General features: G+C 37.4%; 1 protein-coding gene across 1 annotated transcript; it reads right to left on the bottom strand.

Annotated features, from left to right (window-relative positions):
* Positions 1 to 31,911: 31,911 nt before the first annotated feature.
* On the bottom strand, positions 31,912 to 71,185 carry FHL5 (four and a half LIM domains 5). Its single transcript, XM_081250853.1, has 6 exons — positions 70,987 to 71,185; positions 46,813 to 46,980; positions 45,775 to 45,949; positions 43,620 to 43,789; positions 38,973 to 39,159; positions 31,912 to 34,040 (listed from the first exon to the last, which is right to left on the bottom strand). Exons 2-6 carry the CDS (start codon positions 46,966 to 46,968, stop codon positions 33,946 to 33,948), a joined length of 783 nt encoding a protein of 260 aa, XP_081106979.1. The 5' UTR covers positions 46,969 to 46,980; positions 70,987 to 71,185; the 3' UTR covers positions 31,912 to 33,945.
* Positions 71,186 to 72,089: the final 904 nt, after the last annotated feature.

Raw genomic sequence — 72,089 nt, 5'->3', positions numbered from 1 at the left:
TTACCAAACAAAAACAGACAGACTTCAAAAAAACTTGTGGTTATCAAACGGGAAAGGTTGGGGCGGGGGGGGATAACTTAGGAGTTTGGGATTAACATATACACACTACTATATTTAAAATACACAACCAACAAGGACCTACTGTATAGCACAGGGAATGCTACTCAATATTCTGTAATAATCCAAATGGTAAAAGAATCTATACAAGAATAGATACATGTATATGAATAACTGAATCACTTTGCTGTACGCCTGAAACTAACAGAACATTGTAAATCAACTATACTTCAATAAACAATAAAAATTAAATTTAAAAAATAGAGTGAAAATGGCAGGAAGGAAATAACACATGAAATACAAGAAAATATAATTGAGAAATATGAATATCCAGATTTAAAGGATTTACCAATTTGCCGCTACCAAGAATGAAAATGACCCACACTAGGACACTTCATAATGAAATTTCAGAGCACAGATAAAGAAAGTTTCAGAATACTGATATAAGTATCTCCTAAGTATTAGAAAAGACCACATGTAAAGGATGGGGTATCAGAATAGAATCAGATATCTTAAGTCTGGAAACAACAAGACAATAGAAGATGGCTTTCAAAATTCTGAAGGAAAGTCTATCTACCTACTTGTTAGCTAGCTATCATCTATCTCCATCTATCTTTCTGAGAGCTTTATACTCGTACTGCCAATGAAAAGTAGGGAAGATGAAGACCTATTCAGAAGGTTTGCCTTCTATGCAAACTTCCTTAAGCTATTAGTGGAGGATGTGTTCCAGCAAAATGAGGGAATACATCAAGAAAGAGGAAAATATAGAATCTAGGAAACCATGTCTCTAACAAAGGAGGGTAACAAAGAGATATGCCAGCATAAAAGCTGTTCAGCAAGCTGAAAGAACAACCAGTCTTGTTTGGAGTAGGAGAAATGGAGCCCTTAATGATGGAGCACTCCAGAAAAAAAAAAGTAGACCCAGTAGATTGCATGAAATTGTAGATAGCAAAGTAGAGATAAAGTATTAAAGATATTTACATGGAAATTATGTAAGAAAAAATTATCACAATAGTAAACTCCATAAGATAGGAAATAAAGTCGTGATAATCCTTTTCTGTATAGAAAATTATATTTCCTAAATCATATTAATGAATTGATTCAACTAGAAGCTTTTAACTATATTCAAATAATAGGAGAGGGGAAGTGGAGGTATAAGAAAATGCACATATATCATATATGGAAATCAGTAATATGTAAACTGTTGACATAATGTGTCAACTGCCATAAATTTAGATATAGAAGTATGAGCATATGTAGCAGAGACTTCTAGTTGTCACCCAGTAGCCTGTCTGCCCTTCTTCAATAGGAAGAGTTGACACACGGCTGGCCAGTGCAAGCCCTACATCTCCATCCTCACTGTGGCTTGGATGATGTTTTGTTTAAGGAGATGTATAGACACATTTTAAGTGACAGCCACCTGGAATCTCTCATAAGGGAGAATATGCTCATGTGCCCTCATGTGCCCTTTGCTCCTTCTTTACTTCTTTCTCTCTCTTGCTTCCTGAAACATGGACTCTACCTCAGACCAGGAGAACAAAGGCCATATTCTAGTGGTGGTGGAATGTGAACTGGGAAAATTCTGGGTCCCTATACTGCAAATCTTTTAAGTGAGAGAAAAGCAAGCAAACAAAACTCCCTTTTCACTTATTTGAGGGACTGCTTTGAGGTTTGAAGAGCCAAACCTAACACTATTTTAGTGTGTGATAAGAAATATGGAGTTAACATCCAGAAGAATCAACTGAAAGGATGAAAAGTGGTTGTCTTTGGGGGAGAGGCCTGGAGCTAGGGAGGGACAAAGCAAGGAACTACAGTTTTCCATTACAGGTTTCAGTAATAATAGGTTGGAAATGAAATTGCTACTTTTGTATACTAAAATTGGTTGAACATCGGCAACTTCATATAGTTCAATCTAATAGATTTTTGTCAAGCTAGATGCATGTCTTGGTATGATTAAAACGTTTGAAATGACAAGAAAGAAAGATGAGACTGGGAAAGTAGACAGGAGTCATCTTGAAGGGCCTTGTATATTGTGGTAAGGAGTTTGTAGTTGAATGTGATCAGATTGGTAGTGTGGAGATGACTCCCACATGGAGAAGAGAGCTGAAAGGGCAAGAATCAGCAGCTATAATAAACAAAAATGAAAGAGGCTTTTATGGTAATCACATGACAGATAATGACAACTAAACCAAGGCTAAAGAAGAGAGGATCAGCTCAAGAAATATTAGAGAGTTAGACCCAACAGAGCTGCACTACCAACCACAAGAGGGTGGGAGATGGATGAGAGGTAGTACCACTAAGTGGTTCAGACCCTGTACCTGGAGTCCTTCCATCTGCGGCTGTCGCTCCATGTTTCACTTTTTTTTTCTTTTAGAATATTTTTATTTATTTTTTATTGGAATATCATGTTGCATTAGTTTCTGCTGTAAAACAAAGTGAATCAGCTACATGTATACATATATCCCCGCCCTCTTGAGCCTCCCTGCCACACTCCGCCATCCCACCCGTCTAGGTCACCACAGAACACCAAGCTGAGCTCCCTGTGCTATACGGCAGCTTCCCGCTAACTGTTTTACACATGGTAGTGTATATGTGTCAATGCGACTCTCTCAATTTGTCCCACCCTCCCCTTCCCCCCTTGTGTCCACAAGTCCGTTCTCTATGTCTGCGTCTCTTTTTTTCTTTTTGCGGCACGTGGGCCTCTCACTGCTGTGGCCTCTCCCGCTGAGGAGCACAGGCTCCAGACGCGCAGGCTCAGCGGCCATGGCTCACGGGCCCAGCCGCTCCGCGGCATGTGGGATCTTCCCGGACTGGGGCACGAACCTGTGTCCCCTGCATCGGTAGGCGGACTCTCAACCACTGCGCCACCAGGAAAGCCCTATGTCTGCGTCTCTTTTCCTGCCCTGCAAATAGGTTCATCAGTACCATTTTTCTAGATTCCATATACATGCTTTGATATACGATATTTGTTTCTCTCTTTCTGACTTACTTCACTCTGTATGACAGACTCTAGGTTCATCCACATCACTCTCCATGTTTGACCTTGACAAGATTCTGCAAGGATTCTATGCTTCCTGTTCCCCCTCTATAAAATGGATATAATAGGAGTACCTTTTCTTGGAGTTGTGGTGAAGATTACATGCAAGAGCACATGTGAAGCACTTAGCAAACTGCCTGGTGCAGACTGAGTGTTGAATAAATGTCAGCTGCTATTGTTACTGCAGGTTGATCTATTTACAGCAAGGAAGCACAGGAGCAGGCTCAGACTGGGGAGTGGGAAGATCTTGAACTCTATTCTGGAATGTGGAGTTTGAGGTCCTGACTATCCAAGCGGTCTGTCCACAAAAGAGGATTTACAGGAGAAAGGTTGGGCTACACACAGGAGTTATGGGTATCCAGGTAGAACTTGAAACTATAGGAACTAATTAATTATACATCTGAGAGCAGTGTGCAAAGTGAGTAGAATGTAAAGGAAAGAAGGAAAGAAAGGAAAACCAATATTTACAGGGAAGGGAGGCTTAAAAGAAATTAAGAAGGAGACATCAGCAATTTGGGAGGGGAACATAGGGAAGAAACACTTTCAAATAGTCTTTGAGCATGCTCAAACATGACAAGGCTTTGGGCATGTCCATTGGCTTTAGTACCAAGGGGGTTGATGCAAACCTTGTGTTCCAAGGAGCACAAAGCCAGAGGGCAGAAAGCAGAGGCACTGTAGCATGAAGGAGGCAAACTGAGCCCTTGGGCTTTGACTACTCTTTCTAGAAGCTTGTCTGGGAATGAAATAACTGGGAGAGATTTGAGAATGTGTACACGTGCAAATAAATAAGATGTCAGAAAAGAGGAAAAAAATATATGGGAAAGAGTACACATGAGAGGACAGGGTCCCTGAGGATCTGTTCTCTGATTCTTCTGTTTTGCTTTCTCAGATAAGTAGGATTTGTAAATTCAGAAAGCTGAATCATTATTTTTGGCACTTACTTACATAAGATCTCTCTTAAAGCCCTCGTGGGAGCACGTGTTTCGTCCTGTTATATATCCTTTTTCTGTATCGTTTCTTAAAATAAATAACATATTCAAAGGAACACTGAGAGAGAAATCAATCTGCAGTGACATCACATGTCTGGGGATTATTCTCTGTGTCCACACAGAAATAGCTCTTTTTAATAGCTTTTCCTATTAACATGCCACCTCTTGGAAGAAAAAGAAAGTGCTGTGCCTCACAGTTGGAAAACTGTTTTCTATTTTAACGTCTCCAAAAAGGTAATTGAGTGATTTCATCTGTCTATAAAAGCAGCAGGTGTGTGTGTGTGTTTAAGAGACTGGGGAGTTGAACTTAAAAGTCTTTCTGTAATTAAAGATATTTTCAAATTGTCCGTGAAAACAATCATAAATATATTTGATCTCAGGACGTGACAGAGACATTTCTAGTAACAAGCAGTGCGTGCATGCAGCCCCTGGGAGGGGCTCCTATGCTGATCTCTGCCTCTGCAGCCCTGCTTCAGAGCCACTATAAATAGAGACAGTGCACATAGGAGAACGAATATGCTTTTCTGTATCAGCATCTGATTGATCCCAGGAAGTGAACTGCTATTAAAGTTGATGACAAGAACTGGATGATTATTTTCAAATTATTTTAAATAGGTTTTCAATGCATATGCTGCTTGACATGTAAGGAAAATGTTATTTACATATATATAACTTTGAGAGAACTGAGGAAAAGCTCAATGAGAGATAGCCTTCATGATTACCAAGCCCATGTCCTTCTAGGCCAGAATACTGCCATGTGTGTTCCTCATATAAGCTCTGACTATTTGCCAGACACTGTGCTATGTACTTTAAAAGTGTTTACAATTGTTAACGTTACAGTCCTATGCCGTAGATACAAGTATCACCCCATTTAGCAGAGGAGGAATTCGAATCTCGGTTAAATGACTTTCCCACCTTTTGAGATTGGTATGTGGGATTTAGAGCCACTAGTGGGGAGACCAGTCTTCCTAGCAGTTTGAAAACTGAGTGATATTTTGGGGCAAAACAACTAAGATTAAAGAAAATATCCTAATTTTATGAAATTGGTATATTCCTCGAAAGTTGTGGGCCTGGATGTATATATAAATGTGATAAATGTCTACAGCTCTATTTGAAAGGGGCCCTGCTGTGAACACTGAGTAAAGTGTTCTATAAGCAAAGAGTATAAATGATTATTTCCCAAATAAACACACTCGTATGGAACTAACTGCACAAATGGGGACCTCATTGCTTCAAACCGTGTGGCTAAGATGTGGACTCCTGTCAATTGAGTGTCACGGTACCTGGTGGCCACTAGAGATGGGGCCCTGCTCCACCAAGGCCATGGAGCTGGCCTGGGCCTGCGAACAGCACGCCATCTCCTGTGCCCTTCTTGGCAAGGGTGTCCAGTGTAGACTTTTATAATTCCTGCTATGTTTCCATGATTGCAAATCTTTTTTGAAATATTTTTGTAAATATCCCATAGTTTCCTAAGAAAATGTTATTATGTGCTCCTTTATTTCTTGTTATTTTTATATTATTTCAAATTTATAGAAATATGAGAATAGTTCAAAGAACTATGTCCATACCTTTAACCAGATACACCAATTGCTTACATTTCCCCCATTTTCTCTATCATTTTCTCTCACTCTCTCTAAATGCTTATTTTTTATTCTGAAATACTTAAGAATAAATCTCAGACATCATGCCCCTTTGTCCTAAAGATTTCAGTGTGTATATCCTAGGAACAAAGATATTCTTCTTCCTAACCCACATAACTGTGATTATAAAATCAGGACACTTAACACTGATACATTTCTATTATCTAATGGTGTATATTCAAAATTTATCAGTTGTCCCAATTATGTTCTTTATAGTTATTTTTTTCCCAGTCTAGGGTCCAATCCAAGACCATGCATTGTATTACATCTCTTTAATCTGGAACTGTTGCTCAGTCTTTCTGTGTCATTCATGATTTTGACAATTTAAAAAAGTACAGGCTAGCTCTTTGATGGAATGTCCCTCAGTTTGGGTGTGTTTGATACTAACTCATAATTAGACATTAGACCATGTGTTGTTAGCAAGAATTCCAAAGAAGTGATGTATCTTTCTTGGTGTTTCACAGTAGGTAGCACAAGATTCATTGAGTCCCATTACTGATGACCTTGATTTTTACCACTTAGTAACATGGTATTTACCAAGTCTCTCCTCTGTAAAGTATTGTTTCTCTCTTTGTCATTAATAAATAATTTGTGGGGTCATCCATTGATGATTCTTGGCTGAATGAATTATTACTGTGGTATTCCAAAGTGGTGACTTTCTAACTTTTCTTGAATAGCAAAGAATTTTATCCCTTGTTATGTATTTATTCACTTACTTATATCAGTTTACACGAGTTTGGACTCATGGATTTTATTTTGTTCAATAGGATGCAATATTTCATTATCATTAGGTGAGGGGTGTGTTAATTAACTTGATGGGGGAACCCCTTCACAAAGTATATCAAATCATCACATTATACACTTGAAAATCTTACAGTTTTTTTGGTCAATTATGCTTCAATGAAGGTGAAAAAAATACATTCTCCTAGCATGGAATTTGATTCTAATATATACAAAATCAATTATGAATAGTCAGTGATCTTGAAGAGTGGTATCTTTGTTGTAATCAGTGTACCACTCCTCAAACAATCTACTCATATTTCTCTTTTTTAAGCTAGTATAAAGTTCACCACTATCAGTAGGATGATTCTCCCTTTTAGATTTTAGGTTCTGGTACATTCACATTCGTCACATCTTCTGTAAGATTTTTCTATTTTCTTTGCTCAGGCACCCTCTTAACCTCAAAGAACAACTTGAGAGGTCAGGAATGGATTAAAATATAAGTTGATAATACATAGTTGCTTCTAATAATTATTGATTCATTTCTCAGTGTACTTCAGTCCAATAAGTATTATCCATTTGGTCTCTTAACAGCCTGTTTGTTTGGGATGTCTTCTGGTCAGTCTCTCTATACAAATCCTATATTGTAGAATTTTCAAAACTAGATCTTATTTGCATGCATAGAAATCTACAAACTTATGACTAAACTTACATGTGAATCTATTGATTACCATTGCTTCTAATATTGTCATTGAACAGGAGAGGCACGGAATGGTGTAACTGAAATTATACCAGGGAAACTCTGTGTACCATGTTCAGAGGCTAAAGAACAAGAAATCTAATAATTGTGAAACTTCCTGGAGAAAAATTACCTGGCAGAAAATTAGAGTTTGGAAGGATTTCAAGTTTAGATCATAAGTTTGGAAAACATGTAGTGCCTTTTTGACTAGGCCTCTTCTTGGACTTAGGAAAACAGGGTAGTTAGGAGTGAAGAAAGAGTCTGCTGGTTGAGAGGCATTGAACTAGGACTAAATTTTCCATTTTGCATGTTATTTAGGATTTGTATTCATTTTGTGCCTAGCCCAAATAAGGCATCTATTTCTTGGGGAAGTATTTTCTCTTCTGTAGATATTCTAAGAAGTCTTTATTTTGTTCTGTGATAATTTTAGAAAATAGCCTTGACTCTCCATTAGAGGGAGGTTTACTTGAGTTTGCAAGTTGTTATTTTGGATGGTGAATGCCACACAGATGTACAACATCACTGCAAATATGGTCTTAAGTAGCACTTAATCTTAATCATACTTAGCTACGTCTAATGGAAAAACAGTTTTTGTTTTCTTTTAATTTTAGAGGAATGGTATTTATTCCTCCGTGGCCTATTTGAAATGGTATTGGTGTCGGAAACACAGCACTCTGTAGCAGGTTCATGTTTATTTGACAGAATGGCTGATCCGAAAGGTTAAATACCTCTGTGCTTCCTACAGCAGTATATAGAAAATGAGTTCAGATGGCTTTCATCTATCTCCAGATGCTGTGCTTCCATTGGTCCCACACTGATACAGACAACCTAAAAAATAAGTCAAACTGTAGCCATTGAAAGCTGCTACTCTGGTCTGTGGGTACATAATTGCTTTCCCGCTCAACCCTGCAAAGCTGGTTGCAGCTCGGTGATTACACATCAACTCTGAGGCAGAGAGCGTCCGTGTGAAGATGATGCATCACCCAAATTCAACGGTGCATTGCGCACACTCATTTTATTTATTTATTTATTTATTTTTTTGAGAAAAAAAATTTTTTATTAGTTTCTGCTTTATAACAAAGTGAATCAGTCATACATATACATCTGTTCCCACATCCCTTCCCTCATGCATCTCCCTCCCTCCCACCCTCCCCATCCCACCCCTCCAGGCGGTCACAAAGCACCGAGCTGATCTCCCTGGCGCACACTCATTTTAATCGTTGCCTGTATACTATTGTTGTCATCCTTTTTTTTCTTCACAAGAATATAAGTATTTACTTACAAATTTTTAGTCAGGAACAAAGCATCAGGTAAGCAGGGGACTGTTTATTATTATAGACTGTGAGTCAATTATTTCCTCATTTTTATGACCAACTTATGACTAGTTTCAAGTTAGAAGCAAATGTTGACTGATGATAGTATCTATTAAGCACATGCAAATGGTAAATGCAGTATAAAACCTAGGAAAGCCATAATTCCTGTTATCTAACAGTGCACAATCTAAGACTAAAAGATAGTCATATGTTCAGCCTCTGCCTTCCTTACCCACCGGATCCAAAGGAAATTGGCAATAAGGCTGTGAGTGAAACAGTCTTCCCTAGTCATTCTTAATTAAGTCAGCTTTTTATTGAGTAGATGATATCTGAGAATGTTTTTGGGAGGGGCGGCTGATTACAAGTGGGCCCAAGGGAACTTTTTGGGTGATGGAAACGTCCTATATGTTGATTGTGCTGGTAGCTACATGAGTGAATACATTTGTCAAAACACATCAAACTATATATTCAAAATGGATGAATTTTAATATATTTAAATCATACCTGGCTCCTAATTCATAAAAGCAATCCTGGAAATTAATGTAAAGTCCAACTAACTGATAGAATATTCTTCAAAGGATATGAAAAATCGATTCACAGAAAAGGAAATACAAATGACTCTGAAGAAAATATACTGGTACTAGACTCCTCTCAAAATAAGGAAAGGCAATTTAAAATAACATAATGTAGTTTTTTTTTTTTACATGTAAGTTTGAGGAAAATTATTGATAACAAACACATTGTATAAGAAAACAGGTGCTATCAAAAGGAAAGCATGAAGAATCCTTGTGATGATGGAAGTGTTCTGTATCCAGGCTGGATCAATGTCAACATCTGCCTGTCATATTGTGCTATAGTTTTGCAAGATGTTACCATCAGGGGAAACTGGGTAAAGGATACACAGTATCTCTCTGAAGTTATTTCTTACAACTGCATGTGACTCTGCGATTACCTCAAAATAAAAAGTTGAATTAAAAAGAGTCCATATACAGATTAGCATGGATAATATGCTACTTTATATATAAAAATTGAAAAACAATCTATAATTGTTTTATTGTAAATAAATAATGGAATGCTAGAAAAATTCTTAAGAAATTTAAAAATGTAGGAGGAAGGGATGGAGGGAAAATGGGGGACATGAATAGAAAGGAGACTTTTCACTATATGTTCTTTTAAATTTCCAATTTGTATATGCTTCTGTTTTAGATTATAAAGTCCCATAGGCCAAGTATATGTGTTTTCTTGATACATACCTGTACACTTCTCCATGCTATTAGTTATTTAATAATTTGTTGAATGCTTGCTAACTGATTTATAAACGTGAGTTAGATTTGCCAAGAGGACAAATCTAGTTGAATAAAAATGTAAAACATGGAGAATGGATTAAATAAAGCTGGAAGCTGAGTGGTGAAATAGAAGATAGTAAGAAATATGAGAAATAGACACACTTGTGAACACTTACCAAATGTAATTAATTTTTTCCATCCTCATTTTCTTTATTTGATATGAACTCGTCATTATAAAGCTGTCAGCTCTGGCTGTTGGGTAACTAAACTTTCTAATTCTTGGATCAGAGTTCATTTAGTCTATTTACTTCATTGACTCAACCCTTATCTTGATACTGCATGAGTGTGCATGTGTGTGTGTGTGGGGTGGAGAGGTAGTAAGAGAGAAGGAGAAATGGCACATCCTGCAGTTTAGTCTTCAGGTTTCTAGTCATTTCTCAATTCACTTTCTATCCCAAAGAGCCCACACATATAAAACAATTAGATGCCAGGCACCATGTAAGCACTTTCTGCACTTATTAACGTAATACTTGTAACAATGCTATGACGCAAGTTGTATTATTATCATACTCAGTATTATCATACTTTATTTTTCTCATCTATAAAATAGGTGAAGTGAACAACTTTCCAACATCATATAGCTAGTAAGTAATGGAACCAAGATTCAGTTCAGGTCTGTCTGATACCAAAGTGTATGCTCTTTGCTGCCCTGCTTATATGTGAATGAGGAGTAATCAGGTGAGCAGAGCAGAGGTGGTGCCGTGATGAACGACATGCAGCACATCTATCTCCAGAAGAGTTCATGGGGAGAGAGGCAAGAATTGGGTAACTCCTTGACCAGATTATAGTAGTCTGTATAATGAAATGCCTGCGAAATCATAGATGCTTGGGTCATCATGAAGGAAATGTATACTTTATAGAAAGTATGAAAAACATTTTGTCAAAAAATGGAACGTGAGAAAAGAGCAAAACATTGGATGTCCTGTCCTGGGGAAAAGGACATGGTGGTGCCTTTTACTAGTGAAAATTGGTAGTAGAGTTACCTTGGTTAATGAAAAAAGAGAGGGAAATACTTCTATTGCCCGGTTCTGCTATATGTGTTAGGATGTTATTCAGACAGGGAATGAGGACTGGCTATCCGACAGAAGGGCAGAGTGACGTGAAGTGTATGAGGAGGTCGTGACTCAAGACAATTAGGATGGCTAAGCTTGTTTTGATGGCATACTTGGAAAGAAAAGGACAGGGCCAGTACAAAGATGAAGAAAACCAGACTCCTAAATGAGAGAAAACGAGGAGGAAAGAGAGAGACCATGAATCGGTTCAATGATAGATTGATAGATTTGAAATAGATCTTTGAAAGAATCAGATGCATTTGTGTAACTGTTTAAGGTAGAACGTTTCACTGTGCTGAACAATATCCGGGTATAATTTTCAGGTAATTTTAGGCTGGTAGAAATATCACTTTCGTGGAGCCTGCTGTATTTCTCTCCTCCTCACGTTTGGATTTCTGCTGATGGAAGTGCACTCCAGGCACCAGTGCCGTAACCAAGTGCCAAGTCCCATTCCAACTCTAAAATTAACCACGATGGCCCTTTGGGAACCTCAAGGATAGAGAGACTACAATTTTAAATTGTCTCCTTTCCTTGCTGCACCTCTTCACTTGGTTAGGCCAGAATTTACACCTGACTCTCTGAGATAATTGTTGGGTGGCTGCCAATCCTAGTAGGGACAATGGTTTAGAAAAATCCTCTCACTGATTTCAGGGATTTTGCACATACCATGGAGGAAGTATGCCTTGCTGTAGCCCACCCCTCTGGGAGTTCATGGACCAGTGACTGCAGAGCTTCATTAAAGCTCTACCTGGGGAGACAGCCTCTGTGATAATTTAGTGATCTTCAAGAGAGAAAGTCTGAGCCCAAGGAGCTGCTCTCAAGATTATGTCCTTGTGGAGAGCCCTTCCTTTGAAAAGTCAGCCTCCTTCCATCACACTGTCCAGTTGCAATGGCAGTTTCTCCACAGCTTAAAAATTATCACCCAACCCACCGTTTGGGGGATGTGCAGTAGACTTCCAGGGTTTGTTAAATCGCCATAGCCTAGTATCTCACACAACATGTGCTACTGACATTTAACCCAGAAGAAACAATTTTTTTTCTAAAAGTAAATGGTTACTAAGGAGATTACAACTATTTGGCAGGAACCAAACATAGTCTAAAGTTTGGACAAAGTGCTAGGGGAAAAAAAGGTCAGTTGTGGTGTAGTGCTGAGGCCCTTTATATTCCTCCTGATTAAAATTCGCCTGATAAATTACTTTCTGGAAACAAAATGTAATTCCTCAATGCTAACCTTTAATTCTTAAGACCTAGGTAATAAATAATGAATGGGACCTAGATAAAATGAGTTCTAAAAATGTAATTTTTACTTTACCTGACAAATTATATTTGCTTAAAAAGAGCCTCTTTAGAGATTCATACTAAAATATTTACAGATGAGGTAGTATGATGTCTGGGATTTGCTTCAAAATAATCCATGTGTGAGGGGAAAGGAATAGGTAGAAGTATAGAAAAAAGACTGGCCAAGAGTTAATAATTAATCGAATTTAGGTGATGGGTACGTGGGTGTTTATTGTGCTGCCCACTGTACTTTTGCATATGTTCTCCATCATGAAAAGCTGGAAAATGATAGTACATAACGGTCAATTTTAGAGGCATTTAATTCTTGTGAATTTGACTACTTTCCTCAAGACAGATCATCCAAAATTTCATAGCAACTGTACATCATGCTTACTACTTAGCTCTGCCCTCAGGTCTTTATGTAGCACGAAATGTTGGCACAAAGTATGGATATATTTTCAAGGAGGAAGCTCCAAGGAATTCAGCTTGATTAAGCCAAGTGTGGAAGAATCTATATCATATCCACCTGCGTTTCTAAGGAAGAGCTCTCTGTTGGGTCAAGAGACCTACAGGCTCAGGTGCCAGAAAAAAGTGAGGTTCTAAAAAGAGAGGACCGAGTGTGGATAGAATTCAGTTTTTTTTTTTTCACACACACTGTATTTTATTTTTACAAGAGATAAATAAACTGACACCAAGCATTGTAAATGGATGACCACAACAAAAGCAACAATGATTGCAATTACCAAACACGAAACACTCATACTATGTCATAATATTGACATTCAGTCCAGTAATCCTCCATTGTAGCAGCTCCTTGACTTTGCAGTGAAAAATTGATTTGTATATTTTTTGCCTCTGAGTCCTTGTGGGATTTTTTTTTTATTCGAACAAAGTCACAAAAATTATAATCATCCTCATCAGTTCACTCAGTCCCATGTAATTAATTTTCTTTTTCATCTTGATCTTTTGTTAACACTTTTATTAATTCATCAGTTTTCCATTAGAGTTCGGAAAATGCTTATTCATTCGGCTCAGCAGTATAGACAGTTACCAGAAACCTGTACTTGTCAGAGTCTTTTCCATGAATTCCTTGAAGATGAAACCCTTTTATAGGAACATTTTTGTGAAAGCATCAGAGTACACCCAGAACTGTCTGTAAGTGACAAAAGACTTAAAAATGTCCACGGTTAAAGATTTTATGAAAGTTCATAATAATGCAATTGACAAGGAAATTTAGTTATTTCTGAGATATACATTTTAAAGTAATAACTAGAATTATGACTTATAACATTATACCAGAACATACAAGATTTTTAGAAATTCATATAATGTCTGAAACATTTATATTCACATATTTCCATATGAATAACCCAAAGAAGGTTTAGTATTAGTTGTTTTTTTGTTGGTTTTTTTATACTGCAGGTTCTTATTAGTCATCAGTTTTATACACATCAGTGTATACATGTCAATCCCAATCGCCCAATTCAGCACACCACCATCCCCACCCCACCGTGGTTTCCCCCCTTTGGTGTCCATACGTTTGTTCTCTACATCTGTGTCTCAACTTCTGCCGTGCAAACCGGTTCATCTGTACCATTTTTCTGGGTTCCACATACATGCATTCATATACGATATTTGTTTTTCTATTTCTGACTTCACTCTGTAGACAGTCTCTAGATCCATCCACATCTCAACAAATGACTCAATTTTGTTCTTCTTTATGGCTGAGCAATATTCCATCGTATATATATGTACCACAACTTGTTTATCCATTCATCTATTGATGGGCATTTAGGTTGCTTCCATGACCTGGCTATTGTAAATAGTGCTGCAGTGAACACTGGGGTGCATGTATCTTTTTGAATTATGGTTTTCTCTGGGTATATGCCCAGTAGTGGGATTGCTGGATCATGGTAATTCTATTTTTAGTTTTTTAAGGAACCTGCATACTGTTCTTCATAGTGGCTGTATCAATTTACATTCCCACCAACAGTGCAAGAGGGTTCCCTTTTCTCCACACCCTCTCCAGCATTTGTTGTTTGTAGATTTTCTGATGATGCCCATCCTAACTGGTGTGAGGTGATACCTCACTGTAGTTTTGATTTGCATTTCTCTAGTAATCAGTGACGTTGAGCAGCTTTTCATATGCTTCTTGGCCATCTGTATGTCTTCTTTGGAGAAATGTCTGTTTAGGTCTTCTGCCCATTTTTGGATTGGGTTGGTTTTTTCTTTAATATTGAGCTGCATGAGCTGTTTATATATTTTGGAGTTTAATCCTTTGTCTGTTGATTCGTTTGGGAATACTTTCTCCCATTCTGAGGGTTGTCTTTTCGTGTTCTTTACGGTTTCCTTTGCTGTGCAAAAGCTTTGAAGTTTCATTAGGTCCCATTTGTTTATTTCTGTTTTTATTTCCATTACTCTAGGAGGTGGATAAAAAAAGATCTTGCTGTGATTTATGTCAAAGAGTGTTCTTTCTGTGTTTTCCTCTAAGAGTTTTATAGTGTCTGGTTTTACATTTAGGTCTCGAATCCATTTTGAGTTTATTTTTGTGTATGGTGTTAGGGAGTGCTCTAACTTCATTCTTCTACATGTAGCTGTCCAGTTTTCCCAGCACCACTTATTGAAGAGACTGTCTTTTCTCAATTGTATATCCTTGCCTTCTTTGTCATAGATTAGTTGACCATAGGTGCATGGATTTATCTCTGGGCTTTCTATCCTGTTCCATAGATCTATATTTCTGTTTTTGTACCAGTACCATATTGTCTTGATTACTGTAGCTTTCTAGTTTATTCTGAAGTCAGGGAGTCTGATTCCTCCTGCTCCATTTTTTCCCTCAAGATTGCTTTGGCTATTCGGGGTCTTTTGTGTCTCCATACAAATTTTAAGATTGTTTGTTTTAGTTCTGTAAAAGATGCCATTGATAATTTGATAGGGATTGCATTGAATCTGTAAATTGCTTTGGGCAGTATCATCATTTTCACATTGTTGATTCTTCCAATCCAGGAACATGGTATATCTCTCCATCTGCATCATCCTTGATTTCTTTCATCAGTGTTTTATACTTTTCTGAGTACAGGTATTTTACCTCCTTAGGTAGGTTTATTCCTAGGTATTTTATTCTTTTTGTTGCAATGGTGAGTGGGAATGTTTCCTTTTCTTTCTGATCTTTTGTTGTTAGTGTATAGGAATTCAAGAGATTTCTGTGTATTATTTTGTATCCTGCAACTTTACCAAATTCATTGATTAGCTCTAGTAGTTATCTGGTGGCATCTTTAGGATTTTCTATGTATAGTAACATGTTATCTGCAAACAGTGACAGTTTTACTTCTTCTTTTCCAATTTGTATTCCTTTTATTTCTTTTTCTTCTCAGGTTGCCGTGGCTAGGACTTCCAAAACTATGTTGAATAGTAGTGGTGAGAGTGGACATCCTTGTCTCATTCCTGATCTTAGAGGAAATGCTTTCAGTTTTTCACCATTGAGAATGATGTTTGCTGTGGGTTTGTCGTATATGGCCTTTATTATGTTGAGGTAGGTTCCCTCTATGCCCACTTTCTGGAGAGTTTTTATCATAAATGGGTGTTGAATTTTGTCAAAATCTTTTTCTGCATCTATTGAGATGATCATATGGTTTTTATTCTTCAGTTTGTTAATATGGTGTATCACACTGATTGATTTGCATATACTGAAGAAACCTTGCATCCCTGGGATAAATCCCACTTGATCATGGTGTATGATCCTTTTACTGTGTTGTTGGATTCTGTTTGCTAGTATTTTGTTGAGGATTTTTGCATCTATATTCATCAGTGATATTGGTCTGTAATTTTCTTTTTTTGCAGTATCTTTGTCTTGTTTTGATATCAGGGTGATGGTGGCTTCCTATAATGAGTTTGGGAGTGTTCCTTCCTCTGCAGGTTTTTGGAAGAGTTTGAGAAGGATGGGTGTTAGCTCTTCTCTAAATGTTTGACAGAATTCACCTGTGAAGCCATCTGGTCCTGGACTTTTGTTTGTTGGAAGATTTTTAATCACAGTTTCAATTTCATTACTTGTGATTGGTCTGTTCATATTTTCTGTCTCTTCCTGGTTCAGTCTTGGAAGTTTATACCTTTCTAAGAGTTTGTCCATTCCAGGTTGTCCATTTTATTGGCATAGAGTTTTTTGTAGTAGTCTCTTAGGATGCTTTGTATTTTTGCAGTGTCTGTTATAACTTCTCCTTTTTCATTTATAGTTTTATTGATTTGAGTCCTCTCCCTCTTTTTCTTGATGAGTCTGGCTAATGGTTTATCAATTTTGTTTATCTTCTCAAAGAACTAGCTTTTAGTTTTATTGATCTTTACTATTGTTTTCTTTGTTTCTATTTCATTTATTTCTGCTCTGATCTTTGATTTCTTTCCTTCTGCTAACTTTGGGTTTTGTTTTTTCTTCTTTCTCTAGCTCCTTTAGGCATAAGTTTAGATTGTTTACTTGAGATTTTTCTTGTTTCTTGAGGTAGGCTTGTATAGCTATAAGCTTCCCTCTTAGAACTGCTTTTGCTGCAACCCATAGCTTTTTGGATAGTCGTGTTTTCATTGTCATTTGTCTCTAGATATTTTTTATTTCCTCTTTGATTTTTTCAGTGATCTCTTGTTTATTTAGTAACGTATTGTTTAGCTTCCATGTGTTTGTGTCTTTTACGATTTTTCCCCTGTAATTGATTTCTAACCTCATAGTGTTGTGGTCAGAAAAGATGTTTGATATGATTTCAATTTTCTTAAATTTACTGATGCTTGATTTGTGACCCAAGATGTGATCTATCCTGGAGAATGTTCTGTGCACACTTGAGAAGAAAGTGTAATCTGCTGGTTTTGGATGGAATGTCTGATATATATCAATTAAATCTATCTGGTCTGTTGTGTCATTTAAAGCTTCTGTTTCCTTATTTATTTTCTGTTTGGATGATCTGTCCATTGGTGTAAGTTAGGTGTTAAAGTCCCCCACTATTACTGTGTTGCTGTTGATTTCCTCTTTTATAGCTGTTAGCAGTTGCCTTATGTATTGAGGTGCTCCTATGTTGGGTGCATATATATTTAAAACTGTTATATGTTCTTCTTGGATTGATCCCTTGATCATTATGTAGTGTCCTTCCTTGTCTCTTGTAACATTCTTTATTTTAAAGTCTATTTTATCTGATACGGGTAGAGCTACTCCCGATTTCTTTTGATTACCATTTGCATGGAATATCTTTTTCCATCCCCTCACTTTCAGTCTGTATGTGTCCCTAGGTCTGAAGTGAGTCTCTTGTAGGCACCATATAGATGGGTCTTGTATTTGTATCCATACAGAAAGCCTGTGTGTTTTTGTTGGAGCATTTAATCCATTCACATTTAAGGTAATTATTGTTATGTATGTTCCTATGACCATTTTCTTAAATGTTTTGGGGTTTTTTTTGTAGATCCTTTTCTCTCTTGTGTTTCCCACTTAGAGAAGTTTCTTTAGCATTTGTTGTAGAGCTGGTTTGGTGGTGCTGAATTCTCTTAGCTTTTGCTTGTCTGTAAAGCTTTTGACTTCTCCATCAAATCTGAATGAGATCCTTGCTGGGTAGAGTAATCTTGGTTGTGTGTTCTTCCCTTTCATCACTTTAAGTATATCATGCCACTCCTTTCTGGCTTGTGGAGTTTCTGCTGAGAAATCAGCTGTTAACCTTATGGGAGTTCCCTTGTATGTTATTTGTCATTTTTCCCTTGCTGCTTTCAATAATTTTTCTTTGTCTTTAATTTTTGCCAATTTGGTTATTATGTGACTCGGCGTGTTTCTCCTTGGGTATATCCTGTATGGGACTCTCTGCGCTTCCTGGACTCAGGTGGCTGTTTCCTTTCCCATATTAGTTTTTGACTATAATCTCTTCAGATATTCTCTCCGGTCCTTTCTCTCTCTGTTCTCCTTCTGGGAACCCTATAATGCAAATGTTGTTGTGTTTAATGTTGTCCCAGAGGTCTCTTAGTTTGTCTTTATTTCTTTTCATTCTTTTTTCTTTATTCTGTTCTGCAACAGTGAATTCCACCATTCTGTCTTCGAGGTCACTTATCCGTTCTTCTGCCTCAGTTATTCTGCTATTGATTCCTTCTCATGTAGTTTTCATTTCAGTTATTGTATTGCTCATCTCTGTTTGTTTGTTCTTTAATTCTTCTAGGTCTTTGTTAAACATTTCTTGCATCATCTCGATCTTTGCCTCCATTGTTTTTCTTATGTCCTGGATCTTCTTCACTATCATTATTCTGAGTTCTTTTTCTGAAAGGTTGCCTATCTCCACTTCATTTAGTTGTTTTTCTGGGTTTTTCTCTTGTTCCTTCATCTGGTACATAGCCCTCTGCCTTTTCATCTTGTCTGTCCTTCTGTGAATGTGGTTTTTGTGCCACAGGCTGCAGGATTGTATTTCTTCTTGCTTCTGCTCTCTGCCCTCTGGTGGATGAGGCTATCTAAGAGGCTTGATGGGAGGGACTGGTGGTGGGTAGAGCTGACTGTTGCTTTGGTGGGCAGAGCTCAGTAAAACTTTAATCCTCTTGACTGCAGATGTTTGGGGCTGGGTTCCCTCCCTGTTCATTTTTTGGCCTGAGACAACACAACACTGGAGCCTACCTGGGCTCTTTGGTGGTGCTAATGACAGACTCTGGGAGGGCTCATGCCAAGGAGTATTTCCCAGAACTTCTGCTGTCAGTGTCCTTGTCCCCATGGTGAGCCACAGCCCCCCCCCCACCCTGCCCCCCTGCCTCTGTATGAGAGCCTCCAACACTAGCAGGTAGGTCTGGTTCAGTCTCCTATGGGGTCACTGCTCCTTCCCCTGGTCCTGATGCGCACACTACTTTGTGTGTGCCCTCCAAGAGTGGAGTCTCTGTTTTCCCCAGTCCTATCAAAGTCCTGCAGTCAATTTCCACTAGGCTTCAAAGTCTGATTCTCTAGGAATTCCTCTTCCTGTTGCCGGACCCCAAGGTTGGGAAGCCTGACATGGGGCTCAGAACCTTCACTCCAGTGGGTGGACTTCTGTGGTATAAGTGTTCTCCAGTCTGTGAGTCACCCACCCAGCAGTTATGGGATTTGATTTTACTGTGATTACGCCCCTCCTACCGTCTCGTTGTGGCTTCTTTTTCTTTGGATGTGGGGTATCTTTTTTGGTGAGTTCCAGCGTCTTCCTGTCGATGATTGTCCAGCAGCTAGTTGTGATTCTGGTGTTCTCGCAAGAGGGAGTGAGCGCACGTCCTTCTACTCCACCATCTTGGTTTCTCCCTAGAATTCAGTTTTTATTAGTCCCTATGAGCCTTGGCGTCAAATCCATGTCCATGGATGTTTATAAAATTTATTCAATTAGAATTCTCCTGAAAAAATTCTAATAAGTGCATTTCAAATTCTCTTCTTTTGTAAAATGCCAGGGATTAATAAGTTCAATTACAATTTCCTGCAGAAAAGCAAGAGCACTCCCAATGCATTGTGTGTGTGGTTTTTTTTTTGTTTGTTTGTTTGTTTTTTTAGAGTTAGTCATTGCTAAAGCACAGTTACCAGATAGGTTATAGCAATTTCCCAACAAGGTCGGCAGCTACAGCTTAGATAACAATGTTGGAACCGATTGTTAGTGCAGATGCATTTTTAGATATAGCCAGAAAAATAGAGAGATGGATGTCATTCATTCATTAATCAATCATTTAGAAGGGAATTATGGCATAATGGTATATGCCTGGGCTCTGGAGCCAGACTGCCAGCAAGAATCTCAACATTTCCTCTTACTGTGTGGCCTTGGGCAAGTTATGACACCTTTTTGTGTCTCATTTTTCCCCAACTCTTTCATAGTGTAGTGGCTTAACTAAGTTAATAAAGGCTCTAGAACAGAGTTAGCTTTTGCAGTCATGGAGCTTATAGTAAGATAGGCTGTTAAGACATCAATCCTAGAATGTTGGAGCTTGAAAAAAGACTAGGAAGCCTAGTCTAATCCTCTTATTTTATAGCTTAGGCGTGAACGAATACCAGTGTCCAGGTTCCACCATCAGAGAGCTGGCATCTGGGTTGGGCCCTCGGGTGAGTCTAATGTGCAACCAGGGGTGAGAACGGTGACTTGAAAGTTACAGAAAATTGTTCTACTGGAGGTTTTTCCGCTTAATCTTACTATCTGACATCTGGATGGAACATTCTATGAGGGCTTTCAGCCTTTCACCCAATGTCTGTGCATCCGTTCCCACTATGTTAAAGCAGAGCAACACAAACATATAATTAGCGTGCTCATACCTAATATTTATTGCTGTGAAAACCTCTGATTTTTCTTTCCCAGCTTAAAAATAGTTGTTTGCTTTAAAATGCCAAGAGTGACAAGAGGGAGGGGATATGGGGATATATGTATATGTATAGCTGATTCAGTTTGTTATACAGCAGAAACTAACACACCATTGTAAAGCAATTACACTCCAATAAAGATGTTAAAAAAAATGGTTCTGAAGAACCTAGGGGCGAGACAGGAATAAAGACACAGGCGTAGAGAATGGACCTGAGGACACGGGGAGGGGGAAGGGGAAGCTGGGATGAAGTGAGAGAGTGGCATGGACATATATATGCTACCAAATGTAAAATAGATAGCTAGTGGGAATTAGCTGCATAGCACAGGGAGATCAGCTCGGTGCTTTGTGTCCACCTAGAGGGGTGGGATAGGGAGGGTGGGAGGGAGGGAGACGCAAGAGGGAGGAGATATGGGGACATATGTATATGTATAGCTGATTCACTTTGTTTTACAGCAGAAACTAACACAACTTGTAAAGCAATTATACCCCAATAAAGATGTTAAAAAACAACAGCAAAAAAAAAAAAACCGCCACGTGTGACAAGGCCAGCGTTGCTAAGGGTAGAGGTGAAGGCAATTTGCCTAAATATGAAGCTTAGCAAAGAGCCTGGACTAGCCCAGTAATGTCACTTTAGACAGTAACAATTTTCTGCCACCTAGTGGATACTTCAAAGAATAAACCATATTTTTATTTAAAAAAAAATCAACATTATCACAAAGCAATGACTTCTAAGGGTCCTGCTACCAGAAGGAAACGTTTTGGGGTTAGTGAGACAAATAGTTTTCCACACACTATGTCTGAAATGTAGTTTTCCATTTTTATTTATTTACTGACTTATTTTTTCAATGGGAAAAAATTCATTGTCCCATCACTTCTCTTAATAATGCTAAAAAAAATAGATACACAAAATATAAATCCAAATATGCTAAATTCCTAGAAGTTTACATACTTATCGGCCTGAGGTATAGATAAATATGTTTGTATTTAGCTCTTTAATAATTTCTCCTACTGGAAGAAATTAAAATATTATCTGCACAGAGACTCTCAAGGAATCTACAAAAACACTATTAGGACCAATAAGGGGGTTTAGTAAAGTTGCAGATAAAAGGTCAACCCCCCAAAATCAACTGTATTCCTGCAAACAAGTAATGTGCAATTGAGAATCAAAGTTTAAAAAAAAAATCCCATTTACAAAAGCTCCAAAATAACTGAAGTATTTAGATATAAATCTAACAAAATTTGTATAGGATCTGTATGCTTAAAATTACAACTAAAAACCTACTGGCAGACAAATAACTATTCTGCAATTCAGGGAATTATGTACCAACCAAAATATAAATAAGGCTTAATAAAAGTTTGATAACAAAGTAATATTCAGAGTAATAAACACATTGCTTTACTTAAAAAAATTTCTCCTTTCCAATATTGGGGGCAGTAGTGTCCAAGTTTAAGAGCATGAACGCGAAAGCCAAACTTCCTGTTTTAAAATTCGGGCTTTCCCTTTTATTAACAGTTGGAACTTGGAGAACTTAACCTCTTTGTGCCTCGGTTTCCCCATGTGATAAGGATAGTACCTGCCTCACAGGGCTGCTGAGAGGATAAAATCCATGCAAAGTCCTTGGTGTCAATGTCATTAGTATTTTTAACTGTTATTTTTTACGTGTGTATCAGTATTTACTAATAATGGGGAAGAAGTTCAGAAGTGGCTTGTACTGAGACCCAATTCAATTTAAAAAATTAACAAGCATTTATTTAGGCTTATTTTATATTCAACATTACAGGGAATACAAAACTGAATCAGACATTGCCCTGTTTTGAGTCAGTGTTCTCATAAACGAATGGGGGAGAATTAACTATAATTCAAAGCAAATACATTGAGTGTGAGACTGGAAGCATACTGAGCGTGAGATCAGAGTTATAAACAAAGTATAGAGGTGGAGGAGGGTGTTTGCAGCTGGAGAAGTTGACTTATGAGCTGTAACTTAAATAATGGATATATTTTAATGGAAATTAAATTGCCTAAGTGAAAATGGTAGGGAGGACTCCACAGGTACATATTTTAAGCAAAGGAATCAAATTGGGGAAAATCTAGGATTTATTTATTCTGGTTGCAATAAGATCAGGCTAAAGCATAAGATTTCTTCATTCTTTCACCCAACACTTATTTGAGCATCTACTCTGTGCCAGGTTCTGTCGAGGTACATATATGATGGTCCAATAGAGTAGACAAAGACTCCATCCTTAAGGTTGCATATTCCAATGAGGAAGGAATACTGGGAGAGGAAGTCTGGGAAGAGAGGGTGGGACTAGATTTTTGAGGAGCCCTAATGAGGAGACAACAAAGGCTGCTGAGTAAGATGGAGCCATGATCAGGTGCTATTTGAGAAATATTTATGTAGTGGAGGAAGTGTGTGTGACAGATAAAAGGATGATGCTGTAGAGGCACAAAAACATACTTCAGTAGGCGGTAATGAAAGTCCAGGTGAGAGGTAATGAAGCCTTGAACCATGGAAGCGAAAAGGAGGAAACTGACTTAGAAGACATCCAACAGGGGGAGCAGGACTTGGGCCAGCAGGACGAGAGTGGCATGGACACATATACACTACCAAATGTAAAATAGCTAGCTAGTGGGAAGCAGCTGCATAGCACAGGGAGATCAGCTCGGTGCTGTGTGACCACCTAGAGGGGTGGGATAGGGAGGGTGGTAGGGAGGCTCAAGAGGGAGGAGATATGGGGATATATGTATACATATAGCTGATTCACTTTGTTATACAGCAGAAACTAACACACCATTGTAAAGCAATTATACTCCAATAAAGATGTTAAAAAAAAAAGTGATGCAAGTTGATGGCACTAGGCTTGCTGATGAGAGGGGAGGCATAGTTATGTAGTGCATCGTCAGCATCACTGGCACCATAGACGCTGGAGTCAGACCTATCTGTATCATGACTCAAGCCAATTGTAGTATCTCTTTAAACCACAGTTCCCTCATCAGCACAATGGGAATAAATAAAAGTACCACTTTATTAGATTGTTGTAGAAAATAAAGACAAGTCCTTCCCACATTACTGCAGACATGGTGGGCGCTCGGCCCTGGAGGCTGTCCTAGGGGGAAGTAAAGAAGGCTAAGCAGAGTCACCTACACCTGCCTGTATTTAGCATCAGATGTATTTGGAAGCGGGGTGTGGGGGTGGTGGTGGTGGGGTTGCTCTCACCTTACAGCTGACAGTTGTTCACAAAGACGATAATTAGCCAAGAAGTTTTTGACAACTATTCCACATTAGAAGATGACTCACAGATTAAAGGACCTTAATTTTTGTTGGAGTATAGTTGATTTACAATGTTGTGTTAGTTTCAGGTGTACAGCAAAGTGAATCAGTTATCCATATACATATATCCACTCTTTTTTAGATTCTTTTCCATATAGGCCATTACAGAGTATTGAGTAGAGTTCCCTGTGCTATTCAGTAGGTCTTTATTAGTTATCTACTTTATATATAGCCGTGTGTGTATGTCAATCTCAATCTCCCAGTTTATTCCTGCCCCCTTACTCCCTGGTAACTATAAGTTTGTTTTCTATATCTCTGACTCTATTTCTGTTTTGTAAATAAGTTCATTTGTACCTTTTTTTTTTTCTTTTTAGATTTAAAGCAATTTATTTTGCATCTGGGAATCCAAGCAGTTGTGAATTTTGGTAGTATTCTTCTCATAAACTGGCATAGTCCTCATTTCAGCAGCTAGAAACATACCTCTTATGAGGGACAGAGATTTTGTGAAAAACCTAAGAATGAGAATTGGACTAAAGTTTCAATAGCCAGAGTGTTTTATTTCCCCCATCTCAGGACCTGTCTCTGAACATTTGCCAGCTGAAGACTTTTATTATCCCATCTTTAGAAGCTACATATAGAGCATAATATCAGGAAGCAGAACTGTGGATGCTGGTTAAGGACCAGACCATATGGATCAAGAAGTGTGCCTAGTGTCTGTTTTCTGGAATTCCTTCCAAAGTAATTAAGTGAATAGTCTGAATCTGTGTCCACAGGGAATTAATGCACATTAACACAAAAAGAGCGCTGAAATAGGAGAGGTGAAATGGTCAAAGGGGAAGCTTAATAAGGAGGAACAAGAGAAACAGGGTACCTGGGGAGGAATGAGGCAGCTCATGAACGCTGCTCTGGTACGATAAGAAATTTTAGGATGCCCAGAGCTACACATACTCAGCAACAGGTTAGAGTAAAATTTTCTTGCACTTTTTTTTTTTTTTTTTTTTGCGGTACGCGGGCCTCTCACTGTTGTGGCCTCTCCTGTTGCGGAGCACAGGCTCCGGACGCGCAGGCTCAGCTGCCATGGCTCACGGGCCCAGCCGCTCCGCGGCATGTGGGATCTTCCCAAACCGGGGCACGAACCCGTGTCCCCTGCATCAGCAGGTGGACTCTCAACCACTGCGCCACCAGGGAAGCCCCGTCTTTCACTTTTGAGAGACACAGAGAATGCACTTTGCAGTTTAAGCAAAGTAAGTACAATTACACTTCTAGCTGTAAGTACATGAAACAAAACTTGTTTGGTTAGATCGACTCCAAATTTGGCAGGCGTATTTGGGATGGTATGGCTTAACATAAAAGCTACTCTGCATGCAAAATCTACTTTGAGAGCCCAAGAGGAAACTTCGAGTATAGGCAGTTATTCTCCAGGGCACCTAAAAATTAAGTGTCTGAAGAAACCCATGTGAATTCTGGTTGAAAGAAGCACACTCTACAGATCAGTAGTCACTGGGCAGAGGAAACAGCGACATCAAATTTAAAAAATTCAAAGCAGATGCTTGAAGATGCAGGTGTTGATTTGCAGTCAAGCAGCTTCTCACATGGGCAACTTAATACAACACAATCAGGATGAGCAGCAAAAAAGATTTACATATTTATCATGGTTACTGGCATTCAACATAGGAAGAATGTTATTATAACAATGATAACACTTTCACAACTAAAATTTAATTCAGTAAGTATTTATTGGTCATCTACCAAGTGACAGACATTTTGCCAAGCTCTGGGTTTATAAAGATCAGTAAAAGCATGATCTAGGGGTGGAGTCAGGGTGGAAAAGAAGGTGAAGATAACTAACGTTCAATAACTTTTTAATAAGTTAAATATGTTTTATGTAGATGGGAAGCAGTTTGCATCTATTTCATCTAATATTCAGAGCAGCTTTTTGAAGTTTATATTACAGAACCCCAATTAAAGATTGAAAAACTGAGGCTCAGAGAGTTTAGTATCTACCAGATGTCACACGCCAAGGGAAGTGGCTAGGCTGGGATCTGAACCTGGTTTATCTGGCTCCAAAGACCATCATCTTTTAATTAGATTTTCTCCCATTCTAACTGTAATATAAGTTGAGTTATTTAAACTGCTCACAGAATTGTAAAAGAAGTTGAGGAAAATGATTACTTTTTTTCTAAGGGATATCAATAAAGATTTGACATAGGAGGTAACTTTGATCTGGGCTTTAGAGGTTGATTAACATTTTGACAGGCAGGAGACTCCTAGGCAGAGAAAGGGTAAAGGAATGAAATTTGAAAGAAACGAAAAAAGCTTGCAAGGGAAAAATTTTAAAGTGTGGCTTTTCTTATAGGAATTAGGTGTAAAGGGACTGGAGAGAGCAGGGAACCAAGACAGATTAAAAAAAAAAAAACAACTTTATGAGATGTACTTTACATATCCTACAATTCACTCATTTCAGGTATACAATTGAATGAGTTCTAATAAATTTGCCAAGTGGTGCCACCATCACCATAAATCATTTTTGGAATATTTTCATTCCCCTATTAAAGATCCCTCACGCCCATTTACATTATATCCCCACTCCCACTCCTAGCCCTAGGAAACCACAGATCTACTTTCTGTCTCTATAAATTTGCATTTTTGACATTTCATATAAATGGAATCATACATATGTGGCCATTTTTGTCTGGCTTCTTCCAGGATAATGTTTTCAAAGTTCATGATGTGGCATGTTTCAGTACATCATTCGTTTTTATGGTTGACTAATATTCCGTTGTATGGCTGTACAATGCTTGTTTATCCATTCATCAATTGAATACTTGGGTGGTTCCACTTTTGGCTATTAGGAATAATGCTGTTGTGAACATTTATGTGGACATATGTTTTCATAGCTCTCGGGTAGATAGCTAGAAGTAGAATTGCTGGGCTGTTTGGTAGTTTTATATTTAACTGTTTGAGAAACTGCCAAACTCTTTTCCAAAATGGCTGCATCATTTTACATTCCTGCCAGCAGTGTATGAGGGTTCCTGTTTCTCTACATCTTAATAGCACTTGTTATTGTCTGACTTATAAATCACAGTCATTCTAGTCTGTGTGAAATGGTATCTTGTGGTTTTAACTTGCATTTTCTTCATGACTAATGGTGTTGAGCATCTTTTCATGTGCCCAAGACATAAAATCTAAAGGCTCTGTTTGGATGATGCATTTAAGATGCGGAACATAAGAAAATAAGTGGAATTTGTAGGAAGGATAAATAAAGTTGTGAGCTGCCCACATAATACTGATTTGCAGATGTTCAGAAGGCAGAGAAAAACTTGGGTCTGGAACTCAGAAGAGAATTGAAGGCAGGACACGTAGATTTGGGCTCAGTTACACAGAAAAGGCAATTGAAATCAAGAAACTAGATGCGTTCATTGACCGGGAAAATGTGGAGCAAGAAGCTTGAGGAGAGAATGTTTAGGAATATCTGTTTTAAAGAAATGGATAAAGGATAGTGTACAGGCAAGGGAGGCACAACTTTAGGTGACATTAAGAGAGACAGGTGTCATGGATGCCATTGGAAGGCAATCTTAAAATTTTGCTAATGTTGATATTTTATTGTACTTCTTTTCAGTGTTTTTCTTCACACATAAATTAATAAATTAACATTGGAATATATCATACTTTTTTTTTTTTTTTTTTCAGTATGCGGGCCTCTCACTGCTGTGGCCTCTCCCGTTGCGGAGCACAGGCTCCGGACGCGCAGGCTCAGCGGCCATGGCTCACGGGCCCAGCCGCTCCACGGCATGTGGGATCCTCCCGGACCGGGGCATGAACCCGTGTCCCCTGCACCGGCAGGCGGACTCTCAACCACTGTGCCACCAGGGAAGCCCCATACATGTTGTTTTATAACACTTCATTATTTCCACTCAACCTCAAGTCATGAACATTTTTTCATGTCACTAAGTAGTCTTAAAAAGTTATTTTTTTCATGGCTGTTTTTAAAGTTATTTCATTATAAGTAGGTATCATAATTTATTCTCTTCTTTTGGACCTTTACGTTGGTTTTTTGTTTGGGGCTTTTTAAAGAACACTGCAGTAAACCTTCCAGTACAAAAATATTTGTGTGGCTCTCCAATGATTCCTCCAGTATAAGTTCTTAGAAATCAGAATTTCTTATTCAAAGCTTATGGAAAAGAATTTAAGGTTCTTTTTATATACGTCGACAAATTGCCTTCCAGAAGTACCTTTCTCTCCCCAGCTGTGTATAAAAATAATGAGCCAGATGTATTGAACATGAAAAGAATATCTCATAAACATAAGGACAATATTTAACATCATTACTATTTTAGAAGATTTGTTTCCAAGATTGCTGTGAGCACCTATTGATGGGAACCGCCTGGAGAATTTTTTAATTTTTTAATTTTTAAAATTATTTAAGGTGTACAACATGGTAATGTGATATGTGTATACATAATGAAATGAATACTGTGGTCAGATTTTGAAGGAACAAGGGAAGGCCAACAATAGCAAATACCTCACAGCAGCATTGGAAGGTGAATATTATTGACTTTGGCAACTATGTATCTGTTGGTGGCATCTTAGAGTAATTTTCCCTTGAGAGGGGGAGACAGATACCAAATTATAATTCTCAAAAATTTTATTAAAAATGTTCTTTTTCTTTGTCCATTTATTTTGCTTTCTTCAAATGCCTTGTGGTTTTGAAAATGCTTCATTATACTGTAGGAAAAAATGTTTTTAAATATCAATGTAATTTTCTGTTTTTTTCAGGAATGTTAATTTTTTATCACCACTCTTTTTTTCTTCATTTTTTCTTTATCCACACTCCCTCATTTATTTCCTTGGGTTAGAGTTTTCAGATAAACAGCTTCATAAGTGATGCTACAGAAACAAATCAAGGATAGGCTGTCATTTGTATAAAGAAAGAATAAGCCTTTGGGATTCAGTGTGTGGACTTCCATAAATGTCAAACCTAACTTTTGTTTTTGTATGTGGTGGGAATAGAATTTAATGTCACTGTTTGAGTCACTGAATGGGTGTCTGTTGAGCTCATTAATGTTCCCCATTCAGAGAACCCTTTATGGACATCCACTCCATAAGTTTATTACCATTTGTGGGAAAATATTTGACCCAAATACTTTTTGCTTCTCTCTGACATGGATCATAATTCTATCACAGTGAGCTGTTTCCTTTCTCAACCACAGAGATATACAGTCCAGGCATTCCAAATACACATAAACTCTGTTATTTCTTTTATAAACTCAAACTTGAGCATGAATCTCTTCCATTTCTTTCCCCTCCTTTTTGATTCCCAATTTGAGAACTATCTCCTCCAACCCCACATTCAACAGGGTATCTGGTCCAAAAGCTGGTCATCTGGGGAAATTCAGAATGTTCAGAATTCTGAACAAGAACTTCTCTAATTCTCTCTGGATAATGCATTTTTAGGACCATCTAGGAAGCCACATGGATGATTGAGTGGATGGACTAATTTCTAATTTCTCTTGAGTTTGGTGGTTCAAATGAAGACTCTTGGTATCCTTGCCCCTTGGTGTTCTTTTGTTATGTTGGCATAACACATCTAAACACAGTAACTTCTGAGAAGTTTTAAGGTCAAATCTATCTTATGACATTTTACCAAAGTCTTGCTAGGTCTCCTTTACTACTTCCTGGAAAGAGGACCTCAAAGTTCCCCAAACATTTCTTTACAGTTATCCCAGGTGACTCTTGGAATGTTTCTGATAGAATAATAAAGATTTAAAGGTCTGATGCTTCTGAGGGAAGAGGTTCATGCTAAAGGTTATACCCCAGCAAGTATAGATTCTAGTGATATTCCGTTTCATTGAAGCAACACCATTCTAAGACATAAAAGTTTATCTTTTGAGTACCCATTAGAATTTCATTATGTTTCAAAGCCGTATGATTTTTAAAAATACTCTAGAAATGTTTGAGAGATATTCTTCTGAATCTTTGTGGAACACGTTCTGACATTAAATGAATTAATCATCTAATGTAACTCTAGAGAGAACCTAATTGATGCTTGTAGTGTGGATTAACAAAAGTTGCATGAAGTCTGTTACAGACACAGATTTTGCTTTAGATAAAACAAAAGATTAAAACCACTAAGAGTTTTAACAATTCCTCTTATATATAAATAGTATTCCTCCAATATATAAAAGAAATTAGCAGAAGACTACCTCAGTCAAAACAGGAATATCCAATTGAATGGGATATTTCTGATAGAACATTTTTAGAATCACAAATAATAATTAAAATAATTCTTAGTTTAGAATATTTTAAAATTTGATCACTAAGAAAGAACATAGATATGGAAGCATTACTGTTTGGGTCAGACAGAATTGAATTATGCTATTTTTGTATTAATACAAAATGATATTTGGACATATGGTTAATTTAGGCATTACAAAAATGAAGATAAAAATCATTATGCCCACTTATGTAACAAAAGTAGAAACACTACAAAAGTTATTCCATACCTCTTTTGCTTACTGTACAGTTAATGTAAAAAATATCTAAAAACAATTTGAGAAATATGTACTATGCAAACTTATTCAGCATAAGAAACTTCTGAAAACCAGAATTTGTAAAACAAGTAAAAGCAGTATTATTGTAATAATAAATATCTGTAAATGTATTTGAGAATAATTTATGTGCTCAAATATATCTAAAATGTACTGTAGCAATCATTTTCCTATTTAAAATATGAATTATTATCAATACAACAAGTAGGTTAAAAAGTATTTTTTTCTTAAATTCAAAAATGGTGTTATATTTTTAGGCTGATTTTTCATTTGTAGTACTAAATTTTGCAGTGATATTTAACCAAGGCCATTTGTGACAGTGTTATACATTTTCACAGTGGTTGACCAATCTTTCACTCCAAAGTACAACTTAATGTTTTTTTAAAGTAAGTTTTGAACCCATGATTGTAGCGCTGTCACACTTCACTTAACCAATGGGCCTAGATTGTCCCAAAATAATGTTTATGATTTTGTTAAGTGAAAACTGAACGGTTGGTCACCCTTCCTGTTATCATGGAAGCAGAAATTCTTCTCTTCATTTTTCTTTTTCATCTCTAACCCCAACATGACAACACAAAATATTTGATTCATTGACTTGTCTACTCATCTATATCAACAAATCTAGCTCTTGGCTTGCATTACCTATTGCTGTTTCTCTCTTTTCAGTTCTATAGCCACTGACCAAATGTATTACTTCAGTCAGAGAACTTCACCTTCGGAACCTTGCCCTCTTCAGTTCTAGGCCACACAGGAGCATTAGCACAATGTTCCTCACACACTGTTTTAATGCTTTTTCTTCCCTATTTAAGAACAATTAGTAACTTTCTATTGCCTGTTCTATTAAGTGTAAACGTTTAATCCTAAGAGTTCATTATTCTCCCTTCATCTGACCCTTTCTCGTTCAGCAATCCCATTTCTTGTTGCTCTTTGGCACAGTTGTTCTGCTACTTCCAAGCCATCTGGCTGCTCTTAGCACACAGAATTTGCTTCTAACTGCTTCCCTACCTGTGCAGATGTCACACCTTGAATCACTGGAAGCCCACTGCTTCCTGAGACAGCCCATTCCATTTTTGGATAGGTCACTTAGAGAGGTTTTCTCTTTACTGAGCTAAATCAACTCTAGTATATTGTGTATGAGTTTTACTTTTATCTTTGTGTGTCAGTCTAAGGGCGTCTTCCTTCTCAGTTGTTGTGTATATGTGTGTTATGTCTATAGTGGCACTTTTCATAAGCTCTCTGCATCCAGCTCTCCCATGCTTCCATACCCTGATCTACCCTCCCACCACCCCAGAATCACAGTAGATTGAGCTCTAACTGTGCACAGTAAATGTTTAATACATGTTTGATGACTAAGCTACCTTCTAAATAGGGAATAAATATCTTCTAAAAATAGAAATAATTCTCTATTTAGAAGGTAGCTTAGCCATGTGAAAGTATATATACTTAACTACACTTATCAAAGGATCACAAAATCTCTGTGTTGGAAATGGTTCTGTGAATTTTTTAATTGTAAAGATTGAACACAAGCCTGATCAGTGCATACTCACACCCACCCCCCCATCCCACACAGCAAAATGCCTAAACAATACCAATTGTTTAAGAAAAACCATTACATTTTGTATGTTTGTTTATAATTGACTAACTGAGACAGTATTACATGTTGTATATCTACACGGATTCAAAATGGCTTGGTTTTCTAAATATATGATACACTGTTATATTCTAGATCATAGAACAATTGGCATATTCAGTTTCACATGTGTGATTTCAAACAATGAAGGAAAAATATTGATATTTTTGCCTACATTTAACAATGTGAATAAGAGAAAATATCTTGGCATTGTTAATACCAAAAAAAGGACAATTATATCTTTCAAATCACCTATGAAGCCTGACCTTTTATTAGTATCTCTAAACTGCTAATCTCCAGATGTCCTTGCATTTTAAACTATTTCAAAAAATGTGTTTCCATAACAATTTTAGTTAAATCTCTTGTGGTATAATTGTAATCAGCCACAGCATGTAATTAGACTTCAATCAGAACCTTTAATGCTATGCAGTAATCTGAGAGTAGACACTTTTTAAAATGTTATGTCGATGTGGGTTTCTTCTCGTGACCTCTCTCTGCTCCACCCAAGTGAAACTATAATAAAGGGTGGTAACTGAGCATGGAGAGCAGAGGTTGATTTCCATTTATCCCACATTCTGTGGAAAATTTTGTCCCGGGGCAGCTAGGTAGGGTCATCATCAGTAGATGTCTGGTATAAATTTAAACACATGGTGATAGACTTTTCACTAAGGCTGTGACCAATAAACACTGGCTTATTTGTAGATTGGCTACCGAGGGTTGAGAGTGCCTCTCACAGCCATGCAAGAGCTTGAAGCTCTAGAACATCATTGGCATGGGTGAGGTGAGTTGCATGGGCATGGAGGAACAGTGGAGAGGGCTCATCTGTAGACCTTATCGCTCTGTTGTGCTGCTTTGCCAGTCCTGAATTATCAGCAGTGAATTATTCTTTTTCAGTTCTTATTATTAATAGGTTTCTTTAAAGCCCACTTTTATGTCTTCCCATTAATCAACTATGTAATTTTGGAAGGCAAAATGCATGACGCTCAGAGCTAATTATACACTCTATTATGCCTTTAGATATCTGGGTGAAAGTCAGTTTCCAACACTCAATCCCTTCCCTAAAACTCATTTCCAGAAATGATGATTTAATGATCTATTTACTTTAAAGATTTGCCTTTGGGGACTGATTATCTTGGTTAGCTCTTTTGAAAGAATAGACTTTTCTTTCATGGAATCTGTAAGTATTTAGAAAAAAGTCTTTGTGGGCTTTGAAATGCATTTAATACAAAATGTGTTGAAACCTATGCTTTGACTATCCTTAGGGAGAAATGACCCTTTATATCTATGCAGAGAATGAGAGGCATAGTGTCCAGAATTCTCAAATTCCGTTGATTAAATATGGTAACCAACCAGCTGTGGAAGCAGGATGGATGAGGGCAAATCGTAGCTTTGTTTTTCAACTCTGAAGTCAGTACTTGTGAACAATAAAAGAAAGATAAGATGACAAAATACTTAAATGTGATGATTAGTAATCACTTCCTCCTGATCATTTTTGTTTTTCTACCATTCACAGCCAGTCATGTTATATACAACTAGCTAGTTAGGAATGCAAAATTAGTCTCATGTATGCTCTTCAGTTTGATCTCTTATTTTCCTTTTTACTCTGCAGGTTTGAAAAACATCAGTTTTCAGTAATAACATCCATGACTTCTAGGTATAGATCATACATTTGATTACAATAAAGAAATATTTTCCTGTATTTCTAACAGCAGAGTGCAGTATTTTGCAAGGAAAGGTGCCTTTGTGACTTAGTATATATTCATTTCTGTTAGTCTGTGGGGTTTTTTTTTTTGAGCTCTTATAACATAGTTCAATCAGACTGTGTGCAAAACCTCTTCCGCTATAAACTCTACATGAATTTTTTCTAAAAATTAATTCAGAAATACACATTGATCGAGTTCTCAATTTAGTGGGAACAAAAGCAAGGTGGATTTCAGGTGGGGAAGGACTGTCTCCTTCTACATGTCAGTGTCCACCCCAAAGCCACATTTGTGGCAGATTTCCTTGTTGTGAGTCAGGAAGCCTTCCCCCACTAAGGAGACTGAGCACTTCCCACAGTTAAAGCATTCGCTGTGGCGAATGTCCACTGGCGGTCTTGAAAGCAGATAAACTTGGCATCTCTGAGACCTGTAAAGGAATTGGAGAAAAAGAGTAATCTATTCTTTCAACAAATAGATTGAGCGTTTTCTGAGGGACTCTTCTGGGAACTGGAGATACAGCAGTGAGCAGTAACCCTGAGATACAGCAAGACCATGTAGAGGCAAGTAACCTAAGAAAGGAGGCTGCCCCAAGTGACCGGTGTCTATTTAGGAAAGTCGCCCATGGACAAGTTCTTTCTATGAGACCCAGCCAGATTCTCAGTCAAATTTTTCCATAATCTACATAAGTAGGTAGAATCTGGGTATACAAAGCACATATTTTTGGAGACAGTTAAGGATTGCCTAAGACATAAGGAAATACAGGGTAGTGCAGTGAGAAGAGGGTATAGGTTTTGAAGTCAGACATATCTAAGTATGAATATTTTTTCCCCTCTTTGTGACCCTGTTTACTTAGAAGCAAAATTAAGATAAAATAAATGTATACTTCCCAGCCTGGTATTTGATATTTTAATGACTTTTAGTTCTCTTCTCTTCCCTCTTTTTTCATGTTTCATTTTATTCAGGATAAAGTCCCATGGTCGTATTGTGGTTTGGGACACAGTTCCCAAAAGCCCTAAATAGAGAATTTCATCTAAACTATCCTGTAGCTAGCCTAATGTGATGACCTTATTACCTTGCCCAGAGGTGACTTCAGCATAGGCTTGCAGCAAAGATCTGTGAATCTGATCCCTCTGGCCACTGAGGCCATGCTACCCATTGATGAGTTTCTAAGAGGTGCTTTGTCAGCCTCTATCACTTCAACTTGGGCCTCACTTGAGCCATAGGTTTTCTAAGAAAGGTACGAGAATTTGAGCCTTCAGTGAGACTCTATCTCTATATCCCAAATATGAATCCAGCGTACGGTTCAAGGAACTGATTTTGAGGAGTCGTAGAAAAGGAGAAAAGGTCTAAGGATTGGGAAGGGGTTGGGATGCCCTAGGCTTGAGTCTTTATTTGCCAATGATAATGAACTTTTGTTTTCATCCTGGAAACATTTTGATGTCTTCACATAAATTTACTAGTCCAGGGATAAATTTACATCAAATTCTTGTCCTTTTCTTGATTAAATTTATAGCTTATTTATGATGCTGTCATCACTACTTTCTAATAAGAGTAAATCAATAATGTACCAATTAATTCCCTTAATATTCAGAACATTAATAAGCTGACTGCAAGAATAATGTTCTGTATATACATAAATCATCTCTGTTCATAAAACTAATTATTATACATCCAGCATTTTAATGCACGTGAGGTTTTCTTGATTTTATTATTAGGCCTTGTACAGGTGGCAAATGTAAAAATAATTCTTTCTAAAATTTTACAAAGAAGAATAAAAAAGAAGCATCTGGTAACAGGAATATAAGAAAGTCCTGACTCAACATGTGAGCTGATTGTAAAGTTTATCTATCTATCTATCTATCTAGATATTTATTTATGGCTGTGTTGGCTCTTTGTTTCTGTGAGAGGGCTTTCTCTAGTTGCGGCAAGTGGGGGCCACTCTTCATGGCAATGCGCGGACCTCTCACTATCGCGGCCTCTCTTGTGGAGCACAGGCTCCAGACGTGCAGGCTCAGTAATTGTGGCTCACGAGGCCAGCCGCCCCGCGGCATGTGGGATTCTCCCAGACCAGGGCTTGAACCCGTGTCCCCTGCATTGGCAGGCAGATTCTCAACCACTGCGCCACCAGGGAAGCCCTGTAAAGTTTTTTGATTTTGGATATATTTACTCCCTCAGGTCACAAGGGTCATTTGCAGTAAGAAGGTCAACAATGAAACAGGTCTCTGACACCTGTTTTATTTGGCTTCATTTATTCCTGAAAATTCCGTAGAATAAGAGCTAGCATTTGTTGGGCACTTGAAGATGAGCCAGTCACTATTCTAAGCCCTTTACTTCATGTAGCTCTCACCTCACCTTCATGGGGTAGATATTACCATCAACCCGACTTTGCAGACAGAAATTGTCAGACAGAGAGGTTCAGATTCTTGGCCAAATCACCCACATGCTAAGTGGCAGATCTGGGATTCAATCCTAGGCCATCTGGTTTCAGAGCCTATGCTCCTAACTTCACCAAATTGTCTGAATTTTCTTTTTTAAAGAACCAGGAACCTTAGCATCCCTTTCTGAAGAAATCAACATTTGAAACTTACTTTACTAAAAATAAACAGAAATAGAAGAAAGCAAAGATGTAATCTTGTTCAATTCCTCATTTTGCAAATAAGGCAAATGAGGACCTTGGAGGTGAGTTTTGTACCCACAGATCACACAGTAGTCAGGGGCAGAGGCAAGACCAAGGTCTTTTACTCCCTAGATCAGATCTCTTCCTACTAGATAAAGCTGCTTCGTTTATCCCAGAAAGTTTGCAAGGTAAATCCTATCTTAGAGGAGGAGAAAAATTGTAATTACATCTTGAGTTTGTTCCTTATAGATTTAGTTACTTTAAAATAGTGTTTTGGAAACGTTCTAACATAGTTTCTTAGGATGACATATTGTTTGCATGAATGTACAACTTTCAGAAGATAAATATATGGTAGTATAGTTCCCTATGGTACATTACTTCAAATAGTTCAATTTTAAAGAAGCACTACTACAGGGCCTATGTACATTTAAGAATCAGATCAAAACATATTAAAGTGAGTTGGAAGTTTTTGCAGGCATTTAGTTTCTGGTGTCTCTCAATCACAGAGCTAAAAGAAGGTTAAGATAATGACCAAAAGACTGTCCTAAATTAAATGCATATCCTGCATGTGGATTACTCTGGGGACAAATCACTGGTTCCTGATCATCCCTATGCTTCATGTGGAACAATGTGGTTTTTCTGTCTGACCTTAAAAAAAAAAAAAAAAAAAAGCTGTGCTCAGTGATTGACCTCTAACAACCTATCAGAAAAATCACATGAATCTGTGATGGGTCAGAAATGAAACTCATCAAGTTCAGGGCTTGTGTAGGCACTTTCAGATCAGTATTAGCCATTTGGGTCCCCAGAAAATTTTCAAACCATTTTGAGTTGTTTAATTTTCTCATTTCTTCATGGAACACCCCTCGCCCCCCAATTTTTTTTCTGGCCAATTCAAGAAAAGTGTTGTAGAATAAATTGACTAAATCCATTGGGCTGTGATTGCAGATTCTACTAAGATTTTGCTGCTCCAGTTACTGTTGCATTTATGGAAGTCCCATTTCTAACTAAAACCAGTAGAGTTGGTGGCTTATTCTCTTGGCTTCACGAGTTGCCAGATGTATAGAAGCAGGAGAGCAGAGTGGTTAAGAGCCCAAGATTTGGAGCCCTATAGTCTGGGATTGCCAACGTAAGCCCTTGAAAGGGCTGGAGAGGTGACATAGCTGAGTGATAGAGCCAAGGTGGAAGCAGCAAAGGGGACATGCCTTACATAATGGGCCAGCCACTCAGTTCCATATGACTGTGACCTGGCCGGGAATGTGAGGGTAGTCTGCTTACCCTGGGCAGGCTCTTTGTTTACTTTTTGGCTATAGAGATGGATTTTACATTGTTTACAAACAAGTGCAGGCCAAACAAACCATGCTTGCTGGCCAGATATAGCCCATAGGCCAGTGTGAGATTCCGAAAAACATGGTGCTTTCCTTGTACAGACAGACAGAACTATGTTCTGTTCATCCAGGAAACTCCCTCCCTTGCAAGCAAGTGAAAGCCTATCAAGCTGGGTTTGCAACAAAACTCTTTATTTGAAGATGAATAAATATTCAGTTTTACTTTGTGATATATTTGAAGATAGAGGAGGAGGAAAAGGATAAAATAATCTTTAATTCTGTGTTATATAAACTGAGCTAAAAGTGAAATATGACCTAAGAGTACTAGGAATGGAGAAGAGAAGTATAGTTCTGCCACATTATTCAGTGACCATACATTGCCTAAAAGAATAGCTGTTGGATTTCTCAGGTGTGATGAGATCTTCAGTTCCTTTACTACAGGATTAGCATTTTAGAAGTGTCTCTAAGGAAAATATAATGTGCTCTTTACCTTGGAAATCCATTTAACACAGATCGATTTACCATTTATGTTATTTTCAAATCATGTCATGTATATTTTGTTTCTTCAACAGAATGCTATCTTGTTTTGTTTTGTTTTTATCACATCTATTCACAATTAAAACTTATTGTAGGGCTTCCCTGGTGGCGCAGTGGTTGAGAGTCCGCCTGTTGATGCAGGGGACACGGGTTCGTGCCCCGGTTTGGGAAGATCCCACATGCCGCGGAGCGGCTGGGCCCGTAAGCCATGGCCGCTGAGCCTGCGCGTCCGGAGCCTGTGCTCCGCAACGGGAGAGGCCACAACAGTGAGAGGCCCGCGTACCGCAAAACAAAACAAAACAAAACAAAAAAAAACCCAACTTATTGTAAGTGAATAGAAAGCAAAGAGAATAATACATTTGTTAGAAGCATCTTAAATTGAGGTTTAATTAATTCCTGACCTATGCTATCCTAATTATTATAGCTTCAGATTTTTGCACAGTACTTGCATTTAATTAAAACTTTTTCTGTTTTAAGGCCCTGTTACCCTTGTTTGGAATTCAGCAGCACTTTGTTTTATAAGTATCCCTTCCCCCAGTCAACTCCTTAAAGTTCTGCCTCAGATCAGGCCTCCTTGTGAAGGTCTTCTCCACTCATCTTATCCTCCTTCTTCCTTGAATTATTCCTTATGTAGAGTCAGTACCATGAGGTTTAGTATTAATTACCCTCTACAGAGCATAGCTACCTTAATTACACTCTATACTTGCCTTGAGGGTTCTACATAATATTTATATTTATATATAGGTACCCATGTTTATTTCAAAAGGAAACATAAAGGAAGGATCATTCTTTTTAAAATTGCATTTCCTGAACTAACTACATAGCATTTACAGAGCCATAACTGTCTCATGGTAGGACCATATTAAACTGAATAACTCACCAGTAATAGGCTTGGTGCAGGTGGCACACTTTTTGGCATAAAGATGGTTGTAGCAGCCCAAGCAGGATGGATAATCATCTCTGGACATAAACTCTTCTTCACAGAGCTCTTTCCTACAGCCACTGCACAGAAAACACTCTTTATGCCATGGCTGGTCACAAAACATTATCCCACCTGAACTAATCACCTGGCAAATGATCACAAAAAAGGCAATGACTGTGGACGTTATTACAATTCAGACATTTTGTGATTCTCTTCTGTGCCCACAAGTGGTACTTTGGGCTACTCTATCACATCGTGTCAGGATGTCTTTTCCCTGTGATTTTTTTGAATCTATATGAGAAACAAAAGGCGACAGGGATTAAATAGAACTGGTGATAAATATCCTAATGTTTCTCCTACAATGGAACAGAAAGGAAGCAGGACCATAATGAACTCAGGAAAATGAAAAAGAAATAGGCCCTTGATTCCTTTGCTCATCTTTCTCTTTCTTGTTGGTTTTCAAACATCTGTTTTTAGAGTTCAGATATTTTCTATGCTATGTTCTTATGTCCATGTATAACTTTTAAGGATCCTAAAAAAACAAAGCAAAGCTATTTTTTTTCCTGAATGCTTTATTCCAGCAGTAGTAACCCTGAAAGGAATTGATCAACACCATAATCTGCTAATAATGAATAATATTTCTGAGGTGTTTTTTCAGTCTTCAACGCTGTTCTTAACTTCTTAACATTCTCGACATGCTGACACAGTAGGGACTATTATCTTTCTCTCTTTAGACATGAGTAACTACTAAGAGTTAGAGTAGTTAAGTCACTTGCCAGGGTCACACAGAGCTAGCATTCAAACCTGCACAGTCTTATTCCACAGCCCATGTGCTTAACCATGAACACAGTACTGAGATTAGATTACTTTGCACTGATAAGCAGTTGACAAGTCTTTATTGAATGAATGAACAAACACTAAGGGAAAAAATGTTTGGAAAGCAACTGCAGTATTGTATCTAGCACAAATAGGGGTGCTGTGGGCAACTGTGTGAGTTTTCAGCATTAGGGCTCAAAGTCATAAGTGCTGGTTGTACATTGAACCTTAATGTGTGATATGCTAGGGTTTTGCAGAGATGCTTGTTATTCCTCCATAAGATTTATTTTCTAAACCAGTTTAATCTAGATTTTACTTTTTTAAAGGCTGAGATATCTTTATTTAAAAATCAGATGGAAAAATATTAGACAACTTTTCTTGTGCAGCAATTTTTAAGTCATAGCATCTTTCAAATCCACGGCTCTTGAGGTCCTGGGTTGTCCTGGGAACCTGGCATATGCTCATGGAAATATCTTATAACGACTGAAGCAATGTGATATCTGAGATGCCGCCTGTAATCTTTGTATGCAAATTAAGTAGATATAGAAAAAGTAGTCTATTCTAAGCCATCCTATTGTGACATCTAAGTATCCTATAGCCATCCTATAGGATACTTGTCTATCCTATAGGCTTTTGAAAAGATTATTCTAAAAATATTTTAAAATCTTACAATGACTATCTTAAAAATTAAAGATACTTGATAGAAAGTTATTTTTCATAAAGGAGAAAAAGTATACTATGCTAAATAAGTAAATAGGACACATAATAATGTGTGTGAGCTAAAGCAATTTAAAATACCCACCTACTGACTTCAGATGCCTTACAGAAGGCACAGGAGAATTCCAGATTCCTTTGATTTGTTTGGTCAAATGATTAGCAGGCAATGCTTAAAAGATTCAAAACTTGAAAACTGTATTCACAGCAAAATAAAACTTGATGTACCCACCAAAGATTGTTTCATTAGGGAGAAGAAACTCTGGAACATTAAAAATTGTTTGCTTGTGATTATATTCTTTTGAAGAGGCAGACGGGCTAAGATGAAGTCTAACATCCAAGCGTGTTTTTTGCTACTGATTGATCCCAGGATTTAGAACAAGTTTCTTCTCTGGCAAAGTGGAGGCAATAATGATTTTGCACCCAGTGGATGAAAGCTGATATGAATCACAGAATACTCTATGTGAAACTTGAGGAGTTTGAATTCAGAGTACTACAGTTTGAGGTTACTTGCTTTTTGGTAGAAAATAGATTTTATTTTGTGAAACTAAAATGTATGAAAAAAGTTCTGTGAGCCTGATGGTCAAGTAGTTTTTGCTTATTTTCTTTTGTTTTATATTTGGTCTTTGGCTTGGGTTGAAACAACTTGTTTTTCTTCAGCTCGGATCATCTTGATCCGAAACATTTATATCCAGCTTTCCTTAAAGGACTTGTGGTTTTAAAAAATTACATAGAAAATAATCTGGCATGTTGTGATCTACTACCCAATAGAAACATTTCATAAATTTTTTGGTGACTTCAAATCATGTCCTAAATATAGGGCAGGCTCCTCTAACCTGGGAAACGCCAGGGCTTTGGCCCCAGATAGTGCTCAGCTCTGATGTACTAGAGAAGTTCTCTTGACTCCTTATAGCATTGAAAGAAACTTTATATTGTGTGCCCAACAAATGATTTTAAGATGAGTCTCACGAGTGTCATTAATGTTTTAGTGTAAGTCCTTAAGAAACGTAGCCTAAAAATGGCCAACTTAGTTGTCCCACAAAACAGTGAGATAAATCTATTTTATTTACAACATCCCTTTCTAAATGCATGTCATTGACTGATAATTTTTTGGAGCTTCATCTGTCACAGGGTCATAGGGTCTGACTGTTTCTTGTAAAGTCATTTTCTAAGTTGTTACTTCTGGTAGAGTAATGGAAGTCTTCGGGTGTAAGATGGTTTTGTAGCATGTTACTTTCAACTGTAATTTTCAGCCATCATGACAGTGTAATTTAATAATTATAACATAGGGGTTGATTGATGCCTCTTCAAATGTAGTACCAGTATTTTACATATTTGTGGAAAATCATTGAGTGTGTGTATGTTTGTACATGCATTTGTAGAAAGTGGCAATGACACTTCAGATGCAAGTATGCAAATGGTCTTAAGAGACCTGCCAGAGTAGCCTGTAGATCAAAAATGTTTAGAAACCACTGGACTTATCCAATATGTTTTCATGATTCAAGCTTTCTCATCACAAGTTATAGGCTTATTTGAAACTTATGATGCCTCACAGGTCAAGAATTTCTTTGAGAACATCAATATATATTTATGGAATACAGACAGACTTTATCAAGGTGATAGAGATGAGTGACTTCTTCACGTAAAAGCTTAGAGGATACAAAAAGAATTGGACCATGTTTACTTGAAAAAAAAAGACTTTTTTTCCTATTGGAAAATATGTTTTGAATGGGTGTCCAAGTTGAAAGGTCCTGCATGGAGCTCTGGAGATGGAGGTGAAGGAAACCACTTGCAGTTCTTAAGTCATCTTTCTGTCTTTCTGTCTAATGAATTTCCCTAAAGATCTTGTCAATCTCTTTGAGTGTCATGCTCTTATCTACCCACTCTTGTTTTATTTTTTTAAACATATTTATTGGGGTATAATTGCTTTACAATGGTGTGTTAGTTTCTGCTGTATAACAAAGTGAATCAGCTATAAATATACATATATCCCTATATCTCCTCCCTCTTGAGCCTCCCTCCAACCCTCCCTATCCCACCCCTCTAGGTGGTCACAAAGCACCGAGCTGATCTCCCTGTGCTATGCTGCTGCTTCCCGCTATCTATCTATTTTACATTTGGTAGTGTATACATGTCCATGCCACTCTCTCACTTTTTCCCAGCTTATCCTTCCCCCTCCCCGTGTCCTCAAGTCCATTCTCTATGTCTGCGTTTTTATTCCTGTCCTGCCTCTAGGTTCATCAGAACCATTTTTTTTTAGATTCCATATATATGTGTTCGCATACGGTATTTGTTTTTCATTTTCTGACTTACTTCACCCTGTATGACAGACTCTGTCCATCCACCTCACTACAGATAACTCAATTTCGTTTCTTTTTATGGCTGAATAATATTCCATTGTATATATGTGCCATATCTTCTTTATCCATTCATCTGTTGATGGACACTTAGGTTGGTTCCATGTCATGGCTATTGTAAATAGTGCTGCAGTGAATATTGTGGTACATGTCTCTTTTTGAATTATGGTTTTCTTAAGGTATATGCCTGGTAGTGGGATTGCTGGGTCATATGGTAGTTCTATTTTTTATCTACTCTTTAGAAATATAAAAGCTTCAAGCTAAGAAGACATTTATATTGCTTGGACATGATGTGAGGAGTGAAATATCCTGTTTAAATTGGTTCCCTTAGTCACTCTGTGAGACAAATCCATATCTCTCTGAAATTAAATGGATCAGAAATTTTCTAAGAAGTATTTTGTATTCAAAGAGAGACGTGGGCCCTCTACCAGAATATGTGAAATCTTGCCTGAACAGCAGTGAATGGAACTGGAATATCAAATCACTTGAGCCCTTGGAACATTAAATTCATGTTCTGGGTGGAATTTTATGGTGATAAAAATAGATGGGCCTCCTCACTGTGACAGGTAGTGCTTTCGAACATGTTGGAATTCAAAATTAACATGAATGTGCAAAGATGGATATAACATGATAGTATCAGTTCATTGCAAACATATAATGCCGCTAAAAAGCGATGGTTTGGAAGATTTCACAAGCTTCATCCTCTTTAGATATTTACCTTCTTACAAAAGCTGCAGTAGTGAGCAAACTCCATCTCAAAACACGGCACACAATAATTGCCACTCTCTATGGAAGTCAAAGGTTTAGTTCCTATTGGCTGTCGGCAATGCTCACACACAAAGCAGGTTTCATGCCAGTATTTTCCCTTGAATTTCATTTTCCGGGAACCTGTACCCCCAAAGTAAGAACCTGTTAGTACAAATCAAGCATAATTGTTCTTTTAAGCAATAATATGTCAAATTACTTAAAATATATACTAAAGTTAAGGTGAAAAAAGCAATCATCCATATAGAAAAAATAGTGTTTACTGGTTTCCAAAACATATATCTGAAAAAAGAGGTCAATAAATAGAGTTCAGCCGCGATGATGGTGAATCACTCTTTCGCTGGAAACTCTTGTGCTGTTTCACAATTTTGAGATGTGAAAGTACTATAAATGTAGACTCTGAAAGGCTGCACATGCTTCAGATAAACTGGGACATAATAAGCATTACAGGGATATTAGGAATGCCCAAGGCACAAACTCCTGAGATTGATGTTGTGTAGTTATGGTCTCCTAGAAAATCTTTGAACCTATAATAAGAAAATGAGAGAGAATTGTTCGTATGCTGCTGTCCATAGGGATTGAGAAGAGAATCAAAACAGAGAATTAGTACTTGCCTAAAGTTGTAACAATTTACTTGGATCCTTGTTTTCCCAGTTTGTGTTGAGCTACAAAATGATGATTGGTCCCATTCTCCTATGATGGATTATGTTTTCTGATGCTATTGGTTCTGCCTAGGACAGGGTGTTTAGTGCAGTGTTAGTATTATTTATTGGTATAGATTTTATCTTTATTCCATGGCTCAGTTTCTGGTTCAAAATGTTTCTATGAATTAGGTTTATGAAAAACCACAAAAGACAGTACTTTGCCCATTGGAGACAGAAAGAATAATCTTTTCATGTGTAAAGTACACTAAATGAGATAAAGAGATAGCAGAAAGATGTCTTTCTGCAAAGCAGGGTTTTGTATAGTATAGTTCCCCCCTTTATCTGTGAGGGATACCTCCCACGATCCCCAGTGGACGTGTGACACTGCAGACAATACCGAGCCCTATATATATATACACTATGTTTTTTCCCATACATACAGGCCTATGTTAAAGTTTATTTATAAATTAGGCATTGCAAGAGATTAACAACAATAACATAATAAAATAGAACAGTTATAACAGTATACTGTAATAAAAGTTACATGAATGTGGTCTCTCTCTCAAAATATCTTATTGTACAAGTTTAATGTCTTTTCCATCTTAACCAAGCACCTATCATGCTCCATGGCCATAACTTTTGCAGTTGGAGGTGCAAAACTAGCACAAATTTCTTTTTCCTCCTTCACAATTTCATGGATGGAAAATTCGTTCTTACATTAGATCTTAGCAACCTCAGCATACAATTTCTTTCCTTATTAAGTTGAGAACTTCCTTTTCATTTAAAGGAAGCACTTTATGGCTTTTCTTTGGCATACCTGAATGGCCAGCATCACTACTCTTGCACTTTGAGGCCATTATTAACTAAAATAAGGGTTTCTTGAACACAAGCACTGCAATATAGCAACAGTCTGATCTGATAACTGAGATGGTTATTAAGTGACTATTGGCCAGGATGCTCTGGACAAAGAGATGATTCACGTCATGGGCAGGCTGGAGAGGGATTTCATCACACTACTTAGAAGTGCACACAATTTAAAACTTAAGAAACTTTTACTGCTGGAATTTTCCACTTAATATTTTCAGACTTAAAATTTTTGGCCTCGGGTAATGTTTGTTTGTTTGTTTGTTTGTTTGCGATACACGGGCTTCTCACTGTTGTGGCCTCTCCCATCGCGGAGCATGGGCTCCGGACGCGCAGGCTCAGCGGCCATGGCTCACGGGCCCAGCCGCTCCGTGGCATGTGGGATCTTCCCAGACCGGGGTACGAACCCATGTCTCCTGCATCGGCAGGCGGACTTTCAACCACTGCACCACCAGGGAAGCCCTGGCCTCGGGTGATTTTAACCATGGAAAGTGAAACCATGGATAAGGGGGGACTAATGTACTACACTCTTCCTGTGCCTGGGTTTAATTCAAAGCATTGCAGGTTCAGTTATAGACCAGAAGTGCCTTGTGATCTTACCAGGCATGATGGTCTTCTTACAATGGAAGCAGTTGGAGGAACACTCATTAGAATAGTACTCGGAGCACAGCAGGCACTCATCCTTGGCAGCAAAAGGCTTTTCCACCAAAGACTGATTGCATTTGGCGCAATTGAAGCATCCTTCATGCCAGTGACGGCCTTTGTAACAAAGATCCTTTGAGACAGTAAATAAAAGTTAATTAAGTATGTTTGTGACCAAACAGGCCATTTTATAAAACAATACTAAACACTCCTGGGACTCTGGTGCCAGTAGGTGGTGCTGGTAGCTTGAGGGCATGCTGTTATTGATACTATTACCCACAGAGGGGTGACTCTCTGGGGCAATTAAGAACTAGAACCTGGGGCTTCCTTGGTTGGTCACAAAAGACAGATGGAAAATAAGTGTACTCTCCTGTTTCTTCAGATTTCCTCTACCTTCCTTTTATAACCTATAAGAAAAGTTTTTCCTGGAATGATTTTTACTTTTAGGTTGTAACATCCTATTACTGTTTGAGATTTACCTAAACAAAATCTCAACACTAGTTAACTAAAACAAAGACCTCCCCGCCTCCCCCCACAAAAAAGGAGAAAAAAAATATAATAATGTGCATTCTGGGAGGAATGGGTGTATGTGTGAGAGGTATCAGCGCACAATGGTTTAATGAAGATGAGGCTAATGTGAAGTGAGAAGATACAGGTTTTTGAATCTTTCCGGCTCCAATTATTTATATAGTTATTCACTTATACTCTTATCATTCTAGAAATAACACTTCAGCTGTGTAACTTTGGGCAAATGACTTCTTTAATCTTTAACATCCTAAACTATCTCCTAAGATCACTGTAAGGATTAAAGTGTATCTTATGTTTCACAGTGCTGAGCATAGTGCCTGGAACTTGATTGACGATAGCTTTGAAAATCCTTATATCTAGTAGCAGAGCATTAGAGTATTAACAGTCAACACTAAAGAAAAACAGGCATTCCAAAGCACTTGTCTGCTGTTCATATGCAATAATTCTGTGAACTGAGGTAAGACCTACCTTGGAATCTGATTCGATTGGTTCTTTGCACTCCTCACAATAGTTAGAAAAGATACAATCATAACAAGTGACACAGTATGGATTGTCATCCTTTAGTACATACTTCCCAAGAAGTGACGCCATGCAGTATTGACAGTCAAATTGAGCAGTTGTCATTTTGGCTTAATCCTATGAATAAAAAAATAATTTACATATATAAAGGCAAAATTTTTTGATAAGATAAATTATAAAGCCTCAATACAGCATGAGTCAAGCACTTGAATAGATTTATATTTTCTTATATGAACACCCACCAATTTAGGAAATATGCTGTAGTTATGGTGACACTTGGAGTGATTTAGAAAAGGCTACTCTCCCATCTGGGCAGTTCCTGTGTGTTTTACTAGCAAAACCAGCAGCCAGAGTGTGAAAAAACATCTTGTATTCCTCATTCACTAATGTGGAATTCAATGAGAATGTAATATGTGTTGAAATAGGATGGTTTCACCTCAAGGATATAAATATGAACTGTTGATAGAGCTTTCACTAACTGTCATCACTTACTGTCTTGTTGGAGAGTGCTGGAGGTGGAGTTCAATGGGAGTAACAACAGTCTTTTTTTGCTCTAACTGAAATAGAAATTAAGTACATTTCTAATGTACTTAATGTACATTTCTAATGTACTAATCAAGTACATTGTCATTTTCCCTGCCATCCTTTTATTTCCCAATTCTTTATCGGGTACCTAATGAGGGTTTTGCACATTAGTCCTAAGGTCTTCCTGTACCATAGACTCTCCTTTGGGACGTCCTCCTTACCTGTGGCTTCAACCTCCCTAAGTATACTGTTGACTTAAATCTCTAGCTTTAGCCTGTTCTTCATTTGCCTCCTGGACATCTCCACTTAAATGCCCCACACTTAGCTGGTCAAATAAAACTCCTCAGCAGTGAGGATTCAGTCCAAGTGTTAGGTCTTTGTGACTGCCACTGAGCAATTTTCCAGATGTGGACGTGCAGTTAAAACCATCAGTGGTAGAAAAGAGCTATCGGATTCTTCAGGTTTTAGGGCTAAACTAACATGTACACAGAAGGAAGAATAACAGCAGCATTTTATAGAATGAAAAACATAAATCCAAGGTCAGGGTAAGAATTCTAGTTATTTTGTAAATTTAGGAAAACCATTAAAAAACAAAACACGTGGATTTCAAAAGGGTTTACTTAGGCATCGAACACAAGTTTTTCATTGTCACCAAAAACAGTACCACTGATTTTCTTGGAAAATAAATGTATTGGGAACTATGAATATTTTCCAATTCTCCACATCAGAAATTTGTTTTTTTAATTTTAGCAAAATTAGAAAATCAATTAATTATTGATGATTTTTACAGCATTTTTAATGCCAGTTTTTATTTACTACATTCAAATTGCATTCTCACATATTTTGCCGCCTTTTATTTTAATGATGAAGTTTCCAGCAGTGTCTTGCTGAATGTACATTGTCGTTAATTCTGTTTATAGCAGATCTTTACTAACAAAGAAAAGACTAAGGATTTAGAATATATGTGTCTCTTCCCAGGAAAGATGAAAATTCAGACTAGAAGTTCCCAGTGGAACATGCCAAAATTATCTGCAAGAAACACTGAATTCCCTATTTGATTAATTCCACAGAAATGTCCCTTTTTAGTGAATACAAACACACTGAAAGGATTACTGAGAGCTTGGAAACAGGAGGAAATAGACTTAAATCCCCTGAAAGATTTAAAAATGCAAATTTTATTCACGTTTACAGTGATCAAGTGTTTATCTCTTAATAGTGAAATACGGTATATACCTTTAACTTTTATCACTTAATATGGAAAATACCATTTTCATTGTTAATATTTCTTTAGTTTTAGATGTATATAATAGCACCATGAAGCACAGCCTCTCAGGACTTAGGAACTCCCAGACTACTTCCATTTTGTGAGGCTTTTAGTATATTATAAAATGAAGAAACACCAAAGGTATCACAAAATTGGTAGAATTTCAAATTTTTATTTTAAACAACACTCTAAATACAACATTATAATACCTGTACCTCATTTGGTGATCAGAAGTCTAAATATCTAAAATCTAAATATCTAAATAAATACTTATTTTATAATATAAATATTGATATAGAAATATATATCAGTGAATATAAATACTTGTCTAAATGTAAGTACAAGAAGATCCTCCCCATCCCCATTCTAATCACATAATAGGCCTTGCTCCATAAAGATTCTTAACAAAATTGACCCTATTTTCTCCAGTTTTTTAAAGGAGAAAGTACATCTTATTCCATCTGTTTTTTAAAAGCAAAGTCAGGGAGTTGGGGAGGGTGAGAAGAGTCAGTTCAATATCTCAGAACTATGTAATTTTGCATTTTATAGAACTATACAGTGGGAGTAGGCATTTGGTCCAAGTCAACATGTGTTATATGTCTACTCTGTAATAGTTGAAGTCCCTGCCCTCAAGAAGTCTGGATTCTCTTAGCTCTTACCTTGGTAATAGTGAATATTATTTGAGATAAGAGAATAAACTGAACGTTTGTGGTCTTATTCTTAGTTGGGGAAAGTACACTAAGAAATTCAGTCCTCATTTTCATAAAGTCTATCATTTAACTATGGGTATATGAATACATCTATATAGAGTTTCTTAGAGGTGTTATAACCATAAATATGATACAGATTCCACTAGAACCATATAGAATTCTTAGCAACTAATAGAAAGGGGTGGGGAGCTACAGTAAAGGGAGACCTTTCTAAGAAGATTTGAAGGAAGTTAAGCTTTTGCAAGTCTGTTAGGAAGGAAGGAAGGGAAGAAGGATCTTGATTAGCAGCGAAGGAAGGGGAAAAACTGGGAGAATGGCACAGGATTACATCCGAAGTTGGGGAATGGTGAGTCTTGCCAACAGATTTTCACCCGACTCCATTCAGGATAAAGGAAGACCTTGAAACTAAAGCTTTTCAAAGCTATTTGGACCTTTAATAAAAGCAGTTCTAAGTGGTGTGAGGGCAGGCAAAAGAGGCAAGGGTATGAATTTTCCCAACTGGGTCACATTTTACCACCTTATTCACTCCTAAACATCATTCTGTACTTTTTTTTTTGGCCTTTGTCTCTTTTTTTCCCCTCTTCTTTGTCCCTTACATTAATATTTTTGAATAATCAGGGAATAACTAGTGTCCTCAAGAGCAGACCAAATGGCTAGTTTTTAATAATTTTCTAACAGGTAAAACTGTAGGAAAGGGGATAGGGACTATATGATTCTCATCTCAGGAGCCCCCATCTGAGGGTTAATTTGGCAAAGGTATTGAAAACTGTTTGCTTTCAAAGATTTAAAATCCTTGAACAGAGCTGATTTATAATTATGAGTCATAAGAAATCTTAATAGTATCCCAATTGAATAGCATTTAACTTTTCCTGGCATGAACTTAGAAACGTTAGTATCAATATCAATTAGACATTCTTGTCAAACTTTTCAAAAGGATTAGATTATATTTTTGCCAAACTTCTATAAAATTGATTCTGCAATTATGCAACAGTTTAAGCACAAAATTTTTATCATTGCCTACTGGAGTTTTGGAAGACTGATTTAGAGGTACACCGATATATCAAAGAACCTATGAAGATAAGATAAATAGCTCAGAAGTCCAATGTCATGAATGCACTTGGCTTTCTTTTTCCAATTATCTCCCTTAGATTTTAGATTTCTACCTAAAAGCATGTGAGTTTATTGGTCCTAACTTCTATAGCTGAGAATGCTGTTTCTTACATGTTATTTTTAAAACCAGGAATAATTTTGTGTCAAGTTATGTTATATGGTGAGTTAATGATTAGAAGTTTAATGCTGTGACCAATATACTCACTTATATTTTTATTATGCTGAACAGATTCCCAAAAAGTATAGTTGAGAGAATATCAAGCAGGAGAGAGGCAAGGATTTGAGGCTATGCAGGGTATCTTTAATATGCTTTGGTTTGCAAGGCATCACACACCATTCATTCATTCTATAAACAGGTAAACATATATATATTTTTTGCACAGTAATCTGCTAGAAATTATGAAGGACATTAAAAATAGACGAGACTCAAATCCCATCCTCAGAGAGTTTATAATCTAGTAGGAAGAGTATGGACATTTTATAAATAACTAAACAAAGGTTTGGAAGTGATAAGGAGAAATGAAAGGTTATAATAATTTAGAGCAATAGTTCTAAACACAATGCATGTTAGAATTTTTTAAATTTCCAAAGTGCACTCCTATTCGAAACCAATTAAATTGGGATTGCTGGGGGTAGAGAATGAGAATAAGTATTTTTCAGCCCCCAGAAAGTTCTAATGTCCAGTGATAATTAAAAACCACCAGTTGGGCTTCCCTGGTGGCGCAGTGGTTGAGAGTCCTCCTGCCGATGCAGGGGACACGGGTTCGTGCCCTGGTCCGGGAAGATCCCACATGCCGCGGAGCGGCTGGGCCCGTGAGCCATGGCCGCTGAGCCTACGCGTCCGGAGCCTGTGCTCCGCAACGGGAGAGGCCACAACAGTGAGAGGCCCGTGTACTGCAAAAAAAAAAAACCACCAGTTAAGAGAAGGAGGGAGGAAATTACTTTTAGCTGGGAAAAATTCCGGAACAACTTAGAGAAAATGGCATTTGAATGGATCGTGTGGTAGCTATCATGGGTTGGTTCTCCCAACCCTGGCTCTATCCTCCTCCTAGTTGGAGAGGTGAGGCAGCTAAAGACATCTCCTGGACCCTCTTACAGCTAGTGTTGAGGATGCAAATTTGGCTCTGCTAACTCCGAACAGGTGTGTGTACATTGGAAGGTGGGAGTGATACGTTCCTGCTGCTGTTGCTGTTGGCAGGCTGGGTCGTAGAAATGTGAGTGGTTTCCTCTGTTCAGAATGCCTGGACTCAGGTTTTCCAGGGTCCAGGGACTTGTTTTCGGGTTGTGAGAGGTAGTCGTGGTAGTGGTATCAGCGGTGGTAGCAGGTTCCTGACCTCTGGATTACAGGGCAGAATGGGTGCTGTGGTGGGCAAAGAGCAGCCTCTACCATCCTTGAAGGAATTGTTAAAAATACTAACAGTGAGTTCTAATGCTCCCGTGTGTTTCCTGAGAGCCATGTATTGTGTTAACCACTTTGTGTAGATTCTCTCTCTTAATCCTCATAACAATCCTGTAGGATGGGTCTATTATTAATATCCCCATTTGACAGATGAAGAATTTTAGGGAGGCCAAGATAACTTGGCTGATAAAAATGCCAAATCCAGGATTTTATCCTACACCTGTCAGAAACTGAAGCCCAGGATCTGAGCCTGTGTAAACCTTTTCTTTCCTGAAGATGTTGAGGGAGGGCACTTGAGACTGACCAACAGCATTAGGAAAGATGTTTATACTTGAATACATGAGGCCTGCATGGAAAATAGCAAGTAATCTATTTGAAGTGGCTTGCAGGGCATGAGAAGGTACTAATTGGAGGACAAGTTTGGAAAAGTAGGCTGGGCAAGATCACCAATGGCCTAAGTTTCAAGCTAGAGATGAACATATGTTGTCTATAGAAGAGATACAACTACTGATGATTGAGAATAGAAGAGTGAAGTGTTTTGAGCTGAGATTTGTGAAAATTAATGGAAATAGTGAGAGAAGGGATTGGAAGGTAGATATACCACAGACAGGAAATCAATAAGGGGTCTATTTTTTAATATTCCATTTAATCAACAAATATTATTATCCCCATGTAAAAAGAGTTGTTTTATGTATTTTGGTGGGAATATGAAGAATTCTTATTGAGGAAATAATGTCCAGTCTATTAAAACTGACAAAATACATCATGTTACAAATTTAAAAAACAAAACAAAAACTATGACCCTCACCCAGACTAAAAACACACAACCTTAGGCACCTCTGGGTAAAATTACTAAAAGTCAAAGATAAATAACATCTTAAAAGTAGGTTAAAAATATTACTTCAGGAGTAACAACAAATTGAGAAGTTACCTACTTCTCAACAGAAAAAAATGGAAGGTAGACAATGGAAAGATAAAATGGCTGAAAGAAAATGGGAGCCAACCTAGAAGTCTATACTCAGGTAAAATATCTTTTGTTAAAAAAGGTGAAGAAAAGATATTTTCAGACAATCAGAAACTGAATATATTAATAGCACACCCATATTACAGTAAATAACAAATAGTGTTCTTCAAGGAAAAGCTCAGATTGAAGCTTAAAAATAAAGGGGTGAAAAACAACAAAAAATATAAATATGTAGGTGAATCTGAATAAATATTAACAGAACAACCTTAAAGAATTTGAACACTTAGGCAAAATGGGAAACTTCAAAGATAAATAAAACATTAAAACGGACACAAGAAATATAAAATTTTAGAGAAACTGAATTTGAAATTAAAAGCTTACCTATAAAGTAAAACACAAGGCCACATGGCTTCTCCAGTGGATTTTACCAAGATTTAGGAAGAAATAACACCAATATTAACAAACTATACCAAATAATTAAAAACAAGAAACATGATCCACTTAATTTTGAACCCATTAAAACTTTGATTACCAAAATCTAAAAACATTATAAGAAAAATTTATAGGCCAATCATACTCATAATAATAAATTTTGCAGTAAATACAAAAAATTTAGCACAGACAATAACTAATTGAATCCAGTGATATATGAAAAAGTTAATATCATGATAAGCTGAGTTTATCCCAGGAATGAAATTTTAGTTTAAAATTAAGAAGAGAATCACTGTATTTTACCGTATTTACCAAATAAAAGAGTAAGCCATATACTTAGCAGATGCAGAAGACTGATAATTTTAAAAATTGCTCATTGAAGGATACTATTAATAATGAAAAGCAAGCCACAAAATGACAGATTAATAGATGATATTTGCCACATATATAACTGACAAAGGATTAAAATGCAGAATATATAAAACATCAGTAAGAATTAAAAATAAACTAATGGAAAAATGGGCAAAAGATATAAGAAAAAAAATTTCCATTTTAAAATGACAGATATTTTAAAGGAAGCTCATTCAACTCAGTATGAAATAATTTGTACTCATGGTCAGAAAAAATTAACAAGTCTGACAATATGAAATGTTGGTGAGAATAAGGAGCAACTGGAATTCACACACTGAAATAAGAACGAAAGATGAATGGATAAACCACTCTGAGAAACAATTTTTCATTATATTGTAAAGTTGAATATGTATCCTTCATGACTCAGTAATTTCTCCCCTAAATGTGTGACTCATAAAATCTTGCAAAGGTCACCTGAAAGAATGATCATGGCAACATAGTTTATATAGCCCTAGTAGCAGGAGACTCTGAATGTCTATCAAAGGGAAAATGGATAAATAAGTAGATGTATGGTCATATAACATACTGCTATATGGCAATAAAACAGATGAATTATATAGGTGCCCTCCTTAATACAGATAAACCTCACTACTGAGTGAACTAAGTAAGTTATAAAATAGTAAATACACCATGATTGCATTTTTATAAAGTTAAAAAACAACCAAAATTGATTATTAGGAATTATGATAAATATATGGTAACATGTTAATAACCATAATAAATGTTATTAAAGCTAGTTAAAAAAGCATGATGATGATAAACACAAGAATTAGGATGCAGTTTAAGATTATCTAACTTCTGGAGTTAGTCGGGGATTAGGAAGTTGCAGAGGGTTTCAAATATGTGGAAAATATTTGATTTCTTAAGCCAAATTATTTTTATACTTTGCATATATTAGAAACATTATTTTCTATATATGTAATGTTTTGTTTTTTAATAGTTTAAAAAATGAGTGGGTGATAAATGAGTAGAAGTAGTATTGATATATATATTAAACTGTTCTTTCCTTATGTTTGTCAACAGAGAAGTAATCCAGATGGCTGTAGTAATATCCTGAGAATATTTTTGTGTGCTAATGGTGGTCATGGAATTTATTGTCCAAACAGGGAAGATATGGGGATAATTGTGGGCTGATTCAAAGGGTAAATTTCTCAGGGTGACCATTTTGGATACAAAAGAGAGAAGGAGACAAAGTTTTCTCTCTTTCTTTCAATACTCAGTTACCATGAAAGTGTGCAAAGCCAAAACATGGTTCCAATGTGTATGATCTTTGTCTTATTACTTTACAATAAGACACAAGCTGTGTCTTACTATCGTGTCAGAGATTACAAGTTTCAAAAGTAAGAGGGCTTTTACTTTTTATGGTGAAATTGAAACATACTAGGATATAATTTGGGCCTTCTGTTTTCCAATAATGTCTCTATGTTGGTGTGGTTTTGAGAAATTTTATTTACTTGAGGGAGTTGAATTACCATATATCTTATATTCTAAATATCAAATATAAGTTGTTACATTGATTTGATTATAGCTTTCTTTGTTCCATGTGGAGGCAAGGCAGTACTATATAAAATCATCAAATTGATTATGTGTCTTGATAAGAGGATATACAGTAAATGGTATTTAAGATTATTTCTATCTCTACTACATGATTTGTAAATTTTGCTAAATGGGTGAAAATAATGCCACAATCACTACTTTTGCACATATGTAAAAGTGCACTATTCTTCAATTCAAAGTTTGTTGGGTTTTCTGGCTTAATTTTCATCTGGTTACTCAAAGTAGCCTCATTCAGCCTGTATAAATACATTAGTGCTCATCTGAGAGTGCTACATGACTATTTCAATTGCCCATTCAGGTCTTTCATTGATTCTGTAAAGTAGATCTGCTTCTGCTTTTCTTTAGGAAAGAACTTGAAAGAATTAAAATCTAAAGGGCATCAGGAATATTAAAATGCTCTTGGGAAATGTTAGTTCAGAACGCTGATGTCTTTGAAACTTGTGTGATTGATGTACGGAACTTGGGTGAAGACGGAAAGTGGATGAAGAATCTTAATTGGAACTGTACCTAAATGAATTTACCTGTGCTAGTTTTCCCATTTAGGATTTTAATTTGAACTGTTGCTGTGAGGGCAGATAGGGGCTGATGGCCAGTCAAGGGCACTTTGGAAGTCTTACTGAGGAAAGTATATTGCTCTGTGCTCTATAAGGAGTTACAGAAACCATCCTCAGTATGTGGTTATGCAATCCACCTAGTCTGCCAAGGCAGTGGTTTCAATCATTCTCCCCTCTCTCCCTGCCTGTACCCCCTACATATATTTACTGGGTACCATATCCTATTGATTCCACTTCAGAAGCATTCCTTAAATCTTTGTTTAGGCCCTCCTTGTATCTCTGATGGACCATAGTGGCTTACATCGAACTGAAGATATTATTAAAAGCTTCTCCCTCTACTGAGTAGAACCAAGCACATTTCTACTCCATGAATTTTGCTCTCTAAATAAGCTCAATTTCCCTGGGAGTTCCAGAACATCTTCCACAATACTCAAAAAAAATCTTTCTCAGACTCATGATCATCTCCCTTCCTTGGAGAAAAACCTCCAACAACTCTTCTTTGACTATAAAATAAAGTCCATTACTTAGCATAGAGACCCTTTGGTACTTTGTCTACTTTTCTCACTGTCTCCATCCCTTTCCCAACCCTGTACCATCTGATACACACACACTGCACCTATGCTTTAGCCACTTCCCATGACTCCCTATTCTTCAAATATACTATGTCTTTTTACACCTTTGAGCCTTCACACATGACTTTTCTTCTATCTCTAATGACTTTCTTCTTGTCACCCCCCCCCCATTGACCACCTACTTCTCAGTCAAGGTCCAGCTAAAAATCGTTCTCTCTGCAGCTTTCTCAGATCTCTGGACACAAGTTGCTCCCATTAGTTCATACATATATCTCTTTTTCTTTTGCCACATTTGGTAACAGTTATTTTGTACTGTGTGTGTCTCTCTCACTTCTAAGCTCCTCAAGGGTAAGGATGTTGCTTAATTCTGTGTGTCTCAGGTCTGAGCATAGCAGGCCTTCAGAACATGCTTTATGGCTGAAGAAATGAATGAATGGAAAACTTCCTACTTCCCATAAGCTTGGAGTCCAAGACAAGAACTAATGAAAACACATAGGCAAAGAGGATTCTATCAACAGAATAAAAGATAAAGGCTCAAGTATAAAAAAGTTAAGAATTTGCATATGTTCACTTGAGTAGTGAATTAATTCATATCTATTATATCTATGGCAAATACATCCAAGGACTGAGATAGGATTAGGGAACAGAGGTGAAGATCTAAGGGACTGTCCATGACAAGGAGAGTCCTTTCACTTTCCCTGAAGAAGACAGCTAGAATGCCCTTTAAATACCAGCTGAGGATGGTATCAAAGAAACAGCAGAATGTGGTTAATCTGTTGACATTATTAAAGGGTTTCTTTCTAAACTGTGGGCACCAATAGGCTTCCATTAACAGTTTTTGAACTGTATGATCAGATACTTCAGTTCTCTTTTGGAAGATGCACCAGCCTTTCTGCATCCATGAATATGATTTTCGGAGACAGATCATGTCTTTACCAAGATTGCAAGGTCGTTGTCTTCAGAGATAGGTGATATTAGCTGAAGTATTATTTCACTGAAGTGTTATTTCTGAGTGACTGAAATTGACAATTTGGGTGGACAATTTGGGTGAGATATATGAAAAAATATATCCTCCAAAGTCCGTGTAAACCAGGCCAGACAAAATAAGTATATGTTGTACAGTGGGAAAATTTAGATTCACAGATTTAAAAATATCATGGAGTTGGAATAACTAGTAAAGTTCTACTCTTAGTTTTTTCCTTTGTTTTTTTTTCCTATTCTGAGGGTGGAGTTGAACAGAGCTATGTGTACTTCTGTATCTGTTTTCTGCTTATAACTCAAGACATAACATACTGAGAAAAATACTGGGTTGGAAAGCAGAGGCTATAGATCTTTGTACTAGTTGCTTAAGCACGAGCATGGAAACTACTGCTATGGAAACTGTTTAATCTTTCTGGCACTTACTTTCCTTAACTATGAAATGAGAACATTATTAGCTGCTTATGATCCCACCCACAGATCAAGTGAGATTAGAATGGAAAAGTCATGAGTGAGTTGGGTGTAGGTGTACTTGACTTGATGGAAAGTGTGATTATAAGTGTAGTTCCCATTTTGAAGAAGGAGGCTATTTTCTAGACCCCTCAAACACTACTTTTGAAAACTAAACAATTTTAAAAATAACTAAAGCCATAACTTCAGGCCATCAATCAAAAATAACCTAAAACAAGCATCATAGAATTGTGGTGGAATGCTTGATATTAGTCTCTAGGGACATATTCACAAGCCCAGTTTGTTGGAAGCTGAATGTCTTGTGTAGAGAGGTCAAATGAGAATTCTCCTGAGACCTGATGGCACTGCTCTCCCATGAAACAAAACAGCTGACGAGAGCTTTCCATCTGGTTAATTTGTTCTGTGGATACTAACAAAGGAAAAATGTGCTTTGTATGATTTTCTTGGAGGGATTATGTTCAGAATCATGTAATTATGGCAGTGATTACAGAAACAGGTACATTGTAGTTCATGGTAATACATAAGTATAACCACATTTTATCAAACATTATATTCTTTACAAAATAAAAAAGTAGGACTCTCAAAAATATATAGGTTTATATTGATTTTTGATTTTTTTCCTCACTGAGATATAAGAAAAAATTTAAGACATAAAGAATACCACCTTTTAAGGTTCAACTGGATTATCTAGATCTCTGTCTATCCAGATACCAACTTCCTGCTTTTAAACCCATCGTTAGGCTTGCCTCAACTTTTAACCCAAAGGAACCACTATCATTTCAATAGGTATAAGCTGTCAGTCCTTCTACTCCCTGTAGCCTTGCTATTATTTCTGTAAAAGGTGTTCTGGAAGAGCAAATACAGTTCCTAGGTTGCCTCAGGATCTCCTCAAAGTCTTGAGTTCTCATGTACTGCTGGGGTTTGGTATATACAAGGACTGAACTAAAAGAGGTGATTTATCTAAATGTATTTAGCACAGAGTCAGCACATGGTAGGGACAGGATGTTTCCTGCATGTGAATCCCCCAAATCACCCTCATTTTCTGGAGATGGATTCTAATCTAAATATCACTGAGATCTATTATAAGTATCAGAGAGTATTTCCTCCACCCATCTCTAAGCTTTTTGAAAAATTCAACAAGTACTCTTTGGAAAACTAAATGTAGTAGTTATGTCAGTTTTTTTTGTTCTGTTTTGTTTTGCTTTGTTTCCTTGGTTTTCCTTTCTATTTGAAGATCACCTTCATCATGCTCATTAACTACTATCAGTATCTGAGCCCTAGTAGCTGTTTTATCAGCAGTGGGGAGGGAGCTCATTGATTCATCTATTTAACACTGTTTCTACCTGCTTCCTCTTGCATCTATTGACAAATGCAAGCATATTTAGCAAGAAGTGTGATCTGCCATTGTAGAAACTAAGTCTCCTGTAGAAGGACTGAATCTCTAACACATGCTAGTCATATGAATCACCCCCACAGGGCCAGGTATTTGAGTTCACAAGATCACATGAAAACTTCGCTATGGTCTAGTGGAATGTACTTCATCAGACAGGAAATGCAATAGCTTTTGTACCGTTTTTTCCTTCAGTTTTTGAGTTCAGTGTCATGTGTTATAAAGACATTGTGACTGGATCACTGTAAAACCAAGACAGCTATTTTATTTTCCTGGGTGGTTTTTTTGTTTGTTTGCTTTTTTGGCCGCATTGGGTCTTCATTGCTGCACACAGGCTTTCTCTAGTTGTGGCAAGCAGGGGCTACTCTTGCTTGTGGTGCACAGGCTTCTCATTGTGGTGGCTTCTCTTGAGGAACGTGGGCTCTAGGTGCGTGGGCTTCAGTAGTTGTGGCACGTGGGCTCAGTAGTTGTGGCTTGCAGGCTCTAGAGCACAGGCTCAGTAGTTGTGGCGCACGGGTTAGTTGCTCCACGGCATGTGGGATCCTCCCAGACCAGGGATTGAACCCGTGTCCCCTGCATTGGCAGGTGGACTCCCAACCACTGCGCCACCAGGGAAGTCCCTTCCTAGGTGTTTTAAAATAAACTCTAATTTCCTTCCAAAATTAATGATGAGAAAACTCTCACCTTAATTAATTAACCTTAAGAAGATGGCAAACATATTCAATTTACACAGTGCCTGAGAGCAGATTAGGGTAATAACCATGGACCCAGGAATTTAGAGGAGCTGAGCCAAGTGCTCCAATCCCCACAGGTGTCGATGCATCTTGACCCCATGTCATCTTGAAAACCTAAAAGTACCCCTTAGAACACAGAAGAACCAAGCAAAACATACTTTCCATGATTTTCTTTCCAATAAATCTTTTTATTATTTATTTATTTATTTATTTATTTATTTATTTTGCGGTACGCAGGCCTCTCACTGTTGTGGCCTCTCCCACTGCGGAGCACAGGCTCCGGACGCCCAGGCTCAGTGGCCATGGCTCACGGGCCCAGCCGCTATGTGGCACGTGGGATCCTCCCGGACCGGGGCAGGAACCCGTGTCCCCTGCATTGGCAGGTGGACTCCCAACCACTGTGCCAGCAGGGAAGCCCATCCAATAAATCTTTTTAAATATGAGAAATAAACCATTTCTATTCTGATGAAAGATAGTATTAGAAACTGTACAATGAAATGAAGAGTGTGCTTTATTTGGAAGGTGGCCAATATAAAATGATAGATGTATTCTTTATCTAATAGAGCCTATAAAGTAGTTTTCTAAATCAAAAAATGGCTTAAAAATGACAACTCCAGTTAAACGAATTGGGAAGAATATTCAGTCGTTTAACTAAGAGCACGAAATAAGATTTCATAATCAATCACTTAATTCTCTCCTGAGAATAAGGCAAGTCTGGCCATATAATATATTGGCTTTCATGTATCCTGGCATTAATGCGTATTATAGATTCTGTTGGTTTATGAACTTCTTCAACTTCATAAAACACAATGATGAAAGAAGAGCTCATTTCTGGGCCTTCCGAAACAGAGTCTGTCAAAAAGTTCTAAAGCTGCAGACATTTTTGAATTTTAGGGTATATGAGTTTGTATTATAAGGTATATATAAAGTATATGAGTTACATTTATGAGTTGTATTATGGTATGTTTAATGAAGGCCCTTTGTGTTTCTCTTAGATAATTCTTATATTCTAACTTGTATTATAAATTTTGGAAGGGGGGTTGTTGTATTCCTTATGACCATAATATAAGCTCACTGAGAGCACCGTATCTTACTCATTTCTATACTCCATGGGGGCCTGGAAGTGCCCCCACACTTACTGAGTGATCTTTTAAAATATTGCGGATAAAACTTATGGTAATTTTTAAAGGATTTCTACTTTATTGAAAGTGGTGATGGCTAAAGACCAAGAAAATAAGCTGAAGCACCTCCAGTTTTGAATTTTCTGTTGGGAGGCATCATTATGATTCCCCAGTGACTAAGCATGCTAGGTAAACATTCTTCTCTTGATTTATTGGGACAAGGCACCAGATACTCTCTCTTTTCCTTTGAAGTTGTAAGGCAAGTCAGAGGATAACAAATGTCTTATGTCTTTCAAGTCAACCAGCAGTTTAATAAGTGGATACAGGTGTGGTGTAGGTGTCTCTTTGGAACTTTTTATTCTGTTTTCAACAATAGTAGTCACTGCAGCCTTTAGACTCCTATGAGCCTGTAGCAGGAACTCTTCCTCGCCCTTCACTGCCCAGGGATGGGGGTGGCAATCCCAGCAGCCTGCCTCTGAGGACTGGCCATAAGGCATAACTGCCCCTTGTCATATGAATACAATTTCCAATCAGTCTCAAAATTCTTAACTCTCAGTTGATCATTTTCATGATTTTTGTGGGGACAGGTCATAGTAACAGTTTATAAAACTACTCCATTATCAGCATCCCATTTGGCATTTTGACAGCATCTAAGTACGTATATGACAGAAATCATGACATTTATATTCTGCCTTATAAGGTAGAATATTGTAAATCATACCCATAGATGGCGCTTTAGAGCAAATCAGATAATACATATCAAAATACCTTAAAAACAATTATGAGTTATGCAAAAATAAACCTTGCTGAGAATATAGAGGAATTAAAGTAATGGTAGACAGAAAATTTTAAGACTATATATAATTTGTTACCCTAATAGTGGTGTAACATTTGGTACTGATCAAAACCAAACTTACCTTCTCATTAACCGACATTTAACTTAAAAATACTTAGTCACTCTTGAAGAAACCACAAAAACAGTGATGAAGAGACAGGGAAGGTAGTGAGATTTACTTTCCACTTGTATATAGCCTTTTGTACTCTTTGAATTTTGTACCAAATGGCCTATTTTAAAAATTAAATGAAATCTTAACACAAATCAAAAGGCTAAACTTATTTCCCTTTGAATCACTTGTTCTTGACTATAGAACATAAGAACTAAAAAAGATAGATCAGTTTTAGCTCCTCATTTTACAGGGATAGAAACTAAATTCCAAAGAGGATATTTGTAGAGCTAGTATTTCTTTCTAGAAAAATTAGGAAAAATGGAATATACCTACCAAATTAATTTTTGTAAATACTTAAAAGGAAATACCCACAGTGCTAATCAAAGTGAATTTTAACAAGCTTCTTTTTTTTAGCTTCTTTTTTGGCTGTTTAGAGCCAAACAGCCACTCCCCTCCCATTTTATAAATAGATGCTGACCCAGAGTCTTTAAATGGCTGTCTTTAGATCACACTACTTTCAGTGACCTATTCCTGGTCCAAGCTCTTTAGCATTTCAGACCTTTCAAAATCTGGCATCTGTCTTGGCCTGGTTCTATCAGTTTTAAACCCAACAATATCAAACAGCTCTCTGAACACAGTGAACGGTACTTCTGTAGGTTTCACAAAGAGCTCCTGAGTGCCAAACAGTGCTTGGCAGTGAAGGTAAGACCAGGTCTCTCCCTGTGAAAAGCCTCCACTCTGGCATGGGAGACAGGCTCATAAATAATTACTCTACTCCATCAGTCTTACCAGATCAGGGCCCTGGCTCTCCATACTTCAGCACACACTGTGCACTGTAGCCCTAGTTAATCGTCTTTCCCACTCAACAGTAAGCTTCAGGCGGAACAAATGCTGTTACCACCAAACTAACTGGTGTCTAGCATATTATCAGCATGTGCTGGGCACTCACTAAATATTGTGGATGAGAGGGAGGTGGGGGGAGAAAGAAGAGAGGGCAGCTGGAAATGCTTGGACATAGGCACAGGGGGCCCTGGAAATTTCAGGAAATTTCTAGAAAATGTCAGGTAACACTTCTAGAGCTGTAGCTTGAAGATGGAATAAAAGCTACTCTCTAAGAAAAGGTGGGGAAGAGCAGTGGGGAATCCACACAGTTGTGGATGTGGGGAAGCAGCACACTGGGAGTGTGGACCAGGCAGAGAGCATTGCTAGACCTGCTTGAGGGGACCACACCTGGAGGGTGGCATTTCATCCATACCTGGAAAGGCAAAATGTCACTTACAAAATGAGATACTTTTACATGTCAGAGCTTTAAAAACTCAACTACACATTGCTATGAATATATATTTGCCCACTCTTCTCTTCTTGGCCACCTGAAGACCATACCCTTAAACACAGGTCTGGGATGTATGCTGTCAACTAGAAATCTCTCTTACTTGGCAGTTTAACAGTTTACATTGATGACTTAAATTTATACTAAACTAAAATTATACTTACATATATACAAAAAACAGGAATAGTTTTTTGAATTAAAAATCATATAAGAGAACCTCTCATTTCCCTCAGGTTTCTATACTGGTCATTTAAAGGAATTTCTCTCTTTTGAAAGTGTTGGGGGTAAAATGTTGGTCCCTTAGCTCACTGATTCTGTTCTACCTGGGGAGCGACTTAATTGAGAAGCAACTGGGCACAGGGGTCTGCTCAAGTGCCACTCACTTCCCTTCCCCTCCTTCCGGTGGGATTTGCCAGTGCACAGGCCTAAACTCTGCCCTCCTTCCTGGAGGGAGCCCACTATAGCTGCCCAGGCCCATGAGGGGGCACTGGGTTAGAGTTCTCTACCCCACTGCAAATAAGTTCAATTCAGGATGGGAGGGGCAGTCTCAGGGAAAAGCTTTGTTTTCCAATCCAGCCTTAACAATAATAACATTGATAATAAATGGATTCGTGTATAACACTTCTATTTCACAATTGTCTTAGAACTCTGAAAGAAGAGGCTCATGATTAAGTGGGACTTTCAAATCCACACATATATTACAATAAAGGTGGCTTTATTCCTAAGTCCTTTTGCTGTACTGCATGCGTATATGTATGTGGCAGGAGGGAAGAAAAGAGAGAATAATATATATACCAGTTTTTATTAACCAGGATGGTAAATTAGTATTCTCTAATTATGCTAGGTTTGTAGTTTAAAACTTAACAGAAACAAAATGAAGAAATGAATAGCATTATTTCGAAGTTCTTGGCTCAGTCAAAAACCAAACAAAATAATAAATATTCTAATTACCTTCATCAGAATAACGATTAATTCTGTTTTAAATGTGTTTGGTAATTTAACTTGTTATCTAGTTCCTCTTTAGGTTACAGTTTATAAGATTTTTGGATTTTGAGTATCAGTTTTTCAGGTGGAATTCTGACAATGGCATATATTTATTTTTATTAATCAATTTTTTCAGATCATTTGGTGCCTAAGTGAAAAATATCATAAGTGAAGTACCAATAGGTATTCTAATAATGATTTATGGTTTACAAAGTGCTTTCATGTATATTACTTAGAACAGTCATTCTTAAACATTTTTAGGTTAAGAATTTTTTAGCACCTAATGAAAGCTATTTACCTCTTCTTAAAAATATATTCATATTCCTGCATTCACAGAACTTTCTCAGACCTGATGAAGCCAGGGTTCTTGGAACCAGGCTGTAGAGTGGAGGTTGCCAACTACATCCCAAGAACCAAAATCTAGCCACAACCTGTGTTTGCATGGCTTGAGACCTAAACATAGCTTTTACATTTTAAAATGATCAAAAAAAAATCAAAAGAAGGATAAAATTTTTTTGACATCTGAAATTATATGACATTCAAGTTTCAGTATCTATAAAGTTTTACTGGAACGCATCCTCAGTCCATGGCTACTTTTGAACTGTTATGGCAGAGTTGCTTAATTTTGAAACCTAAAATATTTCCTGTCTGACTCTACAGAAAGCATAAAATATATTTTGTGTTTTTAGTCATATTTTGTTGCATGTTTGTTAAATTACACTTAACTAGGGTTTGAAAAGGACTTCTGCACACTGCTTAAAAGCATATAAAATTATTTACTAAATGACTTTAAAAATAATACTAGAAATCATTAACATGGTGTTTGGAAAAGTACTTAATGACATGGCAAAATGCTCCTGATATTGCTTTAAGTGAAAAAAAAAGTAGGAATTAAATAATCAGTGTGATCTCAACCACATAAATACGTTTGAAGAGTAGGAAACAAGTTTAGAAGAAAATATGCTTGATTAAAGTTATAGATTTTTAAAAAAGATATTTTACTGTTCATTACTTTCTAAATTGTACAATGCATAATGTATCACTTTGAAAATAAGGAAAAGTATTGAACAAAATTCGAGTGCAGTCATTCAGTTTAAAAAAAAAACTCAAAGATTAGAATCTTCTGTAATAGTGTAACTGCAGAAATTTTCTAGGGAACAAATTAATAGAATGAATGTAATTACAAGACCAGAAATCATTTTTAAATCTTACTTCCTTTAGGTGGCATGACAGCTTGGTGTCAGATGCTTTTTTTTTTTTTTTCCTGCATGCAAATTATACCCATGAATCTGTTAAAGTGCTGAATTTTACGGGAAGAAAAACTTTTACGTAACATCAAAGCATTTTTAGTTCTATACTGAGAAGCCTTTGGTCAAACTTTATGATAGGCCTCTCCTTGTTCACCCATGAAATGGTCATCAGCACAGCGCAAGGATTCATGATATAAGCAAAATTGAACAGCTTGACCAATGTTTCTGTAGGTACTATACTGACTTGATCTACTTGGTGAATGAATGAGTGAATATGTGAATGAATGAATTACCTGTATGTATGACTTTTTGGCCCTGTCAAAAAAATGATAAATAGTTTGATACCTTGACCAGGACAACTATTAATAGTCTTTTTAAAAGTATTAGGAATTACATGATTATGATATTTTACTTAAATTGTCTTATGAACAGTAAGGATCATTAAATATAAAGGATAATTAAAAAGGACAGAGTCAAGCTAGAAGACAAGAAGCCCATTTCCCCACCATCTTCAGCGTGTACTCTCATTAAAATGAAATTGAAAATAAAACCCAAAGCATATTCTTAAATAATAAGAGGGGAGAATCTGATAAATCAAAATGATCTACTGAAAAATAAAACTCAGGGTCCATTGATGATACTGCTCTGGCAAAATGAATAAGCAAAGGAAAATCTCAAAGCTTTGCCAACAATCAAGTAAGATGGGTTTAAGGTCCAGTAGCAATCTGAAGACTGCAACAGTGTGTGGGATGCTAGAAATTCAGTGGTAATTGCCACAGTCCCTTCTCTAAAAGAGCATACAGTCTTGTTAGGAGATACAGATAAATAAATGAGTTTATAATGTGAGCCCAAGAGGGCACATTGGTAGTATGAGGATATGCAGAAGTGGCACCAAACAGATTTGGGTGGAGGGTGGTCTGTAAGTTCTTTCCAGAGAAGGGAGCACTTGAGGGTGACTAGGGTGAGTTAGGTCTGTATGCAGAGAGCTCTTCTTTGGGTATATAAATTGAGGGAGAGGTGAAGTTAGTTCACCTCTAGTTTCTGGCTTGAGCAACTAGTTGTTGCCCATGGAAGCCTGGCAGGAAAGAGGCATTTGCTCAGTTCTTAATCTGCTGAAGTTCATTTGGTATGACTGAGCAGCAGAGTGTGTGTGTGTGTGTGTGTGTGTGTGTGTGTGTACGCACGTGTGAGCCTGTGTGTGCACATCAGTGCCATAGTAAAAACTGTTTGGGAGAAGAATGTAGAGGCTAAATTATTCAGGGTCTTAACTAGTAATAATAACAACTTGCACTTAACACTTTTTCTATGCCAGACACTGTTGTAATTTTAATATAACACATTGATTCCTCATTTCAAACCTAAGAAACCTAAGAAAAAGTTATACCATCATGATCTCCATTTCATATACAAGGAAAATGACAGACACAGAGGCTGACTCCTCTAAGTTCCCAGATCTAGTGAGTAATACAGCTGAGACTTGAGCTCCAGCCAATCTAGCATGAAAAGTGTGGTCCATGAACCAGTATTATCAGCATCACCTGGGCGCTTGTTAGAAATGCAAAAACTCAGGCACCAACCCAGACCTACAGAACCAGAATCTACATTTTAACAAAGACCCAGAGGTGGTTCCTGAGCACTTTAAAGTTTGGGGACATCCGCTATAACCCACTCAATGCTACTGTTTCTCTTTACTTTGGGAAGGAATCTGGACATTATCCTAAGGCCAGTGGAAAGTCAGGAAAAGGTTTGAAGTAAGAGATGGACAAAATCAAATCTGGTTTTAGACCAGTAGTTTCAGTGGCTTCAGTGTGGAGAATGCAGCAGAAGAGGGCAATTCTGGAGGCATGGAGACCCATGAAAGGGCCACTGTTCACCAAGTAAAAGAAGATGGCAGCCTGAAATAGGGTGATGGCAGTGACAAAGGAGAGAAGCTGGTGAATGTATGAGGTAGCATGGACAGAATTTGGAGACTCTTCGGGTATACAAGTTGAGGGAGAGGTGGAGTTCGTTCACCTCCAGTTTCTGGCTTGTATCATGATGTCATTTTCTGTATGAGAATACTTGGGGGAAGTAGGGTGGAAAGTAGGAGAGGGGAATGATGAATTTACTTTTGGATTAAAATGAGATTTGAGAGGACTGTGGGAAAGCCCAGTAGAGCTGTTCAGCCAGGTCCAAAGAGAGAGGGCAGGGAAACCACATACATTACTTGAACATTTTGAAATTCTATGTCAAAAATTTTACCTGGCTTGCCCTTCAGGCCCCTTCCCTTCCCGCATTGTATTCACTGGGGTCCAAGCTTGCTCTGGGCAGTCCTGTATTCAGCAGATAATTGGACATATAGGTTTGTAGGTAAGAAAAGATACCTTAGCTGGACATAAAGATTTTGGACTCAGTCATGTAGAATAGATTGTAATTGAAGCAATGACATTTAGCTCAGGAAGAGAAAGGGAATCTAGGATGTAGGGAAGAGGAAGGGGAATCTGTGAAACAGATTGAGAATAGTGGTCATAGAGGTGGGAGGAAAACCAGCAGTTGGATACCATGGAATCCCTGTGTAAAGAGTGTTTCCAGATGGGGAAGGTGGAGAATAAGGTAAAACGCTTCTGAGATACTAAGACGATAATGAGAAATGTCTGCTGGATTTAGCAATACACTAGTGATCAGTCACCTCAGTGAGAGGCAGGGGAAACTGATAAGGACCAAAGCCAGACTGCAGTTGATTGAGAAGTGGGAGCTAAGAAAGTGGAGATTCTTTACAAGGTGTAGACAATACTTTCACGAGATTGAGCTATGAAGCCGAAGAGTGAGGTAAGTGGAGGAGCTCAGTAATGAAGGAAAGCTTTTCAAGATGGAGAATTTGAACATGTTTAAATGTTGATAGGAGGAGCCAATAAAGAAGGAAAGAATAAAGATTGTGATCCCTGAAGCAGAGGGTATGAGATAACAGGCACTAGTTTAGATCTTCCCTTTCATGTTCCAATCTACCAATAGGCTGGTATGGGGATTGGGGAGAATGGCCAGAGAAATAGGAAGGTCCCACTGCAGTCACCTGTTCCACATTCTGGGGTCTCTAGAGGCTTAATCCTATCACCCTTCCATTCTAAGCCTTACTCTCCATGAAAGGAACTGTTCTGATACTTGAACCTTCTACTTTTTTTTTTTTTTTTTTTGCAATACGCTGGCATCTCACCGTTGTGGCCTCTCCCGTTGTGGAGCACAGGCTCAGCGGCCATGGCTCACGGGCCCAGCCGCTCCACGGCATGTGGGCTTTTCCCGGACCGGGGCACGAACCCGTCTCCCCTGCATCGGCAGGCGGACTCTCAACCACTGCGCCACCAGGGAAGCCCAGAACCTTCTACTTTTATTTCAGTGGACACATTGCCCAGAACAAGTATGGCTACGAATTAACTATGTATCTGCTTTGAAAATTAACCTTTAAATGTCATCTTCAGCTAAAATCCTTACCTTAACCTTACCTGTCCTCAGGTGAGGATAGTTGAGAGAGACAGTTTAGACATACTTCCACCGTAAGCCTTTTAAAGATTTGGTAAACCCTCCAACCCCAGGGTTTGTCTGAAGTTGAAGTCTGTGGTTTCATGGAGAATAGTGGTTCATAATCAGGACCCCTCAAGAATACTCAAGGACAGGTTTCAAGAGTCTATCAACCCCAGAAATGTCAAGGAAAAATCTATTCACAATGGGTTTTTTTTTTTTTTTAATGAGAAGAGGGTCCATTGATTCTATCAGATTCTTAAGGGAATCTGTGATCCCAAAGTGGTCTAATGTGGAGATAGATAATGCTCAAGCTGATCATTTTGGAGGGACTCAAGGTGTTATGGCAGGAAGGAGTCTTCTACCTCCTCCTTCCCCTCCTTCTTTTCACAGCTCCTTCCAGGGTACCATAAGGTAACCAAGAAAAATGACAATCAGAGAGGAAAAATATAATTACAAGAACATGGAAATGTATGGTTGTTTAGCTGACATCTGACTCAGAACTTTCCATGTGAACCCAAGTATTTGGTTTTCAATTCTAAAGAGATCATGTTTCCTAGATTGAAAATGTGAAAAAACAAATCAAAGCTTCTCCAACATGTCCTAGATAAAATTTTATTTTCAATATTATAGTAGAAAGTTACTGGGCTTGCTTAAGGAACCCAAGTTAATCCAGCTTTACTCAGAATGTTGTTGGCAAGTATAATAAAAATAAGAGGTAGACTTGTCCCTGAGGTAATGTTACATTAAAGCACAAATCTGCTGCTCTTGTTTAGGTAGAACAGTCCCAGAATTGGCAACTAATGATAACACATGGGAATAAATAGAACAAGTATAGAAAACAGACATCAGAGTTTACCTTGCCCACCAAGCAATTTGGATTATGGCTTTAGGCACATATCATAAATATGTTAAGAAATATCTTATGTGATACATATATTTGCAATATTTGTGTTAAATTTTAATCCATATACGTTACTAATAAACATTCTGGAATTTATACATGATAGTATTGTGAATGTGAAATGAGGGCTAAAATGGCTTGAGGAATTTCTTACATTTTATTTATAAGAATTACACATTTTATTAATGATTGTTTTTAGTTCCTACATTTCCAAAATGAAAATTGACAAGCTGAGGAGTTACATTTGGTTTTCGAATGCATGACAGACACCGAAAAGGGTCTAATTAAAATAGGGAAAAAGCATAAACACATATGGGAAGCATACTTTTGCTTATGTAACGCTATCCCAGTTTCAAGAAGCAATGCTTTAGATTCATTCAGTGTATTACATATCTGTGTGGGTCAGAAACACAGACATTTTAATTCAATCTTAGAAAGCCTAAGATTAGGAATTGTCTTTATGCCTGCTTGTGAAAAATAGGCAGATTTGTTTTTTTTGTTTTTGTTTTTTTAAATAGGAATCTCACTAACTCACTTAAAATCTGTAAATAACTTTAAATTGTACTCTGGATATGTAAATCCAGCCATAAAATATCCTTAGTGATAAAGTCAGTCATCCAAATAAATTAAGCCAAATAAAACTCCAGTATGGAGTCATTCCTTTTTTATGAATACAATGAAGTTATATCTCCAATTATAAAGACAATTTTCAGAACTCAGGAGGCAACTCGAAAGTTATCTGGCTACAATGTTGCCTTAATACACATGGCACGGAAATGAGAAATCTGAAAAGCTCAGCATATAAAATTTGATAACTGTTGGCTCAAATGTTTAAAAAGTTTCTAAGAAACTTCTAGATATATACTTACTTGCTAAGTAAAAACAAATCACTACAAAGTTTCTTTTAAGCAGTCACTAGAAAGTTTATAAGACTCTCTTGTACTTAAAAAAAAAATTAAAGAAGCCAATAAAAACCACATTAAAAACACAAAGAAAACATTAAGGAAAAGAAAACAAAACTTACTTTTTCTTAAAGCTGCTTCTTCCAGGGATTTAAACAATATGAAAGGAGAATATATGATGATTTACTTTCCCCTCCAACACATTCATATGTCAACTCCAAGAGGAACAGAATGGGCCACCAAAACTATCTGAGGGTCCCTCCCAGTTGCAGCTTTTTAAACTTTGTGGAAGACAATAGGAGGGTGTGTGAGTTTCCTCCAAGTCTTGTGACATGTACATAGCTGACTCCTACTGGGCTGAAAAAGCACTCCTTGTCAATTTTTACTTAAAATTATGAGTAACAGATTCTCTGCAGGACATCTTTAAAGGGAAATCCTGCCAGAATTAGTATCTGAAACGTCTGGATAATCTCCAGAAAGTTTAAAATATAAAGTGCACATACAGACACTCACATACACTCAAGAAATTCCCACTGCCTAGGCTAAATTGAGGGCATATTTAAATTTAAAAAAATTTCTATAAAGGATGATGTATTTCCTGTTTTTTGTTTTGTTATTTCAGTGACTATCAGAACCCTTCTTATAGGTTAGAAATGGCTGAACTATAGAGCTTTTCTTTTGAAATATCTGGAAAGAGATGTGGCCCCATGTTCTCACCTGTAGCGTTTTTGGTAGCTTGAGAGATGAACCGTGGTTTGTGGCTTCTATCACTGCCTTCCTGGGAAATTTGCGAACTTTGAGCCTTGGATTTGACTAGGATAACTCAAAAGTAGTTGCCTGCTTCCTGCACCAGTACTGTGGACCTGGCATTCCCTGCTGTTGTCTATTTCCCTATGAGTTGGCAACAATTGTTATGTCACGTCCACAGCTGTATGACTTCATTTAAGCACAGACTCAGATAGTCTTTTGAAATCTTAAGTCAAAACTTGAAAAGTGGCTAGATATTTCATGAGTTGGATCTAAAGAAATGTTTGAATATTGAACTAATCCAAAACAGGAATTCTCAGTGGGTCAAATTGATCCATAAAAGCAAGTGACATTTGCTCTTAAACGCTCCATCTGAGGCCATTTCTTCAGTTCGTAAAGGTGGGTGAGGGAGGAAATGTTCCGCCTCAACTCCATTTATGCTCAGACCAAACTTGAACTGTCCTTGTTCTAAGTGCCA

This window comes from Mesoplodon bidens (genome assembly GCF_964165515.1).
Source record: "Mesoplodon bidens genome assembly, chromosome: 12".
Taxonomy (NCBI): Eukaryota; Metazoa; Chordata; class Mammalia; order Artiodactyla; family Ziphiidae; genus Mesoplodon; species Mesoplodon bidens.
The sequence above is the reverse complement of the archived record's forward strand: the minus strand, read 5'-3'. Positions and strand labels throughout refer to the sequence as shown.

Excerpts from the sequence above, each read along its gene's own strand:
- FHL5 (XM_081250853.1), bottom strand. The coding sequence starts at position 46,968 with ATGACAACTGCTCAATTTGACTGTCAATACTGCATGGCGTCACTTCTT. Across the intron at positions 39,160-43,619 it reads ACTGCAGCTTTTGTAAGAAG|GTGATTAGTTCAGGTGGGAT; the intron begins GTAAATATCTAA and ends ATCATTTGCCAG. Across the intron at positions 34,041-38,972 it reads CTGCACCAAGCCTATTACTG|GTCTCAGAGATGCCAAGTTT; the intron begins GTGAGTTATTCA and ends ATTCCTTTACAG.